A 72,089-nucleotide genomic window follows, 5' to 3' on the forward strand; every position below is an offset into this window, starting at 1 on the left:
ATAGTAACACGTTTGCATTACATATTAGACATTCAGCTGCCTCTAAATTGTGAAACGTAAAACTTTGTTCTGCCTCTAACATTGCAACCATATATCCATTACATTATTAACAAACAATACTGTGTACAGTATATTAAATCATATATTTAGCCCAGTTATAATGGTGATGAAAACACAAGTGAGAAACATATAAACTGAAGTTGTAATAGAAGACCGATGGCCAAGACAACCCATATCTGTGTGGCTAGATCTACAGACAGGGATCTCCATGTATGGGCATAAAAGGGATTGTATGTATGATGTCAGATGTCATAGGCGTCATAGGACTTTCAAATAATGAATAACCGAGTAAGCATGTTTGGGCTCTCACATCATATCTCCATATACAGTACATGAACCGGGTTCATGTCATATGTGACTATGTATTTGCATGTTGATTTATATGTGTGTCAATGTGCTAGGTCTACAATGTATGCACTGGTGAATTGAACTCCTTGGATTTTATTGTGTGAGGTATTAACAAGGTCAGTTTGGCTCGCTGGTTCACTACAGGGATGTGGCTCACACACACTTCAATCATTATTTGGTGCATTTAATGTTATTATCGTTTTCTTGTGTATTATTCTTTCCACCTTGAAAAACTTGAAAACTGTAAATTATGGCGATATCGCTATGCAATGTGAACGTTTAAACCTGTGATGTGGCAAAGTTGAAGTAACCCTTTACAGACAGTAGTATTCATGCCATAGTTAGACCTTCATTTGAGATGATTTTTTTAGGCTGTCAAACCATACGAAGTGTCCACTTGTTCTTGTTTGCACAATGTTTAAACAGTGTGAACAACGTTGCTCCACAGACAGCCCTGTGTGATTTCAATTAAAAACCATGGAGGAAAAGATAAGGAGAGAGCTGAGGAATCCTCCCACAGGCTCTGTGTACCCAAGGGAGCTGCCTCTGTAGTTTAACCGGAGGGCCCGTGTTTATAGCCTGTAGTGCCTTTTATGAGCTCAAGGTCAGGACCCTGAGCCATACATTGACGCGTGCCCTGTGCCCACGGGTGTGGTTGGCATTCACACGCACGCCAGGGACGGACTGGTACTAAAATTCAGCCCTGGCATCTTAGCCCAGACCAGCCCCCACAACCAGCGCGTGCGCAGATACTCTACCGACTCATCCGGTCGAGGCACATACAAATACACAAGCTCTTAATACCACAACTTTTACAGAACAACATAAATGATAACTACACAACCCACAGGCAACTACACAATCCATACATTTTACAAGTTAGCGTACAGTTCTCACCAACAAGGGGAGCATGAACATGACATTGGCAAATAACAACTTTGCATTAGCAAGCTGGGATCTTTTGGCAATGTGTGCCCTGGCAGAAAAAAGGTTGAGAAAAGGTTGACACTAGTAACTAGTGTTTTTGCTGCTCTTATACCACCATTATCTTTATAATATTATTTGATATAATTATCATTGTGTTGACGGAGGGACGCTGCTCTAACGTGCAAGCTTCATTCGTTATGTTGCTTTCTGCAATGGAGAGCAGGGGTAGGATGAGGAATAGTGGAATACACAAAAAACATGATACCAGCGAGGCATTTATGTAATTTCCAACATCAAAAACCCCAAATATTAACAACAATCAACGGGTCGACAATGTCTCAGAACGTGCCTACTTTCGCCATTTGCTTTGTCCTGACTCCTATTATATTGGTGCTAAAAAAGGTCACCAGCACTTTCGCCTATAACATATTCGCCTACACGCATTTGGTCCTTTCGCCTGGCATTTTCGCCTTGGAGGAGAGTCTTTTCACCTACCTGTCTGAGCCATTTCGCCTACCCTCAATTCTGCTGTCAGACTGTCCATGTTTGCATATTTTCTCTTTGTCATTTAAATATTATAGTGACTGTGACAGTGGTGTCAAGTGAATCTAACAGTTTATTTGTCATTTATTATTTACATCACATTTTATTCCTAAAAAATGGCAAAATAGTTTTTTATGCCTGTTGACACGCAAGGTTGATTCTATAGGCTATTTAGGTGTATTATATATCTTATATAGACCTATATAGGCTAATAGCCTACATATCTATTTTGTATAGCCTAATGTTAAAACAATATAGGCCTACAATACTGTTCATTTTACAATACTGTTCAATACTGCACCAAAGAATGTAGTATCGGGACATGCATTAATTAATTATTTGGGCGCACCAATAGCTCTGTATTTATGTGATTACTATGGAGTGCATAGGATAGCCGTGTGTAGGTTTGACATGTACTGTAACACCACTGTCACAGTCACTATAATATTTAAATGACAAAGAGATAATATGCAAACATGGACAGTCTGACAGTGGCTGTCTGGGGCCCCACGCAGTCAGGGCCGTGTTTTGCTGTAGGCCATTCCCTTTAACTGGCCAATAGGGATATGTGGGCACTTGGAGAGGTGGCCACCTAGACAACTGGGCACTAGGGACATAAAGGGGAGCACACACTGAACGCAGGCAGCTGCGCAGCGTCGCATCGCGGTATCGACGCACGTGAAGTGCCGCTCGGTAACCCCAACTGGATGCAGCGCGCTGCCACACAGCACATCCATTTCCCCCGGTGGGGAGAAGCATGGGAGAAAATGTTCAACGTGCGGCAACGCTGGTCAAATAGAACAGTGGCGTATCAGCACGGCAGACGAGGCGTTCCGCGCCCAGTCCGCCCCTGACGCACGCACACGCTTGCGCACATGCAATCTCTGCCTTGATCTCACTTAATGCTAAGGATACTGTATTGTGTTTACAGATGACATACAGTGAGAGTTTTATGATCCCACAGAGTGGAATATGAACACTTTAAGATGTACTGTAGCTGCACAGCAGAGATACTATGCAATGCTTCATTGGAATTGAGTTCATTTCAGGACATTGTTCACATCTACTTTCTAGTACTTATATAGAAAGAAAGAGAGAGAGAGAGAGAGAGAGAGAGAGAGAGAGAGAGAGAGAGAGAGAGAGAGAGAGAGAGAGAGAGCTGTTACCGTAAAGCAGACAAGTGATGCTCAGTAAAATGCTTGTTGAACTCTAGACTGTTCGGGTGTGCCTGCAGTTCCTATCCTCAGATCCAAACTATTTGAATTATATATGAACTTTTAACTGAACTCGACATACCAGATAACAGGCAGGTTATCTCACTCAGATGTATTCATCTGAGTGAGATCTATTTTCACAAATCTTTAAATAATTGTGTTCTAATTTATGGATATTTTTTTCTCTGATTTCTTCATGAAATTACTGGGGAAAAAAACACAGAAAATGTTTGCTTTTTTGAGAATGTTTTTTGGGAATGTTTTGAAATGGTGAGTCTTCAGTCCGCTACCTTTCGCCGTGGACTGAAGACTCACCTTTTCAGACTCCACCTAAACCCTTAGCACTACAGTAAAATCAATGACCATACATGAAGCTAGTCAGCATTTGTTTTTGTTTTTTTAGGTTTCTTTAGAACTTTGATTATATTGTTTTTTCTCTAGATAGATATCCATTTACATTTGTTATATTGCTGTTAATGTACTGACCTATTATCTTGTTTATTATTGTGATGTTGTATCTGCTTATTGTAAGTCGCTTTGGATTAAAAGCCTAAACTGTAAACTGTAAATGATAATAATTAAAAACAAAATGTGGGAAAACTAAATTAAGGGACCCATAAAAATATGTCCTTGACCCACAAATGGGTCCCGACCCACTGTTTGGGAAACAGTGATATGGAGGACTGTCTGGATGTCTCTACAGACTGTTTTGGAATCGTTGAGCTCTGTCACAATCCAACTCTTATCAGCGCTGATCTACCTACTGTAAACTTAAGTTCCACACGCACACGCACGCACGCGCGCACGCACGCACGCACGCACGCACGCACGCACGCACGCACGCACACACACACACACACACACACACACACAAAACACCAACAAACACATGCACACATCTACCACCACTTCCTCCTCTAAAGGAAGGCCGTGACTGTGAACAGAGCAGCAGCAGTGGCTGCATGTCCTCTGTGTGTATATAGGCCTATAGTACTTACAGCATGTGGCATTTGACAAGACCCAAATTCATTTTTAACTAAAATCTTTGAATTTGGATCTTGCCAAATGCTAGATGCTGTAAGTATACAGACGTGCCTCATCTGCACTTCCTCCAGGTTATGACTCTCTCCACCAGTGCTGTTGAGGTCCACTGCTATAGCAGTTTAGTGGTTATTCATTAGTCTTCTGACCTCAGAACAGCCTCTAGTTAAAAGGGAACATCCCTACAGTGTATTGTTAATGATGAGGCCTGGAATCCCATATTGTTACTGTTTATAAAAAGTTAAGATGGGGTGAGTGGGAGGAACGACTGAATGATACATGATGGTGATTATGCGAAGTGTTTGAGTGTAACGATTCACTGCACTTGGAAAAGGAAACATGTGAAACGAGCGCTTCAGTAATTCACTTTGGGCAAGATAAAAAAAAAACATTGCAATGATATTGCATCGTATTTGGCTCAGCTCTAGACGCACGCGCACACACACACACACACACACACACACACACACACACACACACACACACACACACACACACACGCGCGCGCACACACACACACACACACACACACACACACACACACACACACACACACACACACACACACCTACTTAATGAACTCCTTGATGTGGAGTAGTTTTGCTTTTGAAAAAAATGTTTGGTATATGCATCTTTTAGTCCAACTCGTAGGGACTGGCAAGACTACACTAGGCTACTCGAGCATTTTAATAGGGATTGGGGAAACAAACGGGGGGGAACCAAATCAAAGCGACGTCGCTTCTTCTAGTGGTTTCCGCTTTAGATGGAAACCAAACAGCCTGTTGTTAACCCTGGTGAGGCCAGGTTAGTTGGGGACAGGGGGATAGAATGCAAACAAACAGAAACAGAAAGGCGCTTTTGCCAACACCACCTACAGCCCATTTTTGTGTTTTTGAGAGTATATAGACCCTGTCGAGACAATAGGTTATTTGTACACATCTGTAAAAAGCATGAAAGCTTGAGAGCTTACAGTATATGGGTATACTGCATACATGCATACACGAATGCTGCTGTCTATGTGCTAATAAGACACTATCAATACATGTCAAATCATACAGAAAAATTATACAGAATAATCGTTTTGTTTAAATGTTTTAGTTTTATTGTTAATTCAGAGTTGGACACTATGATAAATAATAATTGAACACTGTGTTGGTCTCTAGAATACAAATAAATGATCCAATTACAAAGTAAGGTCTACAAAACAAACATTATTAATATAGAGATGTGTATATTGTTGAGAGAAAGCAACGAGGTAGAAGAGAGGTCAGTTCACATTGCAAATGGTTTGTTTCAATGTAAGTACAGTATATGAGACAGTGTACAGTACAGTATCAGGCAAGGGACAAATCAAACAATCTGGAGATCGAATTTGAGACAACCTTTTCAGTTTCTTTCTTCATGTTTTCTTCATGTTTCTTCTTGTTTTCCTGCTTCACGTTTTGCCTTTGCTCAAGGAAGTCTTTGCATTCGTACAGCCTGTTGATCCTCAGAACGTCGATATCAGACATGCCCTTTCTCTGGCCGATCTCTACGTTGGCGTTTGGGATGGGGGTGATGCTGTCTCGTCCGGACCGGATAGAGAAGGCCGTTTTACCGTAGTGCATGATAGAGGAGTAGTCATAGGGGGTGTCCAGGTTGTTGGCGCTCTGCTTGTAGAAGTTGTAGGCCATGTCTCTGTTGATGTTGTCCCAGTTGATGTGGACATACTCGTCGCGGTCGCTCCTGTTGTGCTCGTGATAGAAGCCCAGGGCATGGTTGATCTCGTGCTGGATGATGCCGTGGTACATGCAGCCCATGCGGTTGAGAGAGAGCTCTTGCTTGCCTCCTGTTTTGCCATAATTAGACCAGCAGCCATCACTGTCCACAAAGCTGATGTAGTCGTCCTCATCCTGACGTGGCTCAAAGCGGACACAGGTGCTGTCATGGTAGGCCTGCATGGCTCTTTGAATCTTCCTCCTGTTCCATTTGTTGAAGTCGCTGCTTACCGTGTAGGGGATCGTCACCGAGCCGTCGGAGTGTTTCTTCCACAGGCATTCGTTAGACCAACAGCGCATGGCGTTTCTGGTTCTGGGAGCGACCAGGTCTCCTTCCACAAGGATCTGCCTGGAGCCGTTGTTGGAAGACAGAATCATGGTGCCGATGTCCGCCTGGACTCCAGATTCACTTCTTTCTTCCAGGATGGGATGGGACTGGGAGAGGCCCAGCAGTAGCAGGAGGCTGAAACAGATCTTCATCTTCAGGGTTCTTCAGAGGTCACTGATGGTGAGATGCTGTGAGAGGATGCTGGGAGCTTGGTGAGTCTACTGAGTCCTTAGCTTTTATACTGACCTGTGTAGGTGTGTCATGGAGGATTAAGGGCTGTGTCCCAGACCTCTAAAGCCTAAACAAACCTGTGAGGGCAGCACTTCTCAGACCAACCCGCTGTTTCTACAGGGTCCGTCATTAAAGGGACAACTAGTGTTGGTTAATGGGGTGGGAAATAATAACACGTTTGCACTAAATATTAGACATTCAGCTGCCTCTAAATTGTGAAACGTAAAACTTTGTTCTGCCTTTAACATTGCAACCATATATCCATAACAGTTGACCCAACTGTTGCATTATTAATGCAACAGTTGGGGGGGAAATGAAGTTATTCCATACAAACAAACAATACTGTGTACAGTATATTAAATCATATATTTAGCCCAGTTACTATGGAGATGAAAAGACAAGTGAGAAACATACAAACTGAAGTTGTAATAGAAGACAGACACACAAACGCACGCATGTAGGCAATGCATGTACCGCATGCATGCACGGCATGCGCTTTGTCAAACTAAATGAAATGCCTTATGAAATTGTAGTTTAGCAATAGCTAAATAGCATGTAGATCTGCTATTTCACCATTTTGGCCTCTAATATTTGACAATTTGACCAATGTTTGACTAGAGATACTAAAAAGGTCTTAAAAGTCCTTAAATTCTCAGTTTAGAAATGTGCAGATATCATGTATACACCATATACACATATACTCCATGTTGGTCTGTTTACTGTTGAGTGAGAAAACAATGTTAACATTTAGCTAAACATCTGGGGACCCCTCAAAATAATTTGGGGACCCCTCTGGGGGTCCGACCCACAGGTTGAGAACAATTGCTTTAACATTTGATAAGGTGAATAAGCATCTCAGAAAATCTGAAGCTCCTTATATGCTTATTACAGTCTTATAATATAACTATATTATATTATATTTATATAATTAAATGTGGATACAATGCTATTATTAACACGTATTACCAATAATTGTAGTTTGACAAAGCGTGTGTTTGTGTGTGTGTGTGTGTGTGTGTGTGTGTGTGTGTGTGTGTGTGTGTGCGTGCATGCGTGCATGTGAGATTGCGAGCGTCTGTCTTCAATTAAAACTTCTACTACTACTACTTGTAACTTTTGTAATTGACAACTGCCCAAGACTGTTGCTCACTTGCGTGTTTTCGCCACCATAGTAACTGAGCTAAATATATGATTTAATATACTGTACATAGTATTGTTTGTTTGTGTGGAATAATTTCATTTCCCCCCGACTGTTGCATTATGAATGCAACAGTCAGGTCAACTGTTATGGTTATATGGTTGCAATGTTAAAGGCAGAACAAAGTTTTACTTTTCACAATTTAGAGGCAGCTGAATGTCTAATATGTAATGCAAACGTGTTATTATTTCCCACCCTATTAACCAACACTAGTTGTCCCTTTAATGACAGACCCTGTAGAAACAGCGGGTTGGTCTGAGGAGTGCTGCCCTCACAGGTTTGTTTAGGCTTTAGCGGTCTGGGACACAGCCCTTAACTTAAAGGAGTAGTTCACCCCCAAAATGACTTTTTTTTTCTCTATTGATTAGTCTTGTCACATTCCTAAGATAACAACCGTAAATGTACCCCCATTGATTCTGGATGGGGACCCAAATGCAAGGCCCTGGATGGAGACCGAAATGCATTTGGGTCAGAATCAATGGGAGTAAATTTAGGGTCAAGGGTCAAGTAAATGTTACCCCATTGATTCTGACTCTGAGCTTGTGTCCCCATCCAGGGCCTTGCATTTGGATCCCCATCCAGAATCAATTGTAATGAATATTTTTTTTATCTTAGGAATGCGACTATTATTGAACTCAAGTCTCCATGGCGTGACTAAGCAATAGGAAAAAAAACTCATTTTGGGGGTGAACTACTCCTTTAAGTAGACTAAATACGATAAGATTTTATTCAACTAGCCTAGGTCTACTGTTGACTTTGCAGGCTTTGATGGCATCGTTAATTACACATACTAGAAGCTGGGCCGCCCCTCGGGCGGCCCAGCGTCTAGTCGGCGACCTGGCCAACTCGGAACAATGTAAATAGGGAATGAATGCCCCGCCCTTTAATGCAAACCCCATTATACCTGTTTTCATAGGACCCGTTTTGACCATCTGTCTGCCTGTGTCCATTTATGCCCATATATGGAGATATCTGTATCTGTCTGTCTGTCTGTCGGCGTCCATTTTATGTCCATATATGGAGATCACTGCAGTTATAGTTCTGGGTCCATTTTATGCCCATATATGGAGATATCTGTCTATCTGCGTCCATTTTATGCCCATATATGGAGTATCTGTCTGTGCCTCCAACTGTGTTGCAGACACAGTGCCGGTTCCCCCTTTAATGCAAACCTCATTATACCTGTTGTCATAGGACCCGTTTTGAACATCTGTTTGCCTGTGTCCATTTATGCCCATATATGGAGATATCTGTATCTGTCTGTCTGCGTCCATTTTATGCCCATATATGGAGATCTTTGACCATCTGTTTGCCTCTGTCCATTTATGTCCATATATGGAGATATCTGTATCTGTCTGTCTGCAATCCATTTTATGCCCATATATGGGGAAATTCATTTTATGCCCATATATGGAGAACGCGCGGGCCCGTGGGACGAACGGTTCTTGAGATACGCGGATTACATACATACATACACACTCACAGAGATTTTTTGTTGACTCATGTGGCGTACGTGATGTCAGAGCCTTTTATGAAGTGATGTCACAATGAGTCAGAGCTTTCGCCGATTTCCTCCGGAACAGCCTGATGTCAACAATCAACCCCGCATAAGGAGATTCCGAACGTTTCGCGCCGGTTCGGGAAAACCGCGCGTCGGGTCGAGTCGAGACCCGGCACTGCACTCCGTGCCGCGGCGGGGAACGCGCATGCCGAATCTGAAGCCGGTGGGACGAACGGTTCTCGAGATACGCGGATTACAGACACACACACAGACAGACAGACAGACACACACGCAGAGACTTCTCGCATTTATAGATAGATTACTTACTAAAGTAAATTGTAACCTAATTAACACATATTACTTACTTCTCTGTAAATTGTAACCTTAAAACTGCTGTGCTGCCTCTGGGCAACTGAAGGTAGATAGCTTTATTGTCCCAAGGGGGGAAATCAGTTGCCCAAAAAGACAATCCTCTCCTCCATCAGCCTGGCAGCAGTCCCTGTGTTTGTGTGTGCGCACGTGTGTGTGTGTGTGTGTGTGTGTGTGTGTGTGTGTGTGTGTGTGTGTGTGTGTGTGTGTGTGTGTGTGTGTGTGTGTGTGTGTGTGTGTGTGTGTTATTACACAGACATACAGTATGAACACCTCAGGACAGAGCAGAAAGATTAAACAGACCACATAGAATCTACATGGTTCATCTACCTGTACTTTGTATGACGGTGTCAAATGAGAAGACCTGACACACCTGCTGAAGTGTACCAGGGTCTCCATAGGGCTCAGCATGCTTCAAAACATCCATGAAGAAGTAAGGACTGGCAGACAGCGCAGCATGTGTGTTTGGGGAGCTTGAGCAGACTGCCGACCATGCATATAAAGAGTGAGTGAGAGAGAAAGAGAGTTAACAGCTAAGTGAAAGTACTAGTAAGATGCCTTAGGGCCAGTATCTGGCCAGTGATGTATATCAGACCATATGGAGAACCCTGGTACCCATACAGTATATGGAGATCCATGTGCTGTATATGGAGATGCTGAGGGAGAACCAAACATGCTTACTCGGTTATTCGTTATGTGAAAGTCCTATGATGTCTATGACAGGGGTTTTCAAAGTGGGTAGTCTCTACAAATAACCTATTGTAGAGACAATAGGTTATTTGTACACATCTGTAAAAAGCATGAAACAGATAAAGCTTGAGAGCTTACAGTAAATGGGTATACTGTACATGCATACATGAATGCTGCTGTCTATGTGCAAATAAGACACTATCAATACATGTCAAATCATACAGAGAAATTATACAGAACAATTGTTTCTTTCAATGTTTTTGTTTTATTGTTAATTCAGAGTTGGACATTATGATAAATAATAACTGAACATTGTGTTGGTCTCTAGAATACGAATAAATGACCCAATTACAAAGTAAAGTCTACAAAACAAACCTTATTAATATAGAGACGTGTTTATTGTTGAGAGAAAGCAACGAGGTAGAAAAGAGGTCAGTTCACATTGCAAATGGTTTGTTTCAATGTAAGTACAGTATATGAGACAGTGTACAGTACAGTATCAGGCAAGGGACAAATCAAACAATCTGGAGATCGAATTTGAGACAACCTTTTCTGTTTTTTTCTTCATGTTTTCTTCATGTTTCTTCTTGTTTTCCTGCTTCGCGTTTTTCCTTTGCTCAAGGAAGTCTTTGCATTCGTACAGCCTGTTGATCCTCAGAACGTCGATATCAGACATGCCCTTTCTCTGGCCGATCTTTACGTTGGCGTTTGGGATGGGGGTGATGCTGTCTCGTCCGGACCGGATAGAGAAGGCCGTTTTACCGTAGTGCATGATAGAGGAGTAGTCATAGGGGGTGTCCAGGTTGTTGGCGCTCTGCTTGTAGAAGTTGTAGGCCATGTCTCTGTTGATGTTGTCCCAGTTGATGTGGACATACTCGTCGCGGTCGCTCCTGTTGTGCTCGTGATAGAAGCCCAGGGCATGGTTGATCTCGTGCTGGATGATGCCGTGGTACATGCAGCCCATGCGGTTGAGAGAGAGCTCTTGCTTGCCTCCTGTTTTGCCATAATTAGACCAGCAGCCATCGCTGTCCTCAAAGCTGATGTAGTCGTCCTCATCCTGACGTGGCTCAAAGCGGACACAGGTGCTGTCATGGTAGGTCTGCATGGCTCTTTGAATCTTCCTCCTGTCCCATTTGTTGAAGTCGCTGCTCACCGTGTAGGGGATCGTCACCGAGCCGTCGGAGTGTTTCTTCCACAGGCACTCGTTAGCCCAACAGCGCATGGCGTTTCTGGTCCTGGGAGCGACCAGGTCTCCCTCCAAAAGGATCTGCCTGGAGCCGTTGTTGGAAGACAGAATCATGGTGCCGATGTCCGCCTGGACTCCAGATTCACTTCTTTCTTCCAGGATGGGATGGGACTGGGAGAGGCCCAGCAGTAGCAGGAGGATGAAACAGATCTTCATCTTCAGGGTTCTTCAGAGGTCACTGATGGTGTGAGAGGATGCTGGGAGTTTGGTGAGTCTACTGAGTCCTTAGCTTTTATACTGACCTGTGTAGGTGTGTCATGGAGGATTAAGGGCTGTGTCCCAGACCGCTAAAGCCTAAACAAACCTGTGAGGGCAGCACTCCTCAGAACAACCCGCTGTTTCTACAGGGTCTGTCATTGAAGGGACAACTAGTGTTGGTTAATGGGGTGGGAAATAGTAACATGTTTGCATTACATTAGACTCAGCTGCCTCTAAATTGTGAAACGTTAAACTTTGTTCTGCCTTTAACATTTCAACCATATAACCATAACAGTTGACCTGACTGTTGCAGTCGGGGGAAAAGCAATTATTCCATAAAACAAACAATACTGTGTACAGTATATTAAATCATATGTTTAGCCCTTTACTATGGTGATGAAAACACAAGTGAGAAACATACAAACTGAAGGTGTAATAGAAGACACACACACACACACACACACACACACACACACACACACACACACACACACACACACACACACACACACACACACACACACACACGCAGGCAACGCATGTACTGCATGCATGCACGGCACGGCACGCGTTTTGTCAAACTAAATGAAATGCCTTAAGAAATTGTTAACTGCTAATAAATTCATAATAAACTGTAATAATGCAACAAAACAGCTCAGTAATGGTAACCTATTTAGACATGCATCCGTGTCACTTGACCGTCTGGTTAAAGTGGTTTTAACCACTTTAACCAGACAGTTAGAAGACTGCCGCACGCAGGCACGCACGTACACGCAAACACACACTTTGTCAAACTAAATGAAATGCCTACAATTGGTAATAAGTCTATGTGTTAATAAAGGTATCCACATTTAATGTTATATTATAAGACTGTAATAAGCATTAATAAGGAGCTAGACTTTGTGAGATGCTTATTGTCCTTATCACATGTTAAAGTACTGTATAAGTCTTAAAAAATAGCAATGTAAACGTGTATTGTGCATGAGATTATAAGACATTTATACGCACATGTTAATGGTTTATAGACTTTTTTATAATAATAATCCAAATCTACACAGTAACTGGAAAGTTTTCAGGTAATTGGAGTGGAGTATAAGTACAACGTTTGCCTCTGAGATATAGTGGACTAGAGTACAGAAATTTGGAAAGTACAAATACCTTAAAATTGTACTGAAGTACAGTTCTTGAGTACATTTGCTTTGCATCACTGCTCATCATGCATGTAAGTACTGATACAGTCATAATAGGCTCACACGCATGCACGCACGCACGCACACACACACACACACACACACACACACACACACACACACACACACACACACACACACACACACACACACACACACATGCATGCACGCAGCCACGCGCGCACACACACACACACACACACACACACACACACACACACACACACACACACACACACACACACACACACACACACACACACACACACACACACACACACATGGCCTATGCTAATTTAGTCCCTGTAAGGGACAGGGTCTGCCACACTAGCCTAGCTACAGCTAGTCATCATCCCCACACATGTTAAAACAAGGAGGGGATGCGGTTAGTTAGCTGCATTAGTATATAGGCTGGCCCCAGGCTACTGCCACACAGCAGACCCTGTCCCTAACACATGTGCCAGTCGAACTCCCCCAACAAGTTTACAGTTCAAAAGATTTTGTGTGGCAGACGTGTGCACACCAATGCAGATAATCCAGGCGGAAACGTTTTGTTAGCATCAAAGCATAGCTTGGAGGAGACTGAATTGAGTCATGCAGCGAGTGACAGAGTCGGCAGAGGAAAGAGAGGATAAGAGGTGAAGAGTGAAATATCTTCTCTGGTCAAAGGACCACAATGGGTCAGTTTGTTCTTTATTTCCTATGTTCCATGCTGTGGGACTAGATGGAGATAAACTGTAGCTACTGTGTTTGGGAGAGAACAGATGAGAGAGAGAGAGGCGGGAGAGGGAGAGGGGGCGAGACTTGTGCGACCTGTGGAGGCCTGGAATGATCAGTAGGATTGTCTGGATGTCTCTACAGACTTTTTGCTTTTTTATAGTAAACCAGAGAACTGAATCCACTTGCCATTGTCCAGCTTTATCAGCAGCAGTCCCTTTAGCACGCACACGGAATATAATACACCCACGCAAGAGATACATTTCATGCACCCAACATACTGCTGTTCATAAATCTAATAAGAAACCACAGAGAGCTGATGTATTGAAGTTGTCTAAAGTGATCTATGAATTAAAATGTCTATCATGTTTATACCTGTTTAGTGAAGATTAGTTCTTCACTCCCGCTTCTTCTCCGTTTAGTTAAACATTAACTCAACCTACTGCCGGTTTGTACAGTCAATCTGTCAAGGACCCTGAGCTATACGTGACGCGTGCCCAGTGCCCACGGGTGTGGCTGGTATTCGCGCGTAATCTCTGCCTTGATCTCACTTAATGCTTAGGATATGTTGTGTTTACAGATGAGATACAGTGAGAGCTTTATGATCCCACAGAGTGGAATATGAACACTATAAGAAACGTAAACTGTAGCTGCACAGCAGAGATACAATGCAATGCTTCATGGGATTTAGTTCATTTCAGGTCATTGTTCGTGTGTGTGTGTGTGTGTGTGTGTGTGTGTGTGTGTGTGTGTGTGTGTGTGTGTGTGTGTGTGTGTGTGTGTGTGTGTGTGTGTGTGTGTACTACATTTTTTGCTAATTAAATACATCTAAATTGCGAATTCCCACAAAGGTCAAAAGAAAGAAGAAGTTTCCGGATCCATGAATTGAACTCAGTGGACATGAAAAAAAATCCCCCCCTATAAACCAGGTTCATGTCATACCTTGCTTCCTTTATTATCCCAAGGGGGTAAAATTCAGTCACCCAGAGGTGGCACAGCAGTTAAGGTTACAAGTTATAGGACAGTAAGAAAAAAGAAAAAGGAATGTTGTGTACCCGCGAGCGGTGCCTGATACCGGATAAATCAAACACTGCACTGTGAAAAAAAGACAACCTCCGGGAAAATTCACACGGTCGAAACCCCCTAAAACAATCTCTGCCTCATATTGTCCCCCCTCTTCTCTACGCGAGGTTAGGTGGAATCATGACATGCTAATAAAGTCAGGTTTGTTCCACCAGGCACACACACAGGCCCTCCGGGCCTACTGCTGAGGCAGCTCCCTTGGGTACACAGACTGGGGCATTCCCTGACACTCTCCTTATCCCCTGGCCACTCTCCTTTTCCTCTAGGGTTTTGAGAACACACAATCCACTTTCACTGTCTGTGAATTGGATGCTGTTCCCACTGGTTAAACAGTTTACAGGCATGTGGTCACGGACTCAATAAATGAAATAAACAATCTCAAATGAAGGTCTATGGCTCAGAAAACTTACGATAGGTTTTGGAAGGTGTTTTTTAGAATTGGCCTCAGGTCTAAATTGGTTAAATATACATACACTGCTGTCTGTGAAGAGTTACTTCAACACACTCCCATCACAGGTTTAAACATGAATATTGTACAGTGCCATCAAGACAGGTGGAAATACACTAGCAAAACATAATTGCAGCAATATAATTTAACCAATGCCTTATAAGCTTGATGGCACTGAGGGTAATTTCCTCTAATTGAAATACCGTATGTGCTCTGGATGTGAGTGGAGTGCAAAAATGGATTTTGCTATACAAAAAAATAAGATTGTCATCTTGATTTCTTTTATCTCTCACACGTTTAGGCATAACACACACGTACACAGACGTTGTCTATCTATAGTATTCCCCTCTGGGGACATCTTCATTTACAGTAACTCAGAGGAATATGTTCCAGTCACTGTGTAGATCCACCTTTTCTGGGAAGACAATGGGGGGAAAAGGCCAAGCCAGAGAAAATACTTATTTCTGGGAATCAGGGGTGATGGTAGTGGGATAGCATGTACTGTAGTGTGTATTATTTTCAGAAGAGAAAAAAAAAGAGTTTAGCTCTGTCCTGCACAATATGATGAGTCACAGTCCGGGACATGTGCCAAAGACAACAGGGGAGCTGGGAGTGGAGGGGGGCAATTATCCTTTAAATCTGAATTCTGATACCGTCCTGAGACATTGTCTTTGTGTTTGAGCCTTAGACCAATCTATGAAACCATTTGTAGAACAGGAGAAACCTGTGCTGAGGGATTAAATATGATCTGTCACAATACAGTCACACGTTTTTACAAAAAAATAGCTGGATGTCTTTTCACTTGTAGCCCAAATGTTCTCCCATTTAGATACTTCTTTTAGTTTGTTTTGGTTTTTATCCCCTTTTCTCAATTCACCAGTGTATGTATTGTAGACCTAGCACATTGACACACATATAAATCAACATGCAAATACATAGTCACATATGACATGAACCCGGTTCATGTACTGTATATGGAGATATGATGTGAGAGCCCAAACATGCTTACTCGGTTATTCGTTAGGTGAAAGTCCTATGACGTCTATGACATCTGACATCATACATACATACATACAACTTCAGTTCATATGTTTCTCACTTGTGTTTTCATCACCATAGTATGGGCTAAACATATGATTTAATATACTGTACAAAGTATTGTTTGTTTGTATGGAATAATTGCATTTTCCCCCGACTGTTGCATTAATAATGCAACAGTCGGGTCAACTGTTATGGTTATGTGGTTGCAATGTTAAAGGCAGAACAAAGTTTTACGTTTCACAATTTAGAGGCAGCTGAATGTCTAATATGTAGTGCAAACGTGCTATTATTTCCCACCCCATTAACCAACACTAGTTGTCCTGACAGACCCTGTAGAAACAGCGGGTTGGTCTGAGGAGTGCTGCCCTCACAGGTTTGTTTAGGCTTTAGCGGTCTGGGACACAGCCCTTAATCCTCCATGACACACCTACACAGGTCAGTATAAAAGCTAAGGACTCTGTAGACTCACCAAGCTCCCAGCATCCTCTCACACCATCAGTGACCTCTGAAGAACCCTGAAGATGAAGATCTGTTTCATCCTCCTGCTACTGCTGGGCCTCTCCCAGTCCCATCCCATCCTGGAAGAAAGAAGTGAATCTGGAGTCCAGGCGGACATCGGCACCATGATTCTGTCTTCCAACAACGGCTCCAGGCAGATCCTTTTGGAGGGAGACCTGGTCGCTCCCAGAACCAGAAACGCCATGCGCTGTTGGTCTAACGAGTGCCTGTGGAAGAAACACTCCGACGGCTCGGTGACGATCCCCTACACAGTGAGCAGCAACTTCAACAAATGGAACAGGAGGAAGATTCAAAGAGCCATGCAGGCCTACCATGACAGCACCTGTGTCCGCTTTGAGCCACGTCAGGATGAGGACGACTACATCAGCTTTGAGGACAGTGATGGCTGCTGGTCTAATTATGGCAAAACAGGAGGCAAGCAAGAGCTCTCTCTCAACCGCATGGGCTGCATGTACCACGGCATCATCCAGCACGAGATCAACCATGCCCTGGGCTTCTATCACGAGCACAACAGGAGCGACCGCGACGAGTACGTCCACATCAACTGGGACAACATCAACAGAGACATGGCCTACAACTTCTACAAGCAGAACGCCAACAACCTCGACACCCCCTATGACTACTCCTCTATCATGCACTACGGCAAAACGGCCTTCTCTATCCGGTCCGGACAAGACAGCATCACCCCCATCCCAAACCCCAACGTAGAGATCGGCCAGAGAAAGGGCATGTCTGATATCGACGTTCTGAGGATTAACAAACTGTACGAATGCAAAGACTTCCTTGAGCAAAGGCAAAACGCGAAGCAGGAAAACAAGAAGAAACATGAAGAAAACACGAAGAAAGAAACTGAAAAGGTTGTCTCAAATTCGATCTCCAGATTGTTTGATTTGTCCCTTGCCTGATACTGTACTGTACACTGTCTCATATACTGTACTTACATTGAAACAAACCATTTGCAATGTGAACTGACCTCTCTTCTACCTCGTTGCTTTCTCTCAACAATATACACATCGCTATATTAATAAGGTTTGTTTTGTAGACCTTACTTTGTAATTGGATCATTTATTCGTATTCTAGAGACCAGCAAAATGTTAAATTATTATTTATAATAGTGTCCAACTCTGAATTAACAATAAAACAAAAACATTGAAAGAAAACAATTGTTCTGTATAATTTCTCTGTATGATTTGACATGTATTGATAGTGTCTTATTTGCACATAGACAGCAGCATTCATGTATGCATGTTTATACAGTATACCCATATACTGTAAGCTCTCAAGCTTTTCTGTTACATGCTTTTTACAGATGTGTACAAATAACCTATTGTCCGTACAATAGGTTATTTGTAGAGACTACCCACTTTGAAAACCCCTGTCATAGACACCATAAGACTTTCACATAATGAACTAGAAGCAGTGCTCTTCCGAGCACAGGTCTCCACCAGGCCGTGCGTCCTGGTGGTGCTACTGTATAATAGCCCAATGTAAAAGGGGTGGCATATGTTCTTCACAGCGACCTTCATGCCAATCGGACGCTGCATACATGATTTGAAGCATTGTGTTCCAAAAATGTGTTTTGCTAAAGTCTACCTGATGGTGGCGCTATAAGAAGCCAATGTGAAAAGGGTAGCATTTGTTCCTTGACATAGTGGGAACATGTGTGGCAAATTTCACTGTAATCGCAAGCTGCGTTGATGATTTGAGGCATTTTGTTCAAAAACTGAGCAATCCTGCAAACTTTGGAAGCTAATATTAGCCAATCGATGGAATATGAAATATCAGACGGATCAGACTTGATCACATGACATGACCGATTTGTGTTATTTTTTGAGAAAATCTGAAGGAGTAATATCCAAAAATGTGTTTTACATAAGTCGCCCAAAGGTGGCGCTATAAAAGGCTGATGTGAAAAATGCAGGGCAAAGGTTTATCCTTAGCCTCTAGGGAGTGCGCTTACAAAGTTTGATACTGATCGGTGGAGAAAGAGGGAAAACCACAAATCGGCCTGTTATAACGCCACCATGAGGCTGATTTAAAAAAAATTAAGTGGCATTTCTTCCTCGGCCTAGTGGGAACGTGTGTGCGCGATTTCATGATAATTGCACTTTGCGTTTGGGATTTGAGGCATTTTGTTCAAAACGGCTCAATCCTACACATTTTGGAAGCCAATCTTAGCCAATCAGGATGGAATATGCAAAATCGGACAGATCTGTGTCGATCACATGACTGTCGAGATACTGCCTACCGATTTGTAGGATTTTTGGACAGAATCTGTAAGAGTAGTGCACCGAAATGTGTTTTGCGAACATCGGCCACTAGGTGGCGCTAGAAAAGGCCCATTTGAAAACTTTAGGGCAGAGGTTCTAGATTGGCATCCAGGGAATGTGTTTGCTCACTTTGGCAGCGACCGGGCAAACGGCGACTGAGATTAGCTGCACACAAACTGCGAGGACACACGGACGGACGGACGGACGGACGGACGGACGCACGCACGGACGGACGGACGGACGGACGGACGGACACACGGACGGACGAAGAGGAAAACATACTCTCCCCCTTCGGCTGGTGGAGACAATAACCGAGTAAGCATGTTTGGTTCTCCCTCAGCATCTCCAGCACATGGATCTCCATATATGGGTACCAGGGTTCTCCATAATGGTCCGATATACATCACTGGCCAGATGGCAAAGAATTGGAGCGACCTCGTCTGCATGTTGCCCTAAGGCGTCTTACTAGTACTTTCACTTTGCTGTTAACTCTCTTTCTCTCTCACTTACTCTTTATGTGCATGGTCGGAAGTCTGCTCAAGCTCCCCAAACACACATGCTGCGCTGTCTGCCAGTCCTTACTTCATCATGGATGTTTTGAAGTATGCTGAGCCCTATGGAGACCTTGGTACACTTCAGCAGGTGTGTCAGGTCTTCTCATTTGACACAGTCATACAACGTCGTAGATGAACCATGTAGATTCTACGTGGTCTGTTTAATCTTTCTGTTCTTTCCTGAGGTGTTCATACTGTATGTCTGTGTAATAACTCACACACACACACACACACACACACACACACACACACACACACACACACACACATGCGCACTCACAAACACAGGGACTACTGCCAGGCTGATGGAGGAGAGGATTGTCTTTTTGGGCAACTGATTTCCCCCCTTGGGACAAGCTATCTACCTTTATTGTCCCAAGGGGAAAAATCAGTTGACCAGAGGCAGCACAGCAGTTTTAAGGTTACAATTGACAGAGAAGTAAGTAATCTATCTATAAATGCGAGAAGTCTCTGCGTGTGTGTCTGTCTGTCTGTGTGTCTGTAATCCGCGTATCTCGAGAACCGTTCGTCCCACCGGCTTCAGATTCGGCACGCGCGTTCCCCGCCGCGGCACGGAGTGCAGTGCCGGGCCTCGACCCGACCCGACGCGCGGTTTTCCCTAACCGGCGCGAAACATTCGGAATCTCCTTATGCTGATTGTTGACATCAGGCTGTTCCGGAGGAAATCGGCGCAATCGCTGACTCATTGTGAAATCACTCATAAAAGGCTCTGACATCACGTACGCCACATGAGTCAACAAAAAATCTCTGAATATCTCCATATAGCTATATGGGCATAAAATGGACGCAGAATCACAAAGATCTCCATATACACAGACAGACGGATACAGAGATCTCCATAAATGGGCATAAAATGGACGCAAATGGCATATATGGGCATAAAATTTACGCAGAATCACAAAGATCTCCATATACGGCCATAAAGGGACACAGACAGACAGATACAGAGATCTCCATATATGGGCATGAAATGGACGCAAATAGACAGATATCTCCATATATGGGCATATATGGGCATAAAATGGACCCAGAACTATATCTGCAGTGATCTCCATATATGGACATAAAATGGACGCTGACAGACAGACAGATAACAGATATCTCCATATATGGGCATAAATGGACACAGGCAAACAGAAAACCTATTTACATCGTTCCCGAGTTGGCCAGGTCGCCGACTAGACGCTGGGCCGCGGCCCAGCTTCTATGTGTTAATTAGGTTACAATTTACTTTAGTAAGTAATATGTGTAATTAACGATGCCATCAAAGCCTGCAAAGTCAACAGTAGACCTAGGCTAGTTGAATAAAATCTTATCGTATTTAGTCTACTTAAAGGAGTAGTTCACCCCCAAAATGTTTTTTTTTTTTCATATTGCTTAGTCACGCCATGGAGGCTTGAGTTCAATAATAGTCGCATTCCTAAGATAAAAAAAATATTCATTGCAATTGATTCTGGATGGGGATCCAAATGCAAGGCCCTGGATGTGGACACAAGGTCATAGTCAGAATCAATGGGGTAACATTTACTTGACCCTTGACCCTAAATTTACTCCCATTGATTCTGACCCAAATGCATTTCAGTCTCCATCCAGGGCCTTGCATTTGGGTCCCCATCCAGAATCAATGGGGGTACATTTACGGTTGTTATCTTAGGAATGTGACAAGACTAATCAATAGAGAAAAAAAAAAGTCATTTTGGGGGTGAACTACTCCTTTAAGTTAAGGGCTGTGTCCCAGACCGCTAGGCGCTAAAGCCTAAACAAACCTGTGAGGAAAACACTCCTCAGACCAACCAGCTGTTTCTACAGGATCTGTCATTAAAGGGACAAATAATGTTGGTTAATGGGGAGGGGATAAATATCACGTTTGCATTACATATTAGACATTCAGCAGCCTCTAAATTGTGAAACGTTAAACTTTGTCCTGCCTTTAACATTGCAACCATATAACCATAACAGTTGACCCGACTGTTCCATTAATAATGCAACAGTCGGGGGAAAATGACATTATTCCATACAAACAAACAATCCTGTGTACAGTATATTAAATCACATATTTAGTTCAGTTACTATGGTGGCGAAAACACGCAAGTGAGCAACCGTCTTGGGCAGTTGTCAATTACGAAAGTTACAAACTGAAGTTTTAATTGAAGACAGACGCTCGCAATCTCACATGCATGCATGCACGCACACTACAATTATTGGTATTACGTGTTAATAATAGCATTGTATCCACATTTAATGATGTAAATATAATATAATATAGTTATATTATAAGACTGTAATAAGCATATAAGGAGCTTCAGATTTTCTGAGATGCTTATTCACCTTATCAAATGTTAAAGCAATTGTTCTCAACCTGTGGGTCGGACCCCCGGGGCCGGACCCCCGGGGCCAGAGGGGTCCCCAAATTATTTTGAGGGGTCCCCAGATGTTTAGCTAAATGTTAACATTGTTTTCTCACTCAACAGTAAACAGACCAACATAGAGTATATGTGTATATGGTGTATACATGGTATCTGCACATTTCTAAACTGACAATTTAAGGACTTTTAAGACCTTTTTAGTATCTCTAGTCAAACATTGGTCAAATTGTCAAATATTAGAGGCCAAAATGGTGAAATAGCAGATCTAAATGCTATTTAGCTATTGCTAAACTACAATTTCATAAGGCATTTCATTTAGTTTGACAAAGCGCGTGCCGTGCATGCATGCGGTACATGCATTGCCTGCATGCGTGCGTTTGTGTGTCTGTCTTCTATTACAACTTCAGTTTGTATGTTTCTCACTTGTGTTTTCATCACCATAGTAACTGGGCTAAATATATGATTTAATATACTGTACACAGTATTGTTTGTTTGTATGGAATAACTTCATTTCCCCCCCGACTGCAGTCGGGTCAACTGTTATGGTTATGTGGTTGCAATGTTAAAGGCAGAACAAAGTTTTACGTTTCACAATTTAGAGGCAGCTGAATGTCTAATATGTAATGCAAACGTGTTATTATTTCCCACCCCATTAACCAACACTAGTTGTCCCTTTAATGACAGACCCTGTAGAAACAGCGGGTTGGTCTGAGAAGTGCTGCCCTCACAGGTTTGTTTAGGCTTTAGCGGTCTGGGACACAACCCTTAATCCTCCATGACACACCTACACAGGTCAGTATAAAAGCTAAGGACTCAGTAGACTCACCAAGCTCCCAGCATCCTCTCACACCATCAGTGACCTCTGAAGAACCCTGAAGATGAAGATCTGTTTCATCCTCCTGCTACTGCTGGGCCTCTCCCAGTCCCATCCCATCCTGGAAGAAAGAAGTGAATCTGGAGTCCAGGCGGACATCGGCACCATGATTCTGTCTTCCAACAACGGCTCCAGGCAGATCCTTTTGGAGGGAGACCTGGTCGCTCCCAGAACCAGAAACGCCATGCGCTGTTGGTCTAACGAGTGCCTGTGGAAGAAACACTCCGACGGCTCGGTGACGATCCCCTACACGGTGAGCAGCAACTTCAACAAATGGGACAGGAGGAAGATTCAAAGAGCCATGCAGGCCTACCATGACAGCACCTGTGTCCGCTTTGAGCCACGTCAGGACGAGGACGACTACATCAGCTTTGAGGACAGCGATGGCTGCTGGTCTAATTATGGCAAAACAGGAGGCAAGCAAGAGCTCTCTCTCAACCGCATGGGCTGCATGTACCACGGCATCATCCAGCACGAGATCAACCATGCCCTGGGCTTCTATCACGAGCACAACAGGAGCGACCGCGACGAGTATGTCCACATCAACTGGGACAACATCAACAGAGACATGGCCTACAACTTCTACAAGCAGAGCGCCAACAACCTGGACACCCCCTATGACTACTCCTCTATCATGCACTACGGTAAAACGGCCTTCTCTATCCGGTCCGGACGAGACAGCATCACCCCCATCCCAAACGCCAACGTAGAGATCGGCCAGAGAAAGGGCATGTCTGATATCGACGTTCTGAGGATTAACAAGCTGTACGAATGCAAAGACTTCCTTGAGCAAAGGCAAAACGTGAAGCAGGAAAACAAGAAGAAACATGAAGAAAGCTTGAAGAAAGAAACAGAAAAGGTTGTCTCAAATTCGATCTCCAGATTGTTTGATTTGTCCCTTGCCTGATACTGTACTGTACACTGTCTCATATACTGTACTTACATTGAAACAAACCATTTGCAATGTGAACTGACCTCTCTTCTACCTTGTTGCTTTCTCTCAACAATATACACATCACTATATTAATAAGGTTTGTTTTGTAGACCTTACTTTGTAATTGGATCATTTATTCGTATTCTAGAGACCAACACAATGTTCAATTATTGTTTATCATAGTGTCCAACTCTGAATTAACAATAAAACAAAAACATTGAAAGAAAACAATTGTTCTGTATAATTTCTCTGTATGATTTGACATGTATTGATAGTGTCTTATTAGCACATAGACAGCAGCATTCATGTATGCATGTATATGCAATATACCCATATACTGTAAGCTCTTAAGCTTTCATGCTTTTTACAGATGTGTACAAATAACCTATTGTCTCTACAGGGTCTATATACTGTCAAAAACACAAACATGGGCTGTAGGTGGTGTTGGCAAAAGCGCTTTCTGTTTCTGTTTGTTTGCATTCTATCCCAGTGTCCCCAACCTGGCCTCACCAGGCTTTCTGGGGGAAAGCCTGGTTTTCGTTCACAACAGGCTGTTTGGTTTCCACCTAAAGCGGAAACCACTAGAAGAAGCAACGTTGCTTTGATTTGTTTCCCCCTGTTTGTTTCCCCAATCCCTTTTAAAATGCCTAGTGTAGTCTTGCCAGTCGCTACGAGTTGGACAAAAAGATGCATATACCAAACAATGTTTTCAAAAGCAAAACTACTCCACATCAAGGAGTTCATTAAGTAGGCCCTAAAAGTATGTCCTTGAGCGCTGGGGAATTATTTCGGCCAAATTGTAGACTTTGAGTACTACAACATGACGTGTTTTGGTTTCCGCTCCCGACCGGATACAACCCCGAAAAGTGAAGTGATCCCAGACTAGTCCCCAACCAGTTCCTTTCCCAACCATCAGGCGCACCCGCTGACCAGGGGGAGGCAGTATAGAGACAGGATTACTGAATGTAAGGATTACTTGAGGGCGATTCAAGTGGCACAGAATTACACAGATCAGAAATAACAGGTGACAAAGTGGGCTAATCACACAAGTGTGTGTGTGTGTGTGTGTGTGTGTGTGTGTGTGTGTGTGTGTGTGTGCGTGTGTGTGTGTGTGTGTGTGTGTGTGTGTGTGTGCGTGCGTGTGTGTGTGTGCGCGTGTGTGTGTGTGTGTGTGTGTGTGTGTGTGTGTGTGTGTGTGTGCGCGTGCGTGCGTCTAGAGCTGAGCCAATTACGATGCAATATCATTGCAATGTTTTTGTTATCTTGCCCAAAGTGAATTACTGAAGCGCTCGTTTCACATGTTTCCTTTTTCAAGTGCAGTGAATCGTTACACTCAAACACTTCACATAATCACCATCATGTATCATTCAGTCGTTCCTCCCACTCACCCCATCTTAACTTTTTATAAACAGTAACAATATGGGATTCCAGGCCTCATCATTAAGAATACACTGTAGGGATATTCCCTTTTAACTAGAGGCTGTTCTGAGGTCAGAAGACTAATGAATAACCACTAAACTGCTATAGCAGTGGACCTCAACAGCACTGGTGGAGAGAGTCATAACCTGGAGGAAGTGCAGATGAGGCACGTCTGTATACTTACAGCATCTAGCATTTGGCAAGATCCAAATTCAAAGATTTGAGATAAAAATGTATTAAGTGTGTGTGTGTGTGTGTGTGTGTGTGTGTGTGTGTGTGTGAGTGTGTGTGTGTGTGTGTGTGTGTGCGTGCGTGCGTGCGTGTGTGTGTGTGTGTGTGTGTGTGTGTGTGTGTGTGTGTGTGTGTGTGTGTGTGTGTGTGTGTGTGCGTGCGTGCGTGCGTGCGTGCGTGCGTGCGTGCGTGCGTGCGTGCGTGCGTGCGTGCGTGTGTGTGTGCATTACTAGACCTGATATTGACAGATCAAATCTTAAACGGGCACTGATATGACTATTTGGAAGTTGGTCGTTGTTTTCTCTCAGACAGCTGTGGTCAGTCAGTGTGTCACTCAGAGCAAGTGAGGGCTGTGGCTGACGAAACTGTTCTGTACGTTGTGTGGTGTTTTATACCAGCTCCCTGCGTCTTCTCTAAGTTTACAGTATGTAGGCCTAGATCAGAGGTGATAAGAGTTGCAATGTGACAGAGCTCAATGATTCTAAAACAGTCTGTAGAGACATCCAGATACTGATCAAGTCCTACTGATCATCCTAGGGCGTGTGTGTGTGTGTGTGTGTGTGTGTGTGTGTGTGTGTGTGTGTGTGTGTGTGTGTGTGTGTGTGTGTGTGTGTGTGTGTGTGTGCGAGCACGCACTGCTAAGGCAGCTCCCTGCTTCTACACACAGAGCCCGTGGGTGGATTCCCCAGAATCTCTCCTTATCTTGTCCTCCATGGTTTTGAGCGCTGTGTGGTAATTGAAAACACACAGAGCTGTCTGTGGAACAATGTTGTTCACACTGTTTATACATTGTGCAAACATGTGGACACTTCCTTGGTTTGACTGCCTAAATACTGTAAATAAATTATCTCAAATGAAGGTCTAACTGTGGCATGAATAAACTAAAGACTAAAGACTTATTTCAACTTTGTCACATCACAGCTATAAACATTCACGTTGCATCAAAATAACACACAAGAAAAGATAATAACATTAAATGCACCACTCATTCTTCTTCTACAGGGATGTGACTTCTACAGTCACATCCCTGTAGTGAGCCAGCGAGCCAAACTGACCTCATTAATATCCCACAACTACACCATGAAATCCAAGGACTTCTATTCACCAGTGCATACAGTAGACCTACCACATTGACACACATATAAAGCAATACTAAAGCAATAAGCCACAAGAGGCGTAGGCATTCATTGTCAAAGTCCTGAAAGTAGACGTCTTAATGAGCAAAAATTATAGTACACACGCAGGCACGCACGCAGGCACACACGCACGCACGCACGCACGCACGCACACACACACACACACACACAGGTGAACACGTGAACAATGTCCTGAAATGAACTAAATTGCACTGAAGCATTGCTTTGTATCTCTGCTGTGTGGCTACAGTAGGCTACATCTTAATGTGTTCATATAACACTCTGTGCGACTGAGATCATAAAGCTCTCACTAATCTCATCTGTAAACACAACATATCCTTAGCATTAAGTGAGCTCAAGGCAGAGATTATACGCGCGCGTGCGTACGTGCGTGTGAATACCAGCCACACCCATGGGCACATTTTAATTCATAGATCACTTTAGACAACTTTTACAATACATCAGCGCTCTGTGGTTTCTTATTAGATTCATGAATTGCAGTATGTTGGGTGCATGAATGTATCTTTGTGCGTGTGTGTCCTATATTCTGTGTGTGTGCGTGCTGAAGGTACAGTAGTGCTGCTGATAAACCTTGACAATGGCAAGTGGATCCAGTTGCCATTGTTGACTTGAGATTTGAGTTTGAGTTTGAGTTTGTTACCCGTCTCTGTCCCCTTCTCATAAATCACGTGGTCTACTGTAAAATATCAAAAACTACTCTATGGAACAGAACTTCCGGTTACATTATGTAGATCAGCAGTGGTAAGAGTTGGAATGTGACAGAGCTCAATGATTCCAAAAGTCTGTAGAGACATCCAGACTGTCCTACTGATCATTACAGGCCTCCACAGGACGCACTTGTCTCTCCCCCCCTTCTCCCTCTCTCTCCCCCTCTCTCTCTCTCTCTCTCTCTCTCTCTCTCTCTCTCTCTCTCTTTTTGTCTCTCTTTGTCTCTCTCTATCTCCCTCGCCATTAAGGCCTGGTTATCGGAAAACTTCCTCCAGTTAAACGAGGCCAAGACAGAGGTGCTTATTGTTGCTCCAGAAGGCACTATTCCCACTATAATTGACAATATCGGCCACCTTAAAGAAGTTGTTCACCCCCAAAATGACTTTTTTTCTATTGATTACTCATGCCATGGAGAGTAGAGTTCAATAATATTTTTTGTTTTTTGTCACATTCCTAAGACAAAAATTTGATTCGAGTAAATTTACCCCCATTGATTCGGATGGGGACCCGTTTCGAAACGGGTCCCCATCCGGAACGAATGGGGGTAAATTTATTGTTATCACATGTTTGTGTTAGGAATACGACAAAAAGCTAAAAATATTATTGAACTCTCCATGGTCTTGAGTAATCAATAGAAAAAAAGTCATTTTGGGGGTGAACTACTCCTTTAAAGACAATGTCCGCTCCAATCTTAGAAACCTTGGTGTTAATTTTAATCAATCCATGCACCTCGATACCCATATCAGTTCAATAACCCGGTCATGTTTTTTCCATCTTAGAAACATTGCTAAACTTAGGTCAATTGTCTCTTACCCTGAACTGGAAATGATCATTCAGGCTTTTGTCTCATCTCGGCTAGACTATTGTAATTCACTTTTCACCTGCCTCAGCAAAACCTCCATGGACTGCCTACCACTAATTCAAAATGCTGCTGCCAGACTACTCACCAGGTCCAGTAGAAGGTGCCACATCACCCCAGCACTGGCTCCCTGCCCATTTCAGGGTCCAGTTCAAAGGCCTGGTGCTCACATACAGAGCTCTGCATGGTCATGATCCAAAAGATCTGGTTACACGCTATGAACCTGAAAGGGTCCTAAGGTCCGCTGAGCAGGGTCTGTTAAAGGTCCCAAAGACTCATTTAAAAAAACAAAGGTGACAAGGCTTTCAATGCTTTTACCCACAAACTTTGGAATGCTCTTCCACAAGCCTTGAGATTTGCAGTCTCTGTTGACATTTTTAAAAGCAACCTCAAAACGCTACTATTTGATCAGGCGTTTGTTGTTGGTATTTGATTTTAATTTTGTATTTCTTAGTAACTAACTGTATAGCCTTTTTCTTTCTTACTTGCCTTGTTTTCATTGTGTTTTTTCTTTCAATGCCTGTAAAGCCCTTTGTGAGATTTCTCTGTAAAAGGTGCTATATAAATAAAATGTGCTTCATATTTACTTACTCCCCCCACCCTATCTCTCTCCCTCCGTCTCTCTCTCAAAGTCAAGGTTCAAGGTCCTCCTTTATTGTCTGTTCCTGCTTTGGACCCATCTGTTCTCTCCCAAAGACAGTAGCTACAGTTTATCTCCATCTAGTCCCACATCATGGCAAACGGGAAATAAAGAACAAACTGACCCATTGTGGTCCTTTGACCAAAGGAGATATTTCACTCTTCACCTCTTATCCTCTCTTTCCTCTGCCGCTGTGTGTTAGACCCTGCATGTCCCTAACAGGGACTAAGTTAGCATAGGCTAACTTAGTGTGTGTGTGTGTGTGTGTGTGTGTGTGTGTGTGTGTGTGTGTGTGTGTGTGTGTGTGTGTGTGCGTGTGCCTGGCTGCGTGCGTGCGTGCATGGGGAGCGTGTCGCTGTTACTACATGTCATCTTTTCGACACCCGACTCTAACCCTCACCCTAACCTTAACATGCATGCGTGTGTGTGTGTGTCTGTGCGCGTGCGTGTGAGCCTATTATGACTGTATCAGTACTTACATGCATGATGAGCAGTGATGCAAAGTAACAAAGTAAATGTACTCAAGTACTGTACTCAAGTACTGTACTTCAGACTGAAGTACAGTACTCAATACCTTAAAATTGTACTGAAGTCTTCAGTACAATTTTAAGGTATTGAGTATTTCCACATTTCTGTACTCTAGTCCACTACATCTCAGAGGCAAATGTTGTACTCCACTCCAATTACATGAAAACTTTCCAGTTACTTTGTAGATTTGGATTATTATTATAAAACATACATTAAACACTTCAGCCCTATACATTTTGGGCATTTGGAAATAACCAATCTACATGTGAGCTTGCAGATCTGCCATTTTCTCAAGATTTATTCTACATTTAATACAGTTGATAACGGACATTCTGCTACAATCTACTTTCTACGTTTGGTACTTTAAGTACATTTTGTCGCAGATTAGTATGTAAACAGTCACAGCTTGTCCGTATGTGTGTATCTCTGTCTATAACGCCCGACACTGTGGTTCTATGGGTTTGCCGCTCTGACATCACGCTCTGGCTTCACTGTGATGTCACACTAACATAATCCCTTTTATGCCCTTATATATGGAGATCCCTGATGTCATCAACATTAAGCCCATATCCAACAGGACTTCATATGGGAATGCCCATATATGGAGGCCACATCGGCCACATACCACACTAACGGCTGATTCTAGAGACAGGGATCTCCATGTATGGGCATTAAGGGTATGATGTCAGATGTCATAGACATCATATAGGACTATCCAACAGTCCAACAGGACTTCATATGGGAATGCCCATATATGGAGGCCACATCGGCCACATACCACACTAACGGCTGATTCTAGAGACAGGGATCTCTATGTATGGGCATTAAGGGTATGATGTCAGATGTCATAGACATCATATAAGACTTTGACATAACGAATAACTGAATAAGCATGTTTGGTTCTCTCAGCATCTCCATATACAGCACATGGATCTCCATATATGAAGCGTTAGTTTATGCAGGACATGGGAGTCAAGTCGCTGCTCAGCTGTAGTCAGATGTCAGTCAGCTCTGTTCTCATACTTCATTAACATATCTGCTGGTCATTATGTCACATGACTGCCGTACTCAATCAAGCTCTCAATCAGTAGGGAAGCATCTCAAAATTTCAGGGAGCATCTCCTATCGTGGAGCCCTTTAAACTGTATTCCATTTATGCTATAAATGGTTAAATCTGCTTGTTGTGTATTCTATTTTGCAATAAATGGTTAAATGACTTGACATGAATGTTCCTGACTAAAATGGGTACCAGGGTTCTCCATATGGTCGGATGATCACTGGCCAGATGGCCAAAGCGACCTCACCCTAAAGGGCGAGGTCGCATGTCGCACTGAGGCGTCTTACTAGTACTCTCTCTTTCTCTCTCTCTCACTTTTTATGGTCGGCAGTCTGCTCAAGCTCCCCAAACACACATGCTGCGCTGTCTGCCAGTCCTTACTTCATCATGGATGTTTTGAAGCATGCTGAGCCCCATGGAGACCCTGGTACACTTCAGCAGGTGTGTCAGGTCTTCTCATTTGACACCGTCATACAACGTAGAATCGTAGATGAACCATGTAGATTCTACATGGTCTGTTTAATCTTTCTGCTCTGTCCTGAGGTGTTCATACTGTATGTCTGTGTAATAAACTGAGATATCTTTATGATCCACTTCAGGAGCAGAACCACACCTGCGAATACAATTACAGCAATAAAGCTTTTTAATCTCCACAAGAGCATACCGTCCAGTGAACGCACAGGCACGCACACACACGCGCACACACACACGCACACACACACACACACGCGCGCGCGCGCGCGCGCACGCACGCACGCACGCACGCACGCACGCACACACACAGCCTAACCTCACTCAGTGAGTCATTTCCACCTTCCCTCCCATTCAACCCAGCAAACACTTTCTCCTTCCTTCCTTCCTTCCCTCTTTCCCCGCTACCATCCTTCCTTCGCCACCAGCTATCCACTTCCTCCCTTTCCTCCCAGGTTCCCCACGCCCTCCCACTCCTCTATTCCCTATAACGTCACTGCAGAAACCAGCCTCAGAAACCCAGACTTTTATTTTAGGCAGGAACCAGCTAACTCCATGTTTCAGTTCCATTTCTTTTCATAAATCAACGCACAAACACACACACACACACACACACACACACACACACACACACACACACACACACACACACACACACACACACACACACACACACACACACACACACACACAGGGACTGCTGCCCGGCTGATGGAGGAGAGGATTGTCTTTTTGGGCAACTGATTTCCCCCTCGGGACAATAAAGCTATCTACCTTTATTGTCCCAAGGGGAGAAATCAGTTGCCCAGAGGCAGCACAGCAGTTTTAAGGTTACAAGTTACAGAGAAGTAAGAAGTAATAGGTGTTACTTGATGGCATAGCAACGCCATCAAAGCCTGCAAAATCAACAGTAGAATTAGGCTAGTTGACTAAAATCGTGTCATAAAAGAGTAGTTCACCCCCAAAATGATTTTTTGTATTTGTCGCATTCCTAAGACAAAAAATTGATTCATAGTAAATTTACCCCCATTGATTCTGGATGGGGATCCAAATGTGGATCAATGGGGTAACATTTACTTGACCCTTGACCCTAAATGTACTCCCATTGATTCTGACCCAAATGCATTTCAGTCTCCATCCAGGGCCTTGCATTTGGGTCCCCATCAAGAATCAATGGGGGTACATTTACGGTAATAAAATTAGGAATGTGACGAGCCTAATCAATAGAAAAAAAGTCATTTTGGGGGTGAACTACTCCTTTAAGTTAGACAACTAAAACATTTCAGATGACTAAAATATGAATTACAAAGCTAAATTATATTCTTTTCAAAGGACTGACTAAAACTAAATCTCTCTCTCTCTCTCTCTCTCTCTCTCTCTCTCTCTCTCTCTTTCTCTCTCTCTCTCTCTGAGGATAAGAGTAGCTCGTATCAGTAATAGCTGTTGTAAGGGATTTGATAATGATATATATAAGTAAATATCATAATCAGTGGCCGACTGCTGGATGTTGAGTCAACATACATTTCACTTATGTATGTTGACTCAACACTCATTGTTGCTTGAAATGTGTTTTTCTTTCTATTCCTTCCTGTCTTTAATCTCTTTATCTTTTGGTTAAAAAGGTCTCAAAGTCTAAAATTACTGGTAACAAGCCCTTATTGTCATACTGTGTAGATCATAGATAATTCCTGAGAACAACTGACAAATGCCCCAGACTCTGTTATGTCGAGAATAAAACTCGACAATGCAGTCATTCATTAAAACACACTGACATTCACCTGCTTGTAATGGATGCATTCATAATGTAAAACACTGTGTTGATCATCCATCCATCTTCAACCACTTATCTGGAATCGGTTCGCTTAAAAAATAAATATAAATAAATATGATAAATATATGATTTAATATACCCCTGCAGTACACAGTATTGTTTGTTTGTATGGAATAATTGCATTACCTGTTGTTACCTGACTGTTGCATTATGTTATGGTTATATGGTTGCAACGTTAAAGGCAGAACAAAGTTTTACGTTTCACAATTTAGAGGCAGCTGAATGTCTAATATGTAATGCAAACGTGTTATTATTTCCCACCCCATTAACCAACACTAGTTGTCCCAGACCCTGTAGAAACAGCGGGTTGGTCTGAGGAGTGCTGCCCTCACAGGTTTGTTTAGGCTTTAGCGGTCTGGGACACAGCCCTTAATCCTCCATGACACACCTACACAGGTCAGTATAAAAGCTAAGGACTCAGTAGACTCACCAAGCTCCCAGCATCCTCTCACACCATCAGTGACTTCTGAAGAACCCTGAAGATGAAGATCTGTTTCATCCTCCTGCTACTGCTGGGCCTCTCCCAGTCCCATCCCATCCTGGAAGAAAGAAGTGAATCTGGAGTCCAGGCGGACATCGGCACCATGATTCTGTCTTCCAACAACGGCTCCAGGCAGATCCTTTTGGAGGGAGACCTGGTCGCTCCCAGAACCAGAAACGCCATGCGCTGTTGGTCTAACGAGTGCCTGTGGAAGAAACACTCCGACGGCTCTGTGACGATCCCCTACACGGTGAGCAGCGACTTCAGTAAATGGGACAGGAGGAAGATTCAAAGAGCCATGCAGGCCTACCATGACAGCACCTGTGTCCGCTTTGAGCCACGTCAGGACGAGGACGACTACATCAGCTTTGAGGACAGTGATGGCTGCTGGTCTAATTATGGCAAAACAGGAGGCAAGCAAGAGCTCTCTCTCAACCGCATGGGCTGCATGTACCACGGCATCATCCAGCACGAGATCAACCATGCCCTGGGCTTCTATCACGAGCACAACAGGAGCGACCGCGACGAGTATGTCCACATCAACTGGGACAACATCAACAGAGACATGGCCTACAACTTCTACAAGCAGAGCGCCAACAACCTGGACACCCCCTATGACTACTCCTCTATCATGCACTACGGTAAAACGGCCTTCTCTATCCGGTCCGGACGAGACAGCATCACCCCCATCCCAAACGCCAACGTAGAGATCGGCCAGAGAAAGGGCATGTCTGATATCGACGTTTTGAGGATTAACAAGCTGTACGAATGCAAAGACTTCCTTGAGCAAAGGCAAAACGCGAAGCAGAAAAACAAGAAGAAAAATGAAGAAAACATGAAGAAAGAAACGGAAAAGGTTGTCTCAAATTCGATCTCCAGATTGTTTGATTTGTCCCTTGCCTGATACTGTACTGTACACTGTCTCATATACTGTACTTACATTGAAACAAACCATTTGCAATGTGAACTGACCTCTCTTCTACCTCGTTGCTTTCTCTCAACAATATACACATATCTATATTAATAAGGTTTGTTTTGTAGACTTTACTTTGTAATTGGGTCATTTATTTGTATTCTAGAGACCAGCAAAATGTTCAATTATTATTTATCATAGTGTCCAACTCTGAATACTATCATTTGATAAGCAAATGTACACTCAATTGAGTGTAAAAGTTAAAAAAAGGAATTAACAATAAAACAAAAACAATGAAAGAAAATAATTGTTCTGTCTCATTTTTGTCCCTCCTAGGCTAAATATTCTCTGTATGGTTTGACATGTTTTGTATTTGCACATAGACAGCAGCATTCATGTATGCATGTATATACAGTATACCCATATACTGTAAGCTCTCAAGCTTTTTTCTGTGTCATGCTTTTTACAGATGTGTACAAATAACCTATTGTCTCCACAGGGTCTAAAAACCCAAAAATGGACCGTAGGTGGGGTTGGCGAAAAGGCCTTTCTGTTTGGAGTTTGAAATCTCTCCCCGTGTCCCCAACCAGTTCCTTTCCCCTCCATGAGGCGCACCAGCTGACCAGGGGGAGGCAGTATAGAGACAGGATTACTGAATGTAAGGATTACTTGAGGGCGATTCAAAGTGGCACAGAATTACACAGATCAGAAATAACAGGTGACAAAGTGGGCTAATTACACAATCGATGCGAATTGATAACAATATACTGTATGATTTTTTTCAATTGTAGGCCTACTGTGTGTGTGTGTGTGTGTGTGTGTGTGTGTGTGTGTGTGTGTGTGTGTGTGTGTGTGTGTGTGTGTGTGTGTGTGTGTGTGTGTGTGTGTGTGTGTGTGTGTGTGCGCGCGCGTGTAGGCTGTATTCTGTGTGCGTGCTGAAGGGAGTGCCACTGATGAAGCTGGACGATGTGGATGCAGTTCTTATCATTGACCCTGTTTGTTACCTGTCTCTGTCCCCTTCTCATAAATCATGTGGTTTACTGTAAATAACTATTGTATGGAACTTGAGCTAGATCAGTTGAAATGCGACGGAGCTCAACGATTCCAAAACAGTCTGCAGAGACATCCAGACAGTCCTACTGATCATTCCAGGTCTCCACAGGACTTTTATGAGAGCCGTTTATTCATTGTCTTTCTGAACCCACGCTGATAGAACTCCTCTCCTCGAGGAGTCATAAAAGTACAAAACCTGCTGTATTTTAGACCACTGTTTCCCAAAAAGTGGGTCGAGACCCATTTGTGGCTCACAGACCAATCTTTATGGGTCGCAAGTGAGTTATTTTTTGTTTCCTGCATTTTGTTCTTGATGATTATTACATGGTTTCATGGTAATCATAACATTTTCACTACTTCTTAGACATGTTTTTTCTTATTTATCAATTTGATTTATTGTTTATTGATGAAATTAATTAGGTAGCACTTTAATCAAATTGATAAATAAGAAAAAACTTGTCTAAGAAGTAGTGAAAATGGCTTTGTACGTCTGCTGAAAAGTTTGGGAACCACTGTTTTATACCACAGCCATGGCGTTATCAGAGCGGCAGAGGTTTCCAGAGATGAGGGTTTCCCCGGATTGTAAAGCAGTGAACCCTTGTTTGAAGTTGACAGATAATAACTTTAGAGTCTAAAGGTCTATAATACAGCTCAGTGTTCAATGCTTTAATACCTGTCAGACTTGACACCAAGCTCAGGGTCCTAGTGCTCAACCCCAGCCTGTGCAGCTACAAACTGGACTTTCTCTCAGAATGATAGCAGGTAGTGAGCGCTCTGACCCTCAGCACAGGAGACCACTAGGGCTTCATTCATTCAGACGTAAAGCATAATTGCCCCGCTCCACTCCCAGCTCCCCTGTTATGTTTGGCACATGTCCCGGACTGTGACTCATCATATTGTGTAGCACAGAGCTAAACTCGCGTCTCTTGTTGGTCTGAAAATAGTATGCCTACCCCCTATTGACAACCTTTTCCCAGAAATATGGCTGTCTTCTGTATATATTCTCTCTCTTGGCCTGTTTTTTTACCCCTCTCTTCCCAGAAGAGGTGGATCTACACACTAACTGGAACCATGTTTACTCTAATAAAAGAAGATCTCCCCCCACCAAATCAAGATCTCCCCCAGAGGAGAATCCTATATAAAAGAACAATACAGTTTTATGTCATATGTCTGTATGTATTTGTATATGTTTGGCGAATAGAACACCTTGGATTTTATGGTGTGGGATATTAATGAGGTCACACAGTTTGTACTCCTCGTGAAAGAGGTGCTGGTCTGGCTCACTGGCTCAGGGATGTGACCAAACATTTTGATTCACTTCACTCATTATGTGGTGCATTTATTGTTATTATTGTTTTCTTGTCTGGATAATTTCCACCTTGAAAACTGTAAATAATGGCGCTATAATGGCGGGCCATGTCATGATTCCACCTCGTTTGACAGTTTCTCAGGGTTCAACTGGAGACTTTACTCAGTCTGAGTTAGACATTTGAGGTACATAATTATGTAGGATAGGTGTTGACCTTGAGCTGAGTTGTGCATGACACTGGATAATACAACTGGACATATAGCTGCAGTGCGTCAGCCTGTGCGACGCACGGCAGCCTGCAGGCAGACTTTTGTGTGTGTCTCACTGTGAGAGTGACAGAACTTTCTCTCAAATAGGTAAGAAAGACATCATGCTATGAATTAACCCGATTATATTAAGCCTAAAATGGTTCCGCCGCCGTGCAGAACCGTTTTTAACAGTTTTTAAAAATGTTTAACCGTAGAAAAAATTGTAAAATCCGAGAAGAAACTGATATTTGCACGTACGGGTGCGCCACGCGCATGTGCACAGGGGACCGCCCGGAAATGCTGATCCCAAAGTTGGGATGTCTGTAAGTGTACCACCCCGGTCAAGTCCTTGCCCGGTGCTGTATGGACGGGGCCTAAGGGAGTTCCTCTGATAAAGCTGGACAATGGAAAGTGGATTCCCTTCTTATTGTTGACTTAAGACATCCCAGTTTGTTACAACAGGATACAGTTGGTGATTATGTGGTTCACATAACTCCCACTTCCACATGGATGTTTTGAAGCATGCCGACACAGGCGCTTCAGCAGGCTCTGTTGTCGGCGCGGCAGATGATCTAATCTCTCACTCTCCCATAAAATGACTTCTTGGGACAAATGTGACAAACGTCAAACGTTTGCTGAAAGGGATACAGTACATCTGAGCACTGTTTGAGTTATGAATGGTAACTCATACATCCCTCCCCAACATGTATTGTAGGCTATATCTGATATTTCTAAATAGCCACTGTAACACTCTATGCTGGGGACCCCCTGGAACCCTTCCAAGGACCCCTGGGGCTCCCCGTAACCCAGTTTGAAAACAACTGATCGACTGTGTCTGTTTAATCTTTCTTTTCTGTCCTGAGATGTCCATATATCTGTGTGATAACTGAGATATCTTTATGATCCACTTCAGGGACTTTGTTATCTCCATCTGTTAGTTCAGGAGCAGAACCACACCTGCACTCTTAAAAATGTTGGGTCAAATGTTCAATCCTTTTGCTGGGTTGACACTGTTGGGTCAAAGGTTGGGTCAGTTTGACCAAACATTGGATTAAAAATACTTAAAATTAGTAAACCATCTGTTGGGCTATGGATGGCCCGCCCACATCATCAGATAAAATGCATTGAGTTCATAACCCAAGTGTTGGTATAGGCTTTTGAATTCGAGTTTACCCAACACATGGTTCACTGCATTGCACCAACTTGGGTTAAAATAGACCCGCCCTCTCTGTCTATCAACACATTGGTTTGTGAATTGCACCACTATTGGGTTAAACTAAGTGGGTGGGCAGTTACCCAGCATGCAACTGTGCTCCCATACAGATATTTTTTTACAAACTTTTCCATTATTTTATGGTTTTAGATAGAGAAAACAACATTGTATTGTAGATGATCGCAGTGGATGTAGCCCAGTCATAATCCCTAATTAAAAAATATATAAAAAAACATAGTTGCTTACAGAAACAGAAACCATGACTAAGATGGTCCAGACTGACACATCCAAACAGGTTTGCTGTTCTTTTAAAGTGAAGCACCACGTAAACTGTTGTGTTCAAATTTGTGACATATTGCCACAACTAAATGCATAATTTACTCTGCATGCATTCTTCCTTGAGTAGATTAAGCATGAAAAATGTCATTGAAGAAAATGTTGTAAAAAAAATGAATAGATTTAATGTGAATGGGCGTACAATCCCAACAAACAAGGTCACTTTTAAGCCATTTTTGGGTGTTAGATTCCAACCCATCAGCAGTATCACATTAACCCAACAGCAAAGTCACTTTTAACCCATTACTTGGTTGTACAATCCCAACCCAACATGTAGGGTCACAGCCTTAACCCAACCCTGCTATCAATAACCCATGCTGGGCTGGTCCAAAACAGCGTTGCGTGTTGGGTTACCTAAATAACCAACTTGGGTTGTTTTTGACCCAACATTTTTAAGAGTGTGTGAATACAATGCACTCTCACTGCAATGAAGGGTTTGAATCTGGACAGTCCTGGGAACAGTGACTCATTCTATCATTACCCCACTCAACCCTGCAAACACTTTCTCCCTACTCCCTCTGTCTGTCTGTCTGTCTGTCTGTCTGTCTGTCTGTCTGTCTGTCTGTCTGTCTGTCTCCGTCCGTCCGTCCGTCCGTCCGTCCGTCCGTCCGTCCGTCCGTCCGTCCGTCCGTCCGTCCTTCCTTCCTTCCTTCCTTCCTTCCTTCCTTCCTTCCTTCCCTCCTTCACCACAAATATCCACTTCCCCACTCCCTCCCACCTCCCTGTGTGGTCGAACATGTCATTAGGTCGAACACCCTTTGGATCGACCACCAAACTCTACCCAAACCCTAATCCTAACCTCAGTAAAAATATGCCTAACCCTAACCCTAAACCTAACCTCAGTAACCGTGAGGCGGGTGATTATCTAACCTGCCGACGCTCGCGGGTGATTATCTATTCGACCCAACAGGACTTCGACCTATGGGGCAGTCCCCGTATGTACGTACCGGTACCTAAGACTTACCGTATGTGGGTCTGCATGAGCGTGTGCCAATTAAAAAGCGCATGCACATAATGCACACATGAACTGCTGCCATTCTGACATGGGAGAGGAGTGTCTTTTTTTGTCGCCGGATCAATAAAGGTTTTACCTTATCTTAATGAGACAGTATGGGTGTTCTCTCTCTCTCTCTCTCTCTCTCTCTCTCTCTCTCTCTCTCTCTCTCTCTCTCTCTCTGAAGATGGAGTAGTCGTTATCAGTAGCTTTGATAAAGTAAATATCACAATCAGTGGCCGACTGCTGCTATCCTGAATTGTGCAAGTCATTCATTGAAACACACCGGCATTCACTCCTGTGTAGAGGAGCTTGTAATGGATGTATTCATAATGTAAGCCACTGTGTTGATCAGTCTGGCCTACTTGCATGCACATACTGTATGTATCCTATATATCTGTAGGAGAAATTCAAAATAAAGTAAACAAATAAATCCAGGTGAAAAGTTTGTCATGTCTTGGGTTGTTCACTGTCTGATGTTGGTGAGAAGTATTTGATCTGCATTGGATGGAAATTGTACTAATGTAATATATTACATATTGGTGGTGAAACCAACAGTCATCAACAGTTAGTCATAGCAGGCCTCTCATTATGGTTTATATCACAGTAGTAGATGATGTAAAAGTAATCTATAATCACACACACACACACACACACACACACACACACACACACACACACACACACACACACACACACACACACACACACACACACACACACACACACACACACATATGCAAACATATGACCTGAAATTAACTAAATTCCACTGAAGCGTGCGGCTATAGAAAGTGTTCAAATTCCTATATAGGATCATAAAGCTCTCACTGTATCTCATCTGTAAACACAACATATCCTTAGCATTAAGTGAGATCAAGGCAGCGATTAGGTGTGTGTGTGTGTGTGTGTGTGTGTGTGTGTGTGTGTGTGTGTGTGTGTGTGTGTGTGTGTGTGTGTGTGTGTGTGTGTGTGTGTGTGTGTGTGTGTGCGTGCGTGCGTGCGTGCTTGCGTGCGTGCGTGCGTGCGTGTTTGTAAGCTATATTCTGTGTGTGTGCAAGCTGAAGGGAGTGCCACTGATAAAGCTGGATGATGGAAAGTGGATTAAGTTCTCATTGTTGACTTGAGACAGCCCTGTTTGTTACCTGTCTCGACTTTCCCCTTCTCATAAATCACATGGTTTACTGTAAAAGAGCAAAAACTATTGTATGGAACTTGAGGTTACAGTAGGGATCAGAGCTGACACCCCCCCCCCCCCCTCCCTCTCATCAGGAAGTGCCATTATATGGTACATATCGTCACTGTCTGGCCAAAACCTCTTAACTTAATACATAAATCAAGGGCTATTGAACACCATTTACATCTGAGTGTTGGTTAAAATAATATTGAACCAATGGAAAGTAGTAAAAAGCCCTTCGGTCAAAACCTCCTAACTCCACTTGAGCTCATTTTCCTTAAGAGGATTCGGCCCGACAGCAGAGATATGGCACTTAACACATCGGGTGCCCCTGGATTGCCCCATTTATCCCCTCTCGCTGCCCAGGCCCACCACCATTGTATTGAATCCGGCCCTGCTGCGTCAATGCATGCGTCATGACGTCACTTGGTCACATGAGCGCAGACAGGATGTTGTTGTGTAACTTTCTGTATGGACCAGTGTTGATCATAACTGTTCATTGCCGATCAAAATTTTGACATTTTGCCGCACCCTGCCACAGTTTTAGCCATAAAACAAACATCAGAGATAAAGGGCGTTAAAGATGGGGAAATGCATTGGAGTATATGGAGAAAAACGGCCGCGCGATGCTCTCAGCGTCGACTCGAAGCGACTAGCGGCTAATGGGCTACATCCAGGCGCAGCCCCAACCTAACGGTGAGATTTAAAGTTAATACTGTAAATACAGTAAACACGTCAACGCGTCGTGGGCCTCCAGAGACATCAAAGAGATTGGCGTGTAGACACCTCGTGAGCATCCCATGAGTTAATACCAGTAGGTGTTTCAAAGCACTGCATTTATGAATGAATCACGTTGCTGACACAACTCACCCACACACAGGAAGGAAACAAACAAGCTGTTGAGGAAGTTCAAGGTCTGCACCCAATGCATCCACAGGAGCCATCGCCGTCTGGTGAGGCAGTGGTTCTCAACCAACAATAAGAACTGGTCAAACATATGGCCACATTGTTAAATAATATAAGAAAGAGGCAAAAACTATGAAAATAGCCTCTACAAGCTCAAGACATTACAATGCCTCACAACGGCATTGTACCCGGTTCTCATTCCTCTCCACTGTCGGTGGCCTGTGTTTGTGTATGTGTGGGTGGGTGCTTGCGTGCGTGCGTGCGTGTCTGTATGAGATCAAAGAGCAATTATTATTGTTATTGCGGTCCAGGCCTCTGTACTGTTACTGTAGTTACCATGGTGAAGGTGAAAACCATGTAAACAGGAAGTGATAAATCTCTCAGGTCTGTCACCAGAATGTCACCCAGTTCAAACCACTATCAGCAATTGAGTATCAAGTTACTCAAACAGTGATTGCGACCGAAGGTCGCATATACTCTGAAAAACCGTGTCGCTTGAGTGACCTTCCTTCCTTCCTTCCTTCCTTCCGTAACCTTCCTTCCGTAACCTTCCTTCTGTACGGGAGTGATGTTAGTGTGATGTCAGCGAGTTGTTACATCACTTCCTGTACGGGGCGGCTACACGAAATGTGGATAACACTATATATGGAGATAGTCCAGTCCATCATGTCATATGGGACTACCGTCATAGACAGTAGCCAAAAAAGAAGGATACACAAGACTAAGAAAGACAAAAAAAGAGAAGAATAAAAAAGAAAAAAGAGGAGGAGGAGGATAAAGATACCAAAAGGAGAGAAAAGAAAGGGTGGATGAGGTACAATGTGTCTCAGAAAAGAAAATGTAACAAGGAGGTGGCAACGGGGCGTCTAGATAAAGTTATTAGGCCTGGATCCGACTTTAAGTTGACACACAGGATTCCAGAAGTGTAGCGCTTATTCGCTCTTGTATCAAACTGGTACTCGAAACGTTCTTAGAATGTAATATATATTTTCTAAAGTAAATATGGGGGCGGCTGTGAAAAAAAGAGAATAATAAAAAAGAAAAAAAGGAGGAGGAGGATAAAGATACCAAAAGGAGAGAGAAGAAAGGGTGGATGAGGTACAATGTGCGGTATCCTCCTTGTCAAGCTCGACGTTGGGCATTTGGACCTATACATGGAGAAATGGAGCGAACCTGTTTGGCCTAAACATGGAGATGTGGTACAGAATGACTCATATATGGGCATAAAAAGTATGTCATGTGACCTCACTTCCTGTACAGACAGCCATTGACTCCGGCCTAACAATGGCTACTGTCTATGACGGTAGTCCCATATGACATGATGGACTGGACTATCTCCATATATAGTGTTCTCCACATCTCCATGTTTAGGCCCTATCGCTCACACCCTAGGTGGGGTTGGCGATAGGGCCTTTCTGTGTGGAGTTTGCATGTTCTCCCCGTGTCTCCTAGGGTTGATACCCTCACAAAAACATGAACAAACTCCCCCCAGAATGACAACAACTAGAATCGTCAGAGAAACGCTGTGGTTGGCCAGATAGTCAAGAATTGGCGCGACCCCGCCCTTTAGGGCGAGGTCGCATGTCACCCTGAGGTCGCATTCCACCCTCAGGTGTCTTACTAGTATGTATTTGATCTGTCATCTGGTGCATCACCACAGATCAATATTATCAGTATTATGGCTGTATCAGTTAAATGTGATGTAAAGTAACAAAGTCTACTTAAAGGGATAAATAACTTTTTCTTCCTACTTTGCAGTATTTATACTTTTACTTAGCCGTTTACTCTCTTTCTCTCTCTCACTCTTTGTGTCGTCGACAGTCTGCTCAAGCACCGTCCACAGCCCACACTCAGGGGCGTCACAAGGGGGGGAAAAGTGGGACTGAGTTACTAGGGCCCAAGGTGGAGGGGCCAGGAATTATTATATACTTTAGCTATTGAAAAATAGCAGATATACAAGCTCAAAGTGCGGCACCGCCCTGCAAGCTTGTAGATCTGCTATTTTTGAAAAGCTGTGAAAATGTGTACAACTCTTTGAATAGGCCTATGTATTTTTCAAGCAAACATTTGATGTTGCTTCTGTGGGGTCCCTGGAACTAAATATTTTGAGATGGGGGTCCGTGGCCAAATACATTAGAGTTCTCAAATTCGGCCCGAACCCGACCCTACCCTACCCGACCCGACGTTATCGGGCCGAGCCGGGCCCAAAAATTATAATAATTAGTCGGGCCGGGCCGGGCTCCGGGCTCCGTCACTCAAGCAACAGAGAACAGGCGCATATCACTGTCTGCCTGTCTTCAGCGCAGCACTGAAACCTGCCTAAGTTCCTAACCAATGGACCAAGGATAATCGGTGACGCATACGGAAGTATAGTCTATCAGTCTCATAGAGCAGTCTGGTTGTTGTGATGACGTCACAATCGAAACCTTTGGATATACGGAAGTCTGTCACAGGCAGCGAGTCAGCGTTAGCTCTGTGTGATCGAGCGGCTACGATGAAAGTTTGGAGCTGCATGTTAAATTAAAAGGCAGCAGGCAGTTTTACAAGTTTGTAATAAGTTATAAATCCAAGAAAAGTACATTCAAAGCGGAACCAACCTGGATATTATTGACAAGGACTTAAGAGGATTGTATTAACAACAAAAAGTACGATGAAAAACGTAGGTGCTGCAAAAAGCTTAGGAAAAAATTCAGCCATGATCTCAAAATCCAAGTCAAACATCTTACTGCTCAATGCAAGAAACTTAGAAACCAGACGACCGCCCTAATTAGATCCGCCCAAAAAAACTACATCGACGAAAAAATCGACGAATACAAAAACAAACCACGAGACCTATGGAAGTTGCTTAACAACCAATTAGGCTTAAAACCAAAAACCATATGCCACAGCATAAACATCAAAACGGACGCCGCTCTCATTTCTGACAAATGTGAAGTGGCTACCCATCTTAACAAAACCTTTACCACCATGGCCCGTTCACTGGTTGAAAGACTGGTCGCCCCATCTGGGCGGTATGGTGTAAAATTTGTTAAGAAATTCTACAATAAACTGGGCGTCAGTAAAGACAGTTTTAAACTTGTCACAGTGACAACTGATGAAGTGTTTAAAAAACTGAGCGCCCTACCTCAACACAAGGCCACTGGCCTTGATAAAATTCCAGCTAGATTTCTCAGAGATTCAGCCGCCACCATTGCTCCAATCATTACCCACATAATTAACCTTTCCATCGAACAGGGTCATGTCCCACAGGACTTCAAACTAGCAAAAGTAACCCCCCTGCATAAAAAAGGTAGCAAACTAGACCCTGGAAACTACCGTCCCGTTTCCATTCTTAGCTCCATATCCAAAGTCATGGAGAAAATTGTCTACGAACAGATAGCAAGATATCTCGATGAGAATAATCTGATTTACGAGTTCCAATCTGGATTCAGAAAATCTCATTCCACTGACACATGCCTTCTCTATTTGACTGACCAAATCAAACGCGAAGCGGATGACGGCAAATATAGCGGCATGGTCATGATGGACCTCCAGAAGGCATTTGACACCGTAAATCATTCTATTCTGATTGAGAAACTAAAAGCCATCGGTCTTGACAGCGCAGCAGTGAGTTGGATGCAGTCTTACCTGGTGGGGAGGGAACAGGTGGTGGAGATTAACGGTACCCTGTCCCCCCCCCTCCCAGTAAGCTGTGGTGTTCCTCAAGGTAGCATACTGGGACCTCTGTTGTTCCTAATATACGTGAACGACATGGCATCTGTTTGTGACTGCAACCTGTTCCTGTTCGCGGATGACTCGGCTCTCCTAGTCTCGGGCAAGGACCACTTGCAGGTTGAAAGGACACTTAACTCTGAACTAAGTAAGATCTGCACATGGCTTAATGACAACAAATTATCAATTCACCTGGGTAAAACTGAGTCCATCCTCTTTGGATCAAATCATAACCTCAAAAAAGTCGATAACTTCACAATCAAAGTGGGTGACAAGGTCATAACACGAAAAAACGAAATCTCTTACTTAGGATGTATCCTTGAAGCTAATCTTTCCAGTGAAAAGATGACTTCTAAAGTAATAAATAAAATCAATCAACGAACTCGTTTCCTACAGAGGATCGCCCCAATGGTCAATTTCAACACACTGAAGACCATAGCTGGTGCAATAATCCAGCCCCTCTTTGACTACGGAGTCCACGTATGGTATCGTGACGCCCCACAAGCCCTGAAAACAAAACTCCAAACAGCCCAAAATAAACTAATTAGGGTTCTGCTTAACCTTCCCTATCAGACTCACCTCACCGCTACACACCAGTTAAGAGTGGGGTGGCTCAGAGTAGATGATAGAGTACAGCAACTTGCAATGGGCCTGGTGTACAAGATACACTACACCACTATGATACCCAAGTACCTGTCAAAATACTTTATAAACATTAAGGATGTCCATAATTATAACACCAGAGGCAGCGCCACAGATCACTTCCAACCCAGAGTAAAAACCAACAAAGGGTCAAACTCGTTTTTCTGCTATACCACCAAAATGTGGAAAGCCTTACCGAAGGCCATAAAGGAGTGTGGATCACTAGCATCCTTTAAAATTGCCCTGAAAAACCACTTACAGGCAGCAGCCGTTCGCAACTGGTAAAAAAAATGAACCTAGCCCAACCCTACCCTCCCCTGCCCCTTCTTTGTATATACTGTTTGTTTAGACTTACTGTTTTCTTTTTTGTTTTTCTTTACATATCTACTGCATAGTACTGTGTTCTATTTGTCTGTCATTCAATGTTATATGAGATACTTCAATGGTTTCCAGTGGAAATAAGCTTAGTCTTTTCATGGATCTCCTTTTAGTAGACCTTGTACCAGTGAACTGTACCGTCATGAAACTGTACCTTTTCCTATGCAAACTTCTAATAAAGTCTTCAATCAATCAATCAATCAAAACAACATCAACATGACCAACCTAAAAGGACCATACGTTGACATCCTCTTACCTTAGAGACGATCATCTCGGCTGGTAAGATATTATTAATTCCATTATGCTTTCTGGTTAATCAAGTGTCCTTTGCTGCTGCTGTGTGCATTATTAAAGGGTTTACAGCCGCAGCGCGCCGCTTATTACGTGCCTAAGTTGTATATGTTTAAGCATGGTGATCAGGTGGTGTCGCGCACTAAACAACAGATCTGCAAGCCCAGAATGCAAGCCAGATGAACACGTTTTGGGTTTATAGATCTGCCGAGCCTGCGTTTGATGCGTGACCGTTGAAAGGACGAAACATAAATCACGCAGGCAGCGACAACGGCAGGGAGAGGGAGGATGAGAGCTGTATGATTGAGATTGACTGTTGACAACAACAGGGATTTAACGTTAGCACATTTTGTGCAGAACCTTGCATGTTTCATGAACAATTTAACATGTGAAGTTGCCATTTCGCCAACTATTATATGTCCGTTCTCTCACTGTTGTAATTTGAGGCACTGGCGCTGCCAGCTGCCTACTGGCGACGTTTTTTTTCTCTCTCTCTCTCTCTCTCTCTCTCTCTGGCTTTCGGGTTTTCGGGCCGAAAATGATGATAATTGTTAGGGTCGGGCCGGGCTTCGGGTCGGCCCACTCGGGCCCAGTTAGGGCCGGGCCTTAATTTTCAGGCCCGTTGAGAACTCTAAAATACATATAATTTTGGGGGTCCTTGACATGAAAATGCCGCGCTGTGAGCTTGTATATCCGCTATTTTTTTTTTATACCCAGGGCCCAGAATTTGGTGCGACACCCCTGCCCACACACACATACTCTGTCTGCCAGATCTCTCTTCTACATGGATGTTTGGAAGCAGCCGAGCCCCATACAGACCCCGGGACACAGGTATGGCAGATCTTCTCATTTGACACCGTCATACAACGTAGATGAACCATGTAGATTCTACATGGTCTGTTTGATCTGCATGTTCTGTCCTGAGGTGTTCATAAGTCGCTTTACATATAAAGAAGAGGAAGGAGCGATAAAAGATGAGCGGTTGTTTAATAGCGATGAAAGGTTAACAAGCATGGGTTGGGGAGACAACTTAAGCAGACCTCAGCTAGAGGTGGGCTTGGAGTGAGGGTTTTGAGAGAGGAGGAGAGGGGGCAGAGCGAGGGGGCAACAACAGAGAAAGATATTAATTATCATTTCAGCGAGTGATTGTGTGTATGTATGTGTGTGTGTGCGTGCGTGCGTGCGTGCGTGCGTGCGTGCGTGCGTGCGTGCGAGCGTGTGTGCCTCTAGAGCTGAGCCAAATACGATGCAATATCATTGCAATCTCTTTTTTTTGTATCTTGCCCAAAGTGAATGACTGAAGCGCTTGTTTCACATGTTCCTTTTTCAAGTGCAGTGAATCGTTACAAACAAACTCATTCAGTCGTTCCTCCCATTCAGCCCATCTTAACCTGGTACATAGCAACAATATGGGTTTCCCACAGGCCTCATCATTAACAATACACTGTAGGAATATTCCATTTTAACTAGAGGCTGTTCTGAGGTCATAAGGCTATATGAATAACCGCTAAACTGCTATAGCAGTGGGCCCTCAACAGCCAACCCATTCTCACTCCCCCTGCTTCTCACCCCCGACACATTTTGGACTTGCTTTGGGCATCATCCCTGAAACACGCTGGGATGCTTTCAGGGTCTATCTGTAGAAGCGGAGGGAGAGTGTTAGTGTGCATGCATGCACCGACACAGGTTGACTCCAATATGCATCTACCGTTAGTGGGAAGCGAACCCGGGACTTGATGATTGTTTATACAAATATACTAACGCAACGTGGATACTAACGCACTACAGTCCCTTTGAGCCGCATTCGGACGCAGAAGCAGTCCCCTGGTCAATATTTACTATTCTGTCCACTCCATAACGGCACATAACTCGGTCACGGCGCTGAGTCGGCTCATGCGCCGTTCACACCGCTCGTCATGGCGACTCGTTCGCTTCCGCCTCGCTCAGAGGTGACTCACAGGGCTCATCGGCACCTGAGACAGCGCGTGAGCAGGAGCGTCGAGTGGCTGGTAATCCCAACCTAGTGGTTTGGAATCCCACGAGGAATCCCACGAGGGGAATGCCTTTTTTTTAATTCTTAGACCACTGGGCAAAGTGGGCATACCCGAAGCGTCCCCTACTTGAAGCAGTAGGGGACTTGACAGGGAGTCAGCTATCTGACGCCTTGGGGGTGAGAATGTGTTGCAACAGCACTGGTGCATGGAGAGAGTCATAACCTGGAGGAAGTGCGTGAGTGCGTGCCTGCGTGCCTGTGTGTGTGTGTGTGTGTGTGTGTGCGCACACTGCTTCTACATACAGAGCCTGTGAGGGGATTCCCCGGAATCTTTCCTTATCTTTTCCTTCATGGTTTTGAGCTTTGTGCGGTAATTAAAATCACACAGAGCTGTCTGTGGAACTGGTTAAACTTTGTGCCGTCATCTCAAATGAAGGTCCAACTGTGGCATGAATAAACTGTCAGTAAAGACTAAAGAGTTACTTCATCTGTTTAGCTAAACAGAGAGAGAGAAGAAGCGTGAGTGAAGACCTAATCTTCACTAAACAGGTAAACGTGATAGACAATCATTTAATTCATAGATCACTTTAGACAACTTTTACAATACATCAGCGCTCTGTGTTTTCGTATTAGTTTTATTATGAACAGCAGTATGTTTGGTGCATGAATTTGTCTTTGTGTGTGTACTATATTCTGTGTGTGTACTGAAGGGAGTGCTGCTGATAAAGCTGCGATGGCAAGTGTATTCAGACGTCCCTGTGAGGCGTCCCTGTGTGTTACCTGTCTCTGTCCCCTTCTCATAAATCACATGGTTTACTGTAAAAGAGCAAAAACTGAACAGAACTTCAGGTTACAGCATGTAGATCAGAGCTGACTTCTACCCTAGGAGACACGGGGAGAACATGCAGACTCCACACAGACCTTCTAGATGTGAGGTGACAGCGCTACCGACTGCGCCACCGTGCCCCCCATTAGAACTTGTGATGTATATCGGACCAATTACCCATATATGGAGACCCCTGGTACCCATATATGGAGATCCATGTACTGTATATGGAGTCTTGGAGATATGCTGTGAAAGCCCAAACATGCTTACTCGGTTTTTCGTTATGTGAAAGTCCTATGACGTCTATGACATCTGACATCATACGTATTACATACAATCCCTTTTATGCCCGTACATGGAGATCCCTGTCTGTAGAACTAGCCACACAGATATGGGTTGTCTTGGCCATCTGTCTTCTATTACAACTTCAGTTTATGTTTCTCACTTGTGTTTTCATCACCATAGTAACTGGGCTAAATATATGATTTAATATACTGTACACAGTATTGTTTGTTTGTATGGAATAATTGTAATTTCCCCCGACTGTTGCATTATTAATGCAACAGTCGGGTCAACTGTTATGGTTATATGGTTGCAATGTTAAAGGCAGAACAAAGTTTTACGTTTCACAATTTAGAGGCAGCTGAATGTCTAATATGTAATGCAAACGTGTTACTATTTCCCACCCCATTAACCAACACTAGTTGTCCCTTTAATGACAGACCCTGTAGAAACAGCGGGTTGGTCTGAGGAGTGCTGCCCTCACAGGTTTGTTTAGGCTTTAGCGGTCTGGGACACAGCCCTTAATCCTCCATGACACACCTACACAGGTCAGTATAAAAGCTAAGGACTCAGTAGACTCACCAAGCTCCCAGCATCCTCTCACACCATCAGTGACCTCTGAAGAACCCTGAAGATGAAGATCTGTTTCATCCTCCTGCTACTGCTGGGCCTCTCCCAGTCCCATCCCATCCTGGAAGAAAGAAGTGAATCTGGAGTCCAGGCGGACATCGGCACCATGATTCTGTCTTCCAACAACGGCTCCAGGCAGATCCTTTTGGAGGGAGACCTGGTTGCTCCCAGAACCAGAAACGCCATGCGCTGTTGGTCTAACGAGTGCCTGTGGAAGAAACTCTCTGACGGCTCGGTGACGATCCCCTACACGGTGAGCAGCAACTTCAACAAATGGGACAGGAGGAAGATTCAAAGAGCCATGCAGGCCTACCATGACAGCACCTGTGTCCGCTTTGAGCCACGTCAGGACGAGGACGACTACATCAGCTTTGAGGACAGCGATGGCTGCTGGTCTAATTATGGCAAAACAGGAGGCAAGCAAGAGCTCTCTCTCAACCGCATGGGCTGCATGTACCACGGCATCATCCAGCACGAGATCAACCATGCCCTGGGCTTCTATCACGAGCACAACAGGAGCGACCGCGACGAGTATGTCCACATCAACTGGGACAACATCAACAGAGACATGGCCTACAACTTCTACAAGCAGAACGCCAACAACCTGGACACCCCCTATGACTACTCCTCTATCATGCACTACGGTAAAACGGCCTTCTCTATCCGGTTCGGACAAGACAGCATCACCCCCATCCCAAACGCCAACGTAGAGATCGGCCAGAGAAAGGGCATGTCTGAAATCGACATTCTGAGGATTAACAAGCTGTACGAATGCAAAGACTTCCTTGAGCAAAGGCAAAACGCGAAGCAGAAAAACAAGAAGAAACATGAAGAAGACCTGAAGAAAAAAACTGAAAAGGTTGTCTCAAATTCAATCTCCAGATTGTTTGATTTGTCCCTTGCCTGATACTGTACTGTACACTGTCTCATATACTGTACTTACATTGAAACAAACCATTTGCAATGTGAACTGACCTCTCTTCTACCTCGTTGCTTTCTCTCAACAATATACACATCGCTATATTAATAAGGTTTGTTTTGTAGACTTTACTTTGTAATTGGATCATTTATTCGTATTCTAGAGACCAACAAAATGTTAAATTATTATTTATCATAGTGTCCAACTCTGAATTAACAATAAAACAAAAACATTGAAAGAAAACAATTGTTCTGTATAATTTCTCTGTATGATTTGACATATATTGATAGTGTCTTATTTGCACATAGACAGCAGCATTCATGTATGCGTGTATATGCAGTATACCCATATACTGTAAGCTCTCAAGCTTTTCTGTTTCATGCTTTTTACAGATGTGTACAAATAACCTATTGTCTCTACAGGGTCTATTACTGTCTGTAGAGACATCCAGACAGTCCTCCATATCTCTGTTTCCCAAACAGTGGGTCCCATTTGTGGGTCACGGACATATTTTTATGGGTCCCTTAATTTAGTTTTCCCACATTTTGTTTTTAATTATTATCATTTCAAAACATTCCCAAAAAAGAAATTCCCAAAAAAGCAAACATTTTCATGGATTAAAAAGCAAAATTCTGTTTTTTTTTCCAGTAATTTCATGAAGAAATCAAGGGGGGAAAAAAATCCATGAATTAGAACACAATTGTTTAAGTTAACTAGTGAAAATTGCCGATCAACAAGCTATCAACGCGGCGCGAAGCGACGCGTTGTGAGCTTGTAGATCTGCTGTTTTCACTAGTTTGTGTCCCGGGCAAACATCTCATTTCTCTTTTGGGTCACAAGCTAAAGCCTCCACAGGACGCACACGTCTTCTCTCAGTCCCCCCCCCCCCTCCCCCCCCACAGGAAATAAAGAACAATCTGACCCATTGTGGTGTCGTTTCCGCCTGGATTATCTGCATTGGCCTGCACACGTCTGCCACCCCAAAACCTTTTGAACTCTAAACTTGTTGCGGGTGTTCGACTGGCACAGGTGTTATAGGGACATGGTGTGCTGTGTGGCAAATTAGGAATTAGCATAGGCCTAACAGCTAAATTGGAAGAAAAACTGAAATAAATGTAATAAATAAATTGATAAATGAATACATCTGAGTGAGATAACCTGCCTGTTATCTGGTATGTTGAGTTCAGTTAAAAGTTAATATATATATTTCAAATAGTTTGGATCTGAGAATAGGAACTGAAGGCACACCCGAACAGTCTTGAGTTGAACAAGCATTTTACTGAGCATCACTTCACGTCTGTAACAGCTCTCTCTCTCTCTCTGTCTGTCTGTCTGTCTGTCTGTCTGTCTGTCTGTCTGTCTGTCTGTCTGTCTGTCTGTCTGTCTGTCTGTCTGTCTGTCTTTCTTTCTTTCTTTCTATATAAGTACTAGGAAGTAGATGTGAACAATGTCCTGAAATGAACTCAATTCCACTGAAGCATTGCATTTAATCTCTGCTGTGCAGCTACAATACATCTTAAAGTGTTCATATTCCACTCTGTGGGATCATAAAACTCTCACTGTATGTCATCAACATACAGTATCCTTAACATTAAGGGGGATCAAGGCAGAGATTGTGCGCGCGTGAGTGTGTGCGTGCGTGTGAATGCCAACCACGCCTGTGGGCACTGGGCACGCGTCAATGTATGGCTCAGGGTCCTGACCTTGAGCTCATGAAAGGCACTTTATAAACACAGGTCCTCCAGGCAAACTGCAGAGGCAGCTCCCTGCTTCTACACACAGAGCCTGTGGGAGGATTCCCCGGCACTCTTATCTTTTCCTCCACGGTTTTGAGCGCTGTGTGGTAATTGAAAACACACGTAGCTATCTGTGGAACAATGTTGTTCCCACTGTTTAAACATTGTGCAAACATGCGGACACTTCCTATATAAATGGTTTGACAGCCTAAATAAATCATCTCAAATGAAGATCTAACTATGGCATGAATACTACTGTCTGTAAAGAGTTACTTCAACTTTGTCACATCACAGCCATAAACATTCATCTTGCATAGCGATAGCGCCATCATTTACAGATTTCAAGTTTTTCAAGGTGGAAAGAATAACACACAAGAAAATGATAATCACTTTAAATGCACCACATAATGATTGAAGTGTGTGTGTGAGCCACATCCCTGTAGTGAACCAGCAAGCCAAACTGACCTTGTTAAAACAATTTTGCTGCCAAAAAAATACCCCTTTGTACCCCTTCTCTGCCATGCCCGTAGAACCCGGAGATTTAATAAGCTTTAATAAAAAAAAATGTTTTATCGAAGCGGAACTAAAATAGGCCGGAACTAATGCTCCGTGATCGGTTTCTACACGGACACATTATTTAGCGGACCACTTATCATTGAGCCCTTGAACCGGAAGCTGATGGTCCGTCGTCTATTTTGGCCCGTTAGCTTTCTGTATAAACTCCCCGGCTTACAGATGGAGAACGGATTGATCAATTGAAAAGATTTCAACGGATTTGAGAAGCTGATGGAATACGCGAACACACGATGCATAGCAGTGTCCGATCACGCACGATGTGAACTGGATGAGCGCCCACGTTAACAGGTAGGAGAAGCCGGCAGTGAAAGACATAGAGAAATCTCCGGGCTCTACGGCCGTAAACTACGAATGAGTTAATACCTCACACCATAAAATCCAAGGAGTTCAATTCACCAGTGCATACATTGTAGACCTAGCCCATTGACACACATATAAATCAACTTGCAAATACACAGTCACATATGACATGAACCTGGGGTTCATTTAGACCATGTCCACTGAGTTCAATACATGGATCCGAAAACTTCTTCTTTCTTTTGACAGACACACAGACACGCACACACACACGCACGCACGCACGCACGCACGCACGCACGCACGCACGCACACACACACACACACACACACACACACACACACACACACACACACACACACACAGGAACAATTAAAGTGTTCATATGCCACATAGGATCATAAATCTCTCACTGTATCTCATCTGTAAACACAACATATCCTAAGCATTAAGTGAGATCAAGGCAGATATTTCTACACAGAGAGGGCAGTTCTTTCAACATAAGACATTGCAAACTCTTGAACATTGCCTTCAGGTATGGCATGGAAAGAGGGCATTTGCATTTCTTTCACCGTAGTAAAAACTGCATTCATGATCTGGAGATCAAGGGCACTTTTTTTACAGACGAATAAAAGGGCAGCGGCTCAAGCCCGCTTGTGTGCACATGCCTGACACACAGCATGGCAACAAGCAGGAAAGAACGATCTGACCCATTGTGGTACTTTGACCACAGACGATCTTTCACTCATGTACTCTCTCATATCCTCTCGCTCTCTTTTCCCTGCCGTCTCCAACTCTGTCTCTCGCTGTATGACTCACTGACATCTGCTCGTACTCAGCCTTTCTCTCTTGACTTCCTATTGATTTGGCACTTAATACCAGTAAGTGTTTAACGCACTGCATTTATGAATTAATCACAGCTCTGAGCTCTCATTGCTGACACAAGTTCACACACCCACACACAGGAAGGAAACAAACTCTTTTATTTCTGCCTCAGTCTGTTGAGGAAGTTCAAGGCCTGCACCCTTGAACGGTAGGTACAATTCCTCGTAATTGGGCTAAAAACGGACCCCATAAAACTATGGTTTAGTGATGAGTCATCGATTTTCACAGTTTTGTGGCGTCCGTTTCTCAGAAAGGAATGTTTTTTCATGCAAAACCAATACTTGCATTGGATTCAGAATCCCGAAAAACACCTAGTTTGACCCCTTACATGCTACTTAAAGCATATTTATTTTTTTGTATTATTGTACTGTATAGTAAAGTCTATGAGAGCCCAACTTTGATTGGCTCCTACAAGTTTCCCAAGACAAATCTGCGATGGCCCTATAGCCAAAAATGTTCCATATGGCATGTTCTAACTGTGTGCCAAATGTCATGCTTCTATCATAAAGTGCACGATTTATGCCTGAAACGCTCTGACTAGTAGGAGAAATATGAAATAAAGTAAACGAATGAAAAGTAACTAGTGAAAAGTTTTTCATGTCTTGGGACGTTCACTGTCCGATGTCTGGTGAGAAGTAGTTGATTTGCATTGGTTGGAAATAGTGATATTGTAGGCCTACTATATTACAATAGTTCTATTGGTGGTGAAACCAACAGTTAGTCATAGCAGGCCTATCATTATGGTTTATATCCCAGTAGTAGATGATGTCATTGATTGTAATCTATTACATCAACTCCACTCATGACCTCCTGTCACCATGTGCTCTCTCTCTCTCTCTCTCTCACACACACACACACACGCACACGTGCGCACGCACGCAAGCATGCAAGCTTGCACGCACACGTGCGCACGCACACACGCAAGCAAGCACGCACGCACACACACACACACACACACACACACACACACACACACACACACACACACACACACACACACGTAAGAACGTATGCCAAATCAAACAAATCTGATCTGCTGCAGGGTCTGACAGGAAGTCACATGACCTAGAAGAAGGTGGCGAGAGCGCTGCAATGTTATTGAGTCATCACGTAGGCATCAACACACAGACTAACACTGCTTCAATGTCAAAACTCAAACAATGCAGTAAATGTCTGCAGTTGGATAGCAAAATGGACACCAGTTCATAAGAATAGTAACAGCTCAGATTGATATAGTTAATATACTGTAAGTCGCTTTACATTAAGAAGAGGAAGGAACGAACTTGATTAAGACAAAATAAAATAAAAACCGAAGATGATAAAAGATAAGCGCTATACTAATAGTGATAAAAGGTTAAGCATGGGTTACGTACACATCTTAACCAGACATCAGCTGTATAGAGGTGGGTTTTGAAGGAGGGGAGGAGGGGGCATTTTTTAGATGACCGGGTAGTGCATTCCAGAGCGAAGGGGCAGCGACAGAGAAAGATAATCATCATTTCAGGGGTGTGTGTGTGTGTGTGTGTGTGTGTGTGTGTGTGTGTGTGTTTGTGCGTTCGTCCGTGCATGTGCGTGTGCGTTTGCGTGTGCGTGTGTCTAGAGCTGAGCCAAATACGATCTATCATTGCAATGAATCTCTAATTTTATCTTGCCCAGAGTGTCTGACTGAAGCGCTTGTTTCACATAGTTTCCATGTTCAAGTGCAGTGAATGGTTACAAACAAACACAACATCACATAATCACCATCATGTATCATTCAGTCCTTCCTCCCACTCACCCCATCATAACCTTTTATAAACAGTAACAATATGGGATTCCAGGCCTCATCATTAAGAATACACAGTAGGAATATTCCCTTTTAACTATGGCTGTTTGAGGTCATACGAATAACGAATAAGCACTAAACTACTATAGCAGAGGTGGAGAGAGTCATAACTTGGAGGAAGTGCATAAGAGGCGTGTGTATATTACAGCCACAGTGAACCTTTTTACTAAAAACTTTGCTTCTGGGGGTCCCTGGAACTAAACATTTTGAGATGGGGGTTTGTGGCCAAATACATATAATTTTCAGAGTCCTTGACATGACATAGTTTGAGAACCACTGATATAGGCCGATTCTTCTCTTCTCTTCTCTCTCTCTCTCTCTCTCTCTCTCTCTCTCTCTCTCTCTCAAGGTCAAGGTTCAAGGTCCTGTAGCTACAGTTTCTCTCCATCTAGTCTCACAGGATGGCAAACAGGAAATAAAGAACAATCTGACCCATTGTGGTCCTCTGACCACAGAAGATATTTAACTCTTCACCTGTTCGTCTCCAACTCTGTCACTCGCTACGACTCACTTCAGGATTGCCATGGAATATCTGCATTGGCCCGCACACGTCTTCCACACAAAACCTTTTGAATAGTAAACTTGTTGGGGGAGTTAGACTGGCACAGGTGTTAGGGACATGGTCTGCTGTGTGGCAAATTAGTTATTAGCATAGGCCTAATGGCTAAATTGGAAGAAGAACTGAAATGAATAAATAAATGGATACATGCAGCAGTAAATGAATAAAGCTGAGTGGGATCACCTGCCTGTTATGGGGTATGTCGAGTTCAGTTAAAAGTTCATATAGAATGCCACAGCTTTCAAATAGTTTTGTTTGTCATTTGGATCTGACGATAGGAACTGAAGGCTCTGAGGGATCATAAAGCTCTCACTGTATGTCATCTGTAAACACAACATATCCTTAGCATTAAGTGAGATCAAGGCAGAGATTACGAGTACTGTACGTGTGAATACCAGCCACGCCCCTGGGCACGCGTCGCGCATGGCTCATTGTCCTTAAAGGTGATACACCATGCATTTAAAAAGTATTTATGTCATATTGTTTATGTCCCAAAAAACGTTTTTCAAAAGGTTTGAGGCTAAATCACCACTCCTGAATAGAGAGCCTCTCTCATTTTTGAATGGCTCTCAGAGCATTTCAGCTGCATTACCACCTTTGGCCTGAACTGCGCCACCCCCCCAAAATCTTTTTGAAAAAAAAAATTTTTTTTTGGAAAAAAAATATTTTTGAAAAAAAATCTTTTTTTAATTATTTTTATTTTTTGTGATGACGTCACAATCGGCAGATGACGTCACAATCTGCAGTAAATCTGAACAGCCTGTTTTGAGAACCCGTGGGATACTTTTAACCTTCACCTTCTCAAAACCAGAGAAAGACACAACGGTCAGAAATGGGACTTTGTGAGGATAGAAGGTGCTAGTGGGACCCCAAAAAAAGGTTTTAAAATAGGAAAAGTGAAATTTCATGGTGTATCACCTTTAACATGTTTACAAACCGGCAGTAGGTTGGGTTGATGTTTAACTAAAGGAGAATAAACAGGTGAAAGGTGATAAAGACATTTTAATCCATAGATCACTTTAGACAAGATCACTTGGGACAAATGCCTGGAAAGGGACACATCTGCACGGTGCTATGAATGGTAATTTAACACTAAACGTCTGAAGGTCTGAGACTCACTCCCGGCCTGTGAGAAGTTCTAAGTGACATCAATGAGACAATGACCCAACAGAATCTGTCTCACAGAGGTATAGGCATGCACACAGCACAGTGTGGCACAAAGCCAGTCCAATGAAGGACAGCTTCCTCTCTAAAGCAAACCTCAAGGATATTACAGCGTAGCAAAATAAATCATGATATGTGTGTGTGCGCTTAAGTACCGGTATTATGACAGTACAGTAGTTATAAGTACTGTAGCTAGAACTCTCTCTCCCTCTCTCTCTCTCTCTCTCTCTCTCTCTCACTATATCACTCTTTCTCACTATCTCTCTCTCGTCTTCACCCCCTCGTCTCAGTTCCCACATGAAAGAAGACGGCCTCTGGTGGAACTCGCATGCTGCACTGTCTGCCAGGGCCCCCACTTCCTCATGGTTGGTTTTTGAAGCATGCCAACACAGGCGCTTCAGCAGGCTCTGTTGTCAGCGCGGCTGATGATCTAATCTCTAGACGTCATCTCCCGGGTAAAATACTTCTTTTGGGACAAATGCCTGGAAAGGGATACATCTGAACGCTGTTCGAATTATGAAGGGTAGTATATCCCCCCTCACAGTTAACTTGTGCCATTCTGCAGTTGTAGTTCTCAATCTTCTTTTGTGCCAAGGACCTCCCAAATTCATACATAATCTGGACGTGGACCCCCGTCTGAAAATGCTTTGTGTCAGGGGCCCCCAGAAGAGAAGATCAAAGTTTTTCAAACACAAACACAAAAGCTCACGTATTGTGAGCTTGTAGATCTGCTATTGTTAAATAGCCACTGTAACACTTGTTGCTGGGGACCCACTGGAACCCTTCCAAGGACCCCTGGGGGTCCCCTGTACCCCAATTTGAGAACAACTGATTGACATGGTGTGTTTAATCTTTATATTCTGTCCAGGTGTCCATATGTCTGTGTGATATCTTTATGATCCACTTCAGGGACTTTCAGGAGCAGAACCACACCTGTGAATACAATGCACTCTCACTGCAATGAAGGGTTTGCATCTTGACAGTCCTGGGAACAGTGACTCATTCTATCTTTACCCCACTGTACCCAGAAAACACTTTCTCCCTACTCCCTCACTCCTTCCCTCCTTGGCCACAAATATCCACTTCATCCCATCTTCCCCACTCCCTCCCACCTCTCTGTGTGTATGTACGTACAGTATGTCTGTCTATGTCTCCATGAGCATGTGCCAAAACGCACGCACACAGGGACAGCTGCCAGGCTGACAGGGGAGAGGAGAGTCTTTTTGTTGTCCTCAGAATAAAGATATTGTATATTGTCGTAAGGTCTTACCTTATCTTAATGAGACAGTATAAAAATGACAGTATCTCTCTCTCTCTCTCTCTCTCTCTCTCTCTCTCTCTCTCTCTCTTTCTCTCTCTAGCTCTCTCTCTCTCTGCTGTGTTTGTACATTTTTGTTGTCCTTGCCTGTATTTCTCTGATCTTGTCTGAGACCAGGTCCACCAGACGGTCATGTCTGGCAATGTCCTTTATAGTGGATGCAGCCATTTAAGATGTGTGCCACTGTCTCTTTGTCATGTTGTATTGGGTGTAGGATACAGTGTGGGTCATGTTCTGATGGGTACCAGGTTGCCGAGTTGGACTTGGTCGGCAGCACTTGTAGACAAGCTTTGATAGTAAAAATAAGAATCATGTGTTGGGAAAAAGAGACAGTTTTCCTTGCAACTTCAGACTGGTCCAGTGTTTATGCACTGTGTGATCATTTCATTCTTTCTTTCTTTCTTTCTTTCTTTCTTTCTTTCTTTCTTTCTTTCTTTCTTTACTTTCACCAGGAAGTGCTATATGTGGTATGGCACTTTAATATAAGTAAGTGTTTAGCACTGTGTCTATGAATGAATCACTCACAGGAAGGAAACAAACACTTTCCTTGTTCTTTTATTTTTTTCAAGTCCTCTGAGTTTGCCTCAGGCTGTTGGGGAAGTATCAACAGTGAGCAGCATTTACACCACAGGGAGAGGTCACTGAAAACAACGCTTCACTGAAAGAGCCCCTGAGACTCACTCTCAGCCCTGACGAGACAATGACCCAAAACATCTGGCTCACAGCGGTTGGCAACACCCGTGTGGCATGAAGCCAGTCCAATGAAGGACAGTTTCCTCTCTACAGCAAACCTCAAGGAGAGTTCTTAAGAGTTTAAGCATTACAGCTTAGCAAAATAAATCATTATATGATGCGTTAGTAAAAGAAAAATTATGATGAAGCCTACCCTCCCAAGTATTGTTACGGTAACAGACTTTATGCTGGCAGTACAGTGTCCGGGTATAATTTCCGATTCAGCCCAAAACGGCTCAATGTGTGAACGGAAGCAGGTGAATTACATTCAGAGAGTGGATGTGTTGATGACGCTTCTATTGTCGACGAGGGGGAGCCTTGTGCGGCCTGAATAGGTTGAGAACCACTGCTCTACAGCATGGAGTGCCGCACGCACCCACATCGACATCACAGATCCCCCTCCAATCACTGTTAAGCTGAAAGCCATGTTTCCATGGCTTGAGCCACTAAGACCGAAGGTCTGAGACTCCAAGTGACATCCATGAGACAATGACCCAACAGAATGTGTCTCACAGAGGTATGTACACCGCTTTGCCTACCCAGGACGGAGATGCGAGAGATTAGGAAAATCTTTTGTACCGGCTGCCCTTAAGCTGTACAACGAGACACATAACGGACGAATGAAAAGGACTTCCTTCCTAACTTAGACTGACGGAACTATTGCTGTATTGACTTTGACCTCTAAGGACCTTCCAGGGAAAGTGCTCACGTGCGTCTTGCGGTGACATGCTTCCTAGTTTCTTCTTCTCTGAGCTGTTATTGTTTTGTTTTTTCGCACTGTTTTTTTTTTTTTTTTTTTTTTTTACTTTGCACTATTAAGTTGGAACTATTGCTGTATTGACTTTGACCTCTAAGGACCTTCCAGGGAGAGTGCTCATGTGCGTCTTGCGGTGACACGCTGCCTAGTTTCTTCTGCTCTGAGCTGTTTCTGTTGTTTTTTTCGCACTGTTTTTCGACATTGCACTATTAGGTTGTGTTGGTAGTTTCTGAGTATGTGTCTTGTTTAACAATGACAGTGAGATACTTGTTGCACTAACTAACATTGACTGCTTTGGTCTCTTTTTGTAAGATATATGTATATACTTAATTTAATTCGCCCCCTCTATTGATGCACCTTCTCTTTTTTGGTACTGTACTGCTCTTGTTTTTACTCTTATCTATTTTTTCCTACTTCTCTGTAACTTTGTAAATAACTGTATACTGCTGTGCTACAACTGGACAACTAAATTTCCCCCTTGGGATAATAAAGGTATCTATCTATCTATCTATCTATGAGTTACGTAGCCGTGGTGAATGCCGTGGTGAATGCAATCGTTATATTTATGCCCAGGCCGTAAGGCCTGGGCAAGCGCACGATAAACGCATGAATGGAATGAAACGCGATGCAGGTGAGCTCACATTTCACCATAACAAAAGGAGGTTTTTAAAAAAAAGGAGTTTGGCTTATCGGCGTTTGCCTTATCGGCGTTTGGCTTATCAGGACGTGCCCGTTCCATTGAGCAGTTGTAGTTCTCAATCTTCTTTTGTGCCAAGGACCCCCCAAATTCATACATAATCTGGACATGGACCCCCATCTGAAAATGCTTTGTGTCAGGGACCCCCAGAATAGAAGATCAAAGTTTTTCAAACACAAACACAAAAGCTCACGTGTTGTGAGCTTGTAGATCTGCTATTGTTAAATAGCCACTGTAACACTTTTTGCCGTAGCCCAATTTGAGAACAACTGATCGACATGGTCTGTTTAATCTTTCTGTTCTGTCCTGAGGTGTTCATATGTCTGTGTAATAACTGAGATATCTTTATGATCCACTCCAGGGACCTCGTTATCTCCATCTCGAGCTATTTCAGGAGCAGAACCACACCTGTGAATACAATACACTGCAATGAAGGGTTTGAATCTGGACAGTCCTGGGAACAGTGACTCATTCTTTACCCCACTCAACCCAGAAAACACTTTCTCCCTACTCCCTCCCTCCCTCCTTCCTTCCTTCCTTCCTTCCTTCCCTCCTTCGCCACAAATATCCACTTCATCCCATCTTCCCCGCAATCTGTAGGATCATAAAGCTCTCACTGTATGTCATCTGTAAACACAACATATCCTTAGCATTAAGTGAGATCAAGGCAGAGATTTTGCACAAGTGTGTGTGTGTCTGTGTGAATACCAGCCACACCCATGGGCACTGGGCACGCGTCTTGTATGGCTCATTATCCTTGACATGTTTACAAACCGGCAGTAGTTTGTGTTGATGTTTAACTAAGGAGAATAAGCATGAAGACCTCATCATCACTAAACAGATGAAAGGTGATAAAGACATTTAAATTCTTAGATCCCTTTGACAACTTTTAAAATACCAGGGCTCTGTGTTCGTATAAGGTTTATAAACAGTAGCATGTTGGGTGCATGACTGCATGTGTGTGTGTGTGTGTGTGTGTGTGTGTGTGTGTGTGTGTGTGTGTGTGTGTGTGTGTGTGTGTGTGTGTGTGTGTGTGTGTGTGTGTGCTGAAGGGAGTAGCTCTGATAAAGCTGGACGATGGAATGTGGATCCAGTCATTGACGTTGACCTGAGACGCCCTGTGTGTTACCTGTCTCCGTCCCCTTCTCATAAATCATGTGGTTTACTGTAAAAGAGCAATGGGTGCGTGTGACTGTCTCTACAGGCTATTAGAATGTGAACTGTTGTGATAAGGGAAGGTTAGCCAATGGAACACAACCACCAGCACTATCTGACCTACAATCCTACAAAACTTCTACAAAAGCGCTATGATTATTTGCAGGGGTTCCCACTCCCCAGTTCAAATATGATTATTTTGGGGGGTTCCCACTCCCCAGTTCAAATATGATTGTTTTGGGGGGTTCCCACTCCCCAGTTCAAATATGATTGTTTTGGGGGGTTCCTCCCACTCCCCAGTTCAAATATGATTGTTTTGGCCTGAATAGGTTGAGAACCACGTTGCTCTACAGCGTGGAGAGCCACTGCCACACCCACCCACATCAACATCACAGATCCCCCTCCTGCTCCTTTTGCGCTGTCCTGCTCTGATCCTATGTGTGTGTGTGTGTGTGTGTGTGTGTGTGTGTGTGTGTGTGTGTGTGTGTGTGTGTGTGTGTGTGTGTGTGTGCGTGTGCGTTCTCTCCTGCAACAGACAGTACTGTATAGATGCTCTCCTTCTAGTCCAGGGGTCTGCAACCCGCGGCTCTGGAGCCACATGTGGCTCTTTAGGCCCTCCCTATAGCTTTACAAAAACATTTTGGAAATTAACAGTGTTTATTTTTCCACTTTTACATTTTAATTTATCGTTGCTAGTAGGCCAAATTTGAAACACACATTCTCATGTGCTTTTGTGGCTCCAGACAGATTTTGTTATTTTCTGGTCCAAAATGTCTCTTTTGACATTTAAGCTTACCTTAATTTAAAACATTTAGTCCTACAGCATGGCAAAAAGCAGGAATAACTAAAAGAACAATCTGACCAATTGTGGTCCTTTGACCACAGAAGATCTTTCACTCTCCACCTCTTATCCTGTCTCTCTCCTCTCCAACTCGCCGTTTGACTGAATCACTGTAAAGCCGAAAGCCATGTTTCCATGGCTTGAGCCACTAAATGTCCGAAGGTCTGAGACTCACTCACGGCCTGTGAGAAGTTCTAAGTGACATCAATGAGACAATGACCCAACAGAATCTGTCTCACAGAAGTATATATGCACACAGCACAGTATGGCACAAAGCCAGTCCAGTGAAGGACAGCTTCCTCTCTAAAGTAAACCTCAAGGATATTACAGCGTAGCTAAATAAATCATGATGCGTGTGTGTGCGCTTAAGTACCGGTATTATGACAGTACAGTAGTTATAACTCTCTCTCTCTCTCTCTCTCTCTCTCTCTCTCTCTCTCTCTCTCTCTATCTATCCCTCTCTCTCACTATACAGTATATCTCTCTCTCACTATCTCTCTCACTAATGCCCCTATCATAGTAGGCACCGCAGTGATAAGCTATCCACCGCGGTGTAGTCTTTTTAAGTCATAAAACTACAACATTGCGTCATTACTCGTGGTAAAGAGCTATCCACCGCGAACCCCGACACATCTCTCTGTTTTTACTATCAGACAGATCGGCCCATCACCCCGTTCACTGATTGGTCGATCTAGACCAGTCAGTCACAGTGATAGGACTTCACCGTGACTGACTATAGGCATGTTTTCATTGCAGTTCCGGAATTTTCCCGGCAAAATAAATAATTATAATTAGCATAACTTGCCGGGAGTTTAGTTTTTTGGGTGTTTTCACATGCCCTCATCGGCAGCAAAAATACTGGTATCGCTCGTTTTCACCAAGCCATTGTGACGGGATCAAAACCAGTGTTGCCAGATTTTGCGAGAGAAATAAGCAACCAGGTGTACAAAAATAAGCCCCAAAAAGTGATATTATCTAGCCACACGAGCACTTTAAAACTATACGCATCGCCGCATCAGCTACTTGAAAATTGCCAATCTACAAGCTCACAACAAATAAACCGCAACCAGCCACTATCAATACATACAAGCAACTTTACGGAAATCAAGCCCAGAGTCGCTTATAATTAGCAGACATGGCAACACACGGACTGAAAAAAAAAAAAAAAAAAAAACAGTCTCCCCAGTTCGGTTTGGTGCGTCTCTTCTCTCACCCTGAACGCTACAAATGGATTTAACAAAACATTCTTCATGCAACGACACAAGGTTCAGAAAGGATAGCTCATGCGTTATGCAACCTGTTGGGGGAAATCTCGCCCTTAACAGCGAAACGCTCCCCCCATGCACTTGTGGCTTGTGGGCTTGTAGATTTAGCTTTTTTTTCACGCGTCACTGTAAACGATGGATGACCATGCAGACTCGATGCTCGCTGCTCTGTAAAACACTTTTAATCATGCAACGAGGAGAAACTATTAACTAATGATGCAGCTCTTTGAGTTGGTAAAGATTCCAGCTTTCATCACAACATTACGAGCGCATCGCATCCCGTATCATCACGTTCTCCAGACCGGACTTGTATCAAAACCCACACAGTTTAATTAAAAATAGGCTATAGAATACAAATAAGTTTGAACCATGAGCAAGCTCAGAAGGTCGCTGCATGATGCAACGTGTTGCACTTGTGGGCTTGTAGATTATTAGCTGTGTTTTCTTTCTTCACGCGACACCATAAACGAAAGAAATAGACTTCTGCTGTGTTTGTCAATGCGATTCTAGCCTAAATAATTAATCCCCTATTCAAGGTGAAGCTGTAGACCTACTTTATTTCTATATTCCTTTACATTCAGGTCGTTTTCAATCCCAGATACAATGTTTTAAACTGTTAACTGGCTCCTTTCATGCACCTGGTTGTCAAAAAAACGGCAAATTCACGGCATGCGTTTTCACTGGAGGGAAACTTGTATTGTCACGGTACTTTAAGCAAAAAATACTAGGTATTTTCCCGTCAAATTTCGGCCCCCAAAACTGCCGGGACACAAAATAAGTGGCCGTTTTCACATGGCGTGAATTTCAAAATTGCCGTCATTTTTGAAAAAACTCCCAGAAGTTTTGCTCAGTGAAAACGGGGCTTATGATGGCCTCCACTTGTTTTCTCACTTAAGGTGGATAGCTTATCACCTAAAATTTGCGGTGATAGGCTCTTCACCTCAGACTCTGATAAGGGCTTATCTCTCTCTCGTCTTCACACCCTCGTCTCAGTTCCCACATGAAACAAGACGGCCTCTGGTAACTGGCATGCTGCACTGTCTGCCAAGGCCCCCACTTCCTCATGGATGTTTTTGAAGCATGCCGTTGCCGACCCCTCCATGCTTACACAGGCGCTTCAGCAGGCTCTGTTGTCGGCACAGCAGATGATCTAATCTCTAGACGTCATCTCCCGGGTCTCACAATCTCACTCTCCCAAAAAAGACTGTTTTTGTTGTCCTCGCCTGCATGTACTTCTCTAATCTTGTCTGAGACCAGGTCCACCAGACGGTCATGTCTGGCAATGTCCTTTATAGTGGCTGCAGCCATTTAAGATGTGGTTGACTGTCTCTTTATCATATGGTATTGGGTGTAGGATACAGTGTTGGTCATGTTCTGATGCAGGTACCAGGTTGCAGAGTTGGACTTGGTCGGCAGCACTTGTAGACAAGCTTTTATGGTGAAAATAAGAATCATGTGTTGGGAAGAAGAGACAGTTTTCCATGCAACTTCAGACTGGTTCTCTTTCTTTCTTTCTTTCTTTCTTTCTTTCCTCCAATTCATTTCAAATAGCTTTATTGGCATGAATGTAACGATTACAATATTGCCAAAGCATCACGTGTTCTTTCTTTCTTTCTTTCTTTCTTTCTTTCTTTCTTTCTTTCTTTCTTTCTTGTTTTACTTTCACCAAGAAGTGCTATATGTGGTATGGCACTTTAATTGTGTGTTTACTGTTTAGCAGTTCATTAGTTTACTTTATGAATGAATCACTCACAGGAAGGAAACAAACACTTTCTTTGTTCTTTCCTTTTTTTCAAGTCCTCTGAGTTTGCCTCAGGCTGTTGGGGAAATATTAACAGTGAGCAGCAGTTTACACCACAGGGAGAGGTCGCTGAAAACGTTTCACTGAAAGTGCCCCTGAGACTCACTCTCAGCCCTGACGAGACAATGACCCAAAACATCTGGCTCACAGAGGTGGGCAACACCCATGTGGCATGAAGCCAGTCCAATGAAGGACAGCTTCCTCTCTACAGCAAACCTCTACAGCAAAGATTTCTTAAGAAGCATTACAGCTTAGCAAAATAAATCATTATATGATGCGTTAGTACAAGAAAAACTATGATGAAGCCATACCCTCACAGTTATTGTTAACAGACTTTATGCTGGCAGTACCCTGTCCGGGTATAATTTCCGATTGAGCCCAAAACGGCTCAATGTGTGAACGGAAGCAGGTGGTTGAGAACCACTGCTCTACAGCATGGAGTGCCGCACGCACCCACATCGACATCACAGATCCACCTCCAATCACTGTAAAGCTGAAAGCCATGTTTCCATGGCTTGAGCCACTAAATGTCCAAAGGTCTGAGACTCACTCACGGCCTGTGAGAATTTCCAAGTGACATCAATGAGACAATGACCCAAGAGAATCTGTCTCACAGAGGTAGGCATGCACACAGCACAGTGTGGCACAACGCCAGTCCAGTGAAGGACAGCTTCCTCTCTAAAGCAAACCTCAAGGATATTACAGCGTAGCTAAATAAATCATGATGTGTGTGTGTGTGCTCTTAAGTACCGGTATTATGACAGTACAGTAGTTATAAGTATCTAGATAACTCTCTCTTTCTCTCTCTCTCTCTCACTATATATCTCTCTCTCACTATCTCTTTCTCACTATCTCTCTCTCGTCTTCACGCCCTCGTCTCAGTTCCCACATGAAACAAGACGGCCTCTGGTGGAACTTGCATGCTGCACTGTCTGCCAGGTCCCCCACTTCCTCATGGTTGGTTTTTGAAGCATGCCAACACAGGCGCTTCAGCCGGCTCTGTTGTCGGAGCGGCAGATGATCTAATCTCTAGACGTCATCTCCCGGGTCAACACACTCTCACTTTCCCTAAAAAAGACTTCTTGGGTTTGAGTTATGAAAGGTAGTATATCCCCCCCCACAGTTAACGTGTGCCATTGTGCAGTTGTAGTTCTCAAACTTATTTTGTGCCAAGGACCCCCCAAATTCATACATAATCTGGACGTGGACCCCGTCTGAAAATGTTTGTGTCAGGGACCCCCAGAAGAGAAGATCAAAGTTTTTCAAACACAAACACAAAAGCTTGTATAATTATCTTGTGAGCTTGTATATCTGCTATTGTTAAATAGCCACTGTAACACTTTTTGCTGGGGACCCCCTGGAACCTTTCCAAGGACCCCTGGTGGTCCCCGTACCCCACTCTGATCGACATGGTTTGTGTAATCTTTCTGTTCTGTCCTGAGGTGTTCATATGTATGTGTAACTGAGATATCTTTATGATCCACTTCGTTATCTCCATCTGGAGCAATTTCAGGATCAGAACCACACCTGTGAATACAACTCTCACCGCAAAGCGTTTGAATCTTGACAGTCCTGGGTACAGTGACTCATTATATCATTACCCCACTCAACCCAGCAAACACTTTCTCCCTCCTTCCTTCCTTCCCTCCTTCGCCACAAATATCCACTTCATCCCATCTTCCCCACTCCCTCCCACCTCCCTGTGTGTGTGTGTGTGTGTGTGTGTGTGTGTGTGTGTGTGTGTGTGTGTGTGTGTGTGTGTGTGTGTGTGTGTGTGTGTGTGTGTGTGTGCGTGCGTGCGTGTGCGTGTGTGTGGCATTCAGGCCTGTACCGTTCTCTTGTTATACAGTACACCACACACACATTGAATTATTGTATTCGGATCTGCACAGAAAGCGCAACACAGATAGATGCAAACACTGATCAGAAGAAGGTTACTTTATACGGTCCTACCAGATACAGCTGCTGCACATGCTTATTAACACACAGAGGAAGAGATAGCACTTTGAAGACATACCAGCCTATTTCAAAGACAGTTTTTCTAATTTCGTTAATGAACACAATATGTGGGGTATTTGGAATATCGTGCAGTGAACTGAGGTGTGTTTCATTGTGATCAAACCAGTCTAGTTTTACAGTGCTGTGTTTATACATTTTTGTTGTCATTGCCTCTGATCTTGTCTGAGTCTGGCAATGTCCTTTATAGTGGCTGCAGCCATTTAAGATGTGTGTGACTGTCTCTTTCTCATGTGGGACTGGGTGTAGGATACAGTGTGGGTCGTGTTCTGATGGGTAACAGGTTGCAGGGTTGGACTTGGTCGGCAGCACTTGTAGACAAGCTTTAATGCTGAAAATAAGAATTTCCTCACCGATGGTGTTGGGAAGAAGAGACAGTTTTCCTTGCCGCTTCAGACTGCATGGTCCAGTGTTTATGCACTGTGTGATCGTTTCATTCCCAGAATGGAGGCACACACACACACACACGCACGCACACGCACGCACGCGCGCACACACACACACACACACACACACACACACACACACACACACACACACACACACACACACACACACACACACACACACACACACACACACACTTCAATGAAAGTGCCCTGTTCGGGTGAAGCAGAGGGGGTGAGAATGGGTTGCCTGTTTCCATGGTGAAGATGTGAGTCAGTAAATGTCAGACGGTCTGAGCCATGAGACTCACTCACAGCCCCTGAGAAGTTCCAAATGACATCATTGAGACAATGACCCAAAACATCTGGCTCACAGAGTTCGGCAACACATACCACTGTGTGGCATGAAGCCAGTCCAATGAAGGACAGTTTTCTCTCTACAGCAAACCTCAAGAAGAGTTCTTAAGAGCTAAAGCATTACAGCTTAGCAAAATAAATCATTATATGATGTGTTAGTACAAGAAAAACAAGGATGAAGCCTACCCTCACAATTATTGTTAACAGACTTTATGCTCTCCGCGTATAATGTCTGATTGAGCCCAAAACGTCTCAATGTGTGAACGGAAGCAGGTGAATTTACATTTAGAGAATGGATGCGTTGATGACGCTTCTATTGTCGATGAGGGGGGAGCCTCCCCTCTCCCGAGGTGTTTGGAGAAAGTATTGTACATGGGACAGGTAGTGAATATGTGGTCGACAGAACTCGCATGCTTGCACTGTCTGTCATGCAGGCCCAACTTCTTCATGGATGTTTTGAAGCATCCATCCCGGGTACACAGGCAGTTCAGCAGGCTCCATTGTCGGTGTGGCAGATCTTCTCATTTGACGCCATCTCCCGGGCCCCAGATGTAGTGGTGGATACGCACAGGCTCAACCCACTCCCACCCCTGCTACCAGGATGCCACCAAAGACTGCTCATAAGTCTGACATCTTAGGGATAGGGTTAGTAATGGGCCGAGTCGGACGAACACACCGTTGGAGCAATCCTCCGTTGGAACAATGACGCGACACCATGCCATCAGTCATGCCATAGCTGTCAACCATAGCCGTTATCAGTGGCTTTTGTCGATTCATTCTGTATCAATCAGTAATTGTTGAGGCAAGCGGGGTCAGACACAATACACATTTATTAGATGGACGTTTTTAGCAGTGACACTTCCCTGATCTACAGTAGGCCTACATGGTCTGTTCGTATATTTATGAACAGACTATGTATCCTGTCTAACTGATTATCTTTATGATCCACTTCAGGGGCTTAGTTATCTCTATTTGGAGCAACCACACCTGCAAATACAATGCACTCTCACTGCAATAAAGTTTTTTTTTTTTTTTTTTTTTTTATCGTCACATCCATGCAGTGAATTGTCACACACACAAACATAACTTCACACAGTGAGTCTTGAATCTTTTCTCCCATTCAGCCCAGCAAACACTTTCTCCTCAGTACAATCAATAGCTGTTATCAGTAGCTGACAGTAAATATCACAATCAGTGGATCGACTGCTGCCATCTTGAATGGATGTTGAGTCAACATGTAATGAACAATTATTTACTGTTCTCGTTGTAGCTTGAAATAACTTTTGTGTCTATTCCTCCCTGTTTAATCTCTTTATCTTTTTAATAAAAGTACTGGTAACAATTTATGTGAAGCCAAAACAACTGACCAATGCCCCACACTCTGTTACTTGATCTCATGTTTTAGTCCCACAGATAACAGTCTAGTCAGATCATATTTCATAACACTAACCAACTCTCTGCAGTGATAACATCACACAGCCAGCTCTTATAACAAGAGATTATCTTCATTCCGCTGAAGTGAACACATTCCAAGCATGAAAACGCATGGTTACCTTTAACAATTTTATTAACAGTAACAATACGGGATTCCCACAGGCTAAGAACACAGTAGGGATATTCCCTTTTAACTAGAGGCTGAGGTCATGAAGGCTAATGAATAACCACATATACTCTACACCAGTGGGCTCTCAACAGCTCTGCTGTAGAGAGTAATAATGTGGAGGAAGTCAGAAGAGGCGCTGCACTAAGCCGCTGCTGCTATGCTCACAGCATGAATGACGCAGCAGTTTTGCATGCTGCTACGTTCTCTTGGTTGGACGTAGCAGCATGCAAAACTGCATGTTACGTTTGTTACCAAAAGCCATTTTATTACCAAGATGCGCAGTTAGTGCTGTTTTCTGAGTGCTCCTTCCTTTATCAAATTTCCACCTGGCTTGGAATTTCATCATTTTAGGCACATGAAGGTCAGCTGTCCAGTATTCTTTTGAGTTTTTAGAGTCAGACGTTCATACACACTCAAATCGTGAAATATTCTGTCACTGGACTCATTTGAAGATGGAGACAATGTAAGGGGGATTTAAATATTCAGAATCTCAATAAAAGATACTGGTGTCTAAAAGCTGTATTCATTGAGAGGAAAGAAGCAAAGGAGAAACTGTGGAATGCTGCTGGGGCCTCAGAGCTGCTCAGCAGTGCTGTGCTGTGCTAACCACTCCTACATCTGGCTTTGTCTGTTTGTATGTACAATATGTGTGTCCCACACTTGGCTAATTGGCCACTAGAAGAAGTGGCGTCGCTTCGATTTGGTTCCCCCTGTTTGTTTCCCCAATCCCTATTAAAATGCTCGAGTAGCCTAGTGTTGTCTTGCCAGTCGCTACGAGTTGGACTAAAAGATGCATATACCAAACACATTTTTCAAAAGCAAATCTACGCCGCATCAAGGAGTTTATTGCGACCGTAGGTCGCACTTACTACAGAAAGCTGCTCGAGGTGTCCGTCCGTCAGTCAGTCAGTCAGTCAGTCACTCCGTCACTCCGTCACACACGTCACACTTTTGCCCTGCTCGTATCTCCGCAACCGTTGCCCCGATCCATGCCAGATTTTGCACACACACTCCTTACCTGCCAAACTACAACCTCCAAGGACCCCCGGAGCTCCAGGGACCCCCAGCTCCCTCGGGGACCCCCAAGTGTAAAAAATGAGCACATGTGCAAAAATTACCAAATGACCACCCCAACGGAGCTGCTCACGGGGAATTCCTGGGGACCACCCACTCCTGCTGCTCCAGAACGGATGCAAAAGTGGTGGCGCCCCCAGTGGAGGACCCCCTGCCACTGCAGCTCACATAAA

At 43.6% G+C, this 72,089-nt stretch overlaps 6 protein-coding genes across 6 annotated transcripts; 4 read left to right on the forward strand and 2 right to left on the reverse strand.

Moving 5' to 3' along the window:
• Positions 1–5,579: 5,579 nt before the first annotated feature.
• Positions 5,580–6,370, reverse strand: LOC308280811 (hatching enzyme 1.2-like; the record flags this gene model as incomplete). The annotated part of the gene is made up of 1 exon (XM_080755128.1): positions 5,580–6,370. A coding segment is annotated over one exon (791 nt), but the record flags the coding sequence as incomplete, so codon positions are not given.
• Positions 6,371–10,706: 4,336 nt separating this feature from the next.
• On the reverse strand, positions 10,707–11,609 carry LOC308280812 (hatching enzyme 1.2-like; the record flags this gene model as incomplete). The annotated part of the gene is made up of 1 exon (XM_080755129.1): positions 10,707–11,609. The coding sequence occupies one exon, from the start codon at positions 11,607–11,609 to the stop codon at positions 10,707–10,709; it is 903 nt and encodes a 300-aa protein (XP_080611255.1).
• A 5,042-nt stretch (positions 11,610–16,651) lies between these two features.
• Positions 16,652–17,554, forward strand: LOC308280813 (hatching enzyme 1.2-like; the record flags this gene model as incomplete). Its single annotated transcript, XM_080755130.1, has 1 exon — positions 16,652–17,554. One exon carries the CDS (start codon positions 16,652–16,654, stop codon positions 17,552–17,554), a length of 903 nt encoding a protein of 300 aa, XP_080611256.1.
• A 5,184-nt stretch (positions 17,555–22,738) lies between these two features.
• Positions 22,739–23,641, forward strand: LOC308280814 (hatching enzyme 1.2-like; the record flags this gene model as incomplete). Its single annotated transcript, XM_080755131.1, has 1 exon — positions 22,739–23,641. One exon carries the CDS (start codon positions 22,739–22,741, stop codon positions 23,639–23,641), a length of 903 nt encoding a protein of 300 aa, XP_080611257.1.
• A 9,410-nt stretch (positions 23,642–33,051) lies between these two features.
• On the forward strand, positions 33,052–33,954 carry LOC308280815 (hatching enzyme 1.2-like; the record flags this gene model as incomplete). The annotated part of the gene is made up of 1 exon (XM_080755132.1): positions 33,052–33,954. The coding sequence occupies one exon, from the start codon at positions 33,052–33,054 to the stop codon at positions 33,952–33,954; it is 903 nt and encodes a 300-aa protein (XP_080611258.1).
• A 16,002-nt stretch (positions 33,955–49,956) lies between these two features.
• Positions 49,957–50,859, forward strand: LOC308280816 (hatching enzyme 1.2-like; the record flags this gene model as incomplete). Its single annotated transcript, XM_080755133.1, has 1 exon — positions 49,957–50,859. The coding sequence occupies one exon, from the start codon at positions 49,957–49,959 to the stop codon at positions 50,857–50,859; it is 903 nt and encodes a 300-aa protein (XP_080611259.1).
• Positions 50,860–72,089: the final 21,230 nt, after the last annotated feature.

Source organism: Nannobrachium achirus (assembly GCF_963921795.1).
Source record: "Nannobrachium achirus genome assembly, contig: SCAFFOLD_205, whole genome shotgun sequence".
In the NCBI taxonomy this organism is placed as follows: Eukaryota; Metazoa; Chordata; class Actinopteri; order Myctophiformes; family Myctophidae; genus Nannobrachium; species Nannobrachium achirus.